The following is a 72,089-nucleotide window of genomic DNA, read 5'->3' as shown; positions in this document are numbered from 1 at the left end:
TGCTTTTGGGTAGAAATGGGGGGAGGGGAGGGGTAGTGTGTTCAACCCCACTCGCCCTAGATCTGCACCTGGTATCAGGTATCCAAGGTTTGATCGCCTTTTAACCATATAATTATGCATTATGCAAATGAGTTAATTTCACTTTTCCTTATTATTGCTTTCTAAGGAGAGTGTTGTTTACTGCAGACTGATTGGTCCTTTATAATGTTGTGACCAAATCTAGATTTGTAAATTAGTTGGAATTTGAAAGTTAATTCACATCGTGTCGTCAGTCTAGCTGCACCTCCTCAAAGATGCAGGACTGCAGCGTAATTGGCACACAAAACTTAAAACCTAATTTTTCACCCAATTTGTAATCAAATCACTGACAAACTTAACTCGACATTTCATATTTTTTGGATTCTGGATGGCATTTTTCGCTCGTATGATCCCTTCTCAGAATGCTTCAAGTCACTGTAATTGCCCTACAGAGAAGAGAACTGCATGACAGATTGAAATGACTGGAACTGCACCTTTACGTCTAAGACACTTCAAGATTAAAATATGTTCCCAGGAACAAGAATTACTTACACTCCTTCTGGTTTCAACATATTTGAAAGAACTTCTGAAGGTTTTGTTTCTTTTAAAGACTCAATTGGTGGATATCTGTCGTAAGGTTTCCAAGCCTGTGAAATGCAGGAAAAAAGACACAGGTAATGATGATACGGTTATAGACCAGTTTCCAACCTATCCATTATTTACATGGTAGGCTTGTAGAGCTTCTGTGCACAAGACAAGCCTTGATATAACCAGTGTTGCAGATCTTCAAATAATTTTCAGATGTTGGAGTACCTACTCCTCTAGCTAACCAGTCATAAACGCTAAGAGACTGTCACCATGCGGTGGTATTTCCTTCCTCTGGTGACGTAATGAATTTAGCGTTTCCTTTTACCTGCTTACGTTCTGTGAGTTTCAATACATCTCGGTCCATGTTACATTGACTTTGTGTGGAATTAGATGAAACCTTAGAGATAACACAGTTAGTTGATTGCTCAAGAAAGACTCTGTTAGCATTTTGCGTTTGGTCGCCGTTTTCTACTTTTTGAAATGTCCATAGAGTTTTTTTATATCAATCACAAAACAGCAAACTAAGATATTAGCCAAGTTTTTCCCTGCCCACAACGTTAAAAGGCGAGTAATTAAAGGATATTTGCAGATAATGAGAAAAGTGTCCACGACAAATTCCACATTTAAAATTAATCGAATACAGTTCCCCCAAACCCACTAGTTTGAATTCAACCAATCAGAGATGCAGGTTTAGTTATGAGCCGTTGCTAAAAATAGATTTAAGACTTTGCGTTGGTACAACCAGGGAGTTGTTATGGAACACCCTGGTATCACTGCCATATAGACTGTACACAAATCAAGCATGGTGTTATATTACGTATTGGTCAATGACGTTTGTAGTGTTTAAATATTCATATTATGGGCTAGGTTTATTGGGATCCCAATGGAAAATATCTTGGAGAAAAACAAAGTTGAAAGTTGCAAATTTTTCAACTTTTATGCCACCATTTGAAGTAAGATTTAAATAGATAAGCTAGTTATGTATTTCGTTATGGCATAGTGGAGTCATGGAGGTTGAGAAAAATCATAGAAAAGGATGCAAAATGCTGCTTTAAGAGTAGTAAAGAGTATGTAGAACAGCGCAGTATGGTTTAGTACTCACGATGTCTTTGTAATCCAAGAAATTCTGTGTTTCATCTGTCTCAAATATCTCCTTCAAGAATTTCAGAGCTATCTGTTTCCTCTCCTCCATCTGGTAAATAATATGTTATTTCAAAATCAAAAATATATATTGTGAGAAACAATGACAATATTAACAAAAACAAAATAATTAAAATATGAGAAGATAAATTTTGATCTAAAATTTTAAAACATAAAAAAAAGAAGATAGAGAGCTATGCATGATTCTTTGAGAGGATTGACACCCCAACCCCCCCAACCCCCTCCTCAACGGAAAAAAAGATGGAAAAAAAGAGAAACAAGGCATGCACAAGGTTGAATAAACAAAATTAATCATAATAATAAAAACACAACAGAATGGTGCTCCTTCAATGATTTAGTGTCTGGTTGACTTTTACTTTCCATCCTTCTTTTAATATTGAAATCATTCTGAGGGTCCTGTGAAACTATACTGGAGTCATCGTTGGTCGCAATTGTCTACACCCTACTGATATATACTGTATGTAACGTGCGCAGAGTAGGACTACACAAAATGTTCCCTTAGCATCGAAACAAGGCACAATTCCACCAGGTATCAAACTGAACATCCATTGTGACAACTGCTGCAACAAAATGACTATTTATTTTATGCTCATGATTTATGTATAAGCAGGTGCTGTCACCATAGAAACATAATGCAGCCCCTTTAAAACATTTGGATCTCCTTTTCTTAATCGGCCAGCGAAAGACAAAGGAATATACTCACAGATTTATCCATGGCTAAGTTGGCGCCAAAGATACCCATCAGGGCTGGGTTATCGTTGGGCGACGTGTGGTCAAAGAGGGTGACGATTGGATGGTCGTCCTTCCCTTGTAGCATTTCCATGGTACCTTGAGTGTTCATCACTTCAGCGCAGGATCCCGCCTCCCGCCAGAATGACTACAAAAGACGCCAAAATGCAAACAATAACACAGGGATGTGCCCACGCTGGGCGGCCCCGTCCAGCACTAAAAATTACCGCCCAGCACTATCTTAAAAATTGTGAATTCCGCCAAGCACTATTTTCATCTAAAATCACGACATTCCTAACAATATATTCAACATAAATTGGGCCTAGAGCCTATGCCAAAATCATACAGACTAATAATGAATCAGTTACGCATGCGAGAAATATTACTTACGGCTCTCAATCAGTCCCTTGTAAATCTCTTTGAAACAAACTAATAACTTTTACCAGGTACGTAATATATTTCACAAAAAAAAATTAAAAAATTAAAAAATGTAAATTGTTAGCAAAACTAGTACTTGTGTATGTGCTTAAAAAGCTGCACAAGTGCCAGCAGTTGGCATCTGAGCACCTTCAAAATTCGACGCCCCCTTCCCCTTAGACCCCTCCCCCAGGACGGCGATCAGTATACCCGGCACTCAGGAAATCCTGGGCACATCCCTGATAACAGCAAAAGATTATCATGTAGTCGCCTAAGAGAAACGAACGAGCGTCATGGAAGACTGCTCTCAATCCATGCGATTACATAATGAATATAAAAATTAATATTTCAGTGACTCGAAAAAAGGAAGTAACATAAAATTAAATTCACTCGATGTAGTGACTAATTTATTCAAGTCAGGTAAAAGTTTTGGAAGTTTCTTAAAATTGAAAAGAAACACATTTTATAGAAAGAAAGCTCATTTTTAGTTAAATAAAATATATTTAAAACATAGAAGGAAAGAACAAACAGTTCAACTGTTGGAGAAAAAAATGATTTCAGATTTTTCATCATCTGTCGAACTGTTGTTGGCCTCTGCCAAATGCAAAAGAACCTTTTTTGGTTATCATATTTAAAGTTGTCACATATACAACAACACACATTCATAAGGATATGAAAAGGACATAAATATATTTGAAAGCATTAATTATTTGCAAGTTACCTTTTTGTATGTGATTACAAACTGCACACCAAACCCTGAGCCAGGCAGTACTCTTGGAATCGATAATGGAGGGTTGAAGTTAATGTTGGCTGCAACAGAGCAATAAATAACAAAAATAAGAGACCAAATGAAGAAGGGGACCATTAATAACTTTATCAGCGTATTTATGGCCTACAGAAACAACCCTTTAACTGCCAAACATTCGATCGAGATAAGTTTTGAAATTTCCAAGTATAGCTGTTATAAAATGATATTTACCGGATGGTATACAAGCGACAATGACACACTTTGCAGTGTAGGCCTTCCCTGCGTCTGTGGTGACCACAGCACTGTTACTTTGATGTTCGATGCTGTTAACCTTTGACCCGGTGATGATCTTGTCCTGTCCGATGTGACTAACCAGACCATCAACCAGCTTTCGAGTTCCTCCCTGTGTAAGAGTCAATCTAAATCTCTGATCAAAGACTGACTGCTGAAGTGACTGACCATAGACTTTTATCAATAGACTTCATGACCTTACAAACAACACTAACTAGTGAGACTAACGGGCCACTTTCAGCATTGTTATCGTGTCTGAGAGTTTGTGTCTTCAGTTTTTTCTCTCTCCTATAGGGTCCTTGATGGGGACTGAGTGTCCCTCCTGATCCTTTTTTTCTACTAAACTAAAACTAAACTAAATGGGGTGCTAATGAAAAACCTTTTGGGGATTCTGAAGTTGCCTTCAACATGTGAAGCTGATTACAACTACTCACTTTAATCAATGTTATTGCACATATTTACCATTATTTGTTTTTCACTTCATATTGAAAGCTGTATTTGAATATGTGAATAATTTTTCTCTTACGTTCTCCTTAACACTGATAGTGGGCTCGATGTAACACTGATAGTGGGTCCTCTTAAACATCAGTAATGGATCCTTCTTAACACAGATGGTGGGTAACTCTTTGAAACTGACAGTGGGTCCTCCAAATATACCCACCGGAGGTTCTTTTAGCTTAAAGTAGTAGGTCCTTAACCATGATAAAGGGTATTAAAACTAGCTTCTCCTTGACACTGATAGTGGTACCTCTTTAACATTGATAGTAGGTCCCCTTTAACACTGACAGAGGGTCTCCTTTACACTGACAATGGGTCCTCTTTAACACTGCATAGTGGGTCCTCCTTAACACTAATACCGGGTCTTTAAAACTTTTTAGAGCTAAACCTTAACACTCATAAAGGGTGTTAAATTATTTCCTGTGTCCACTTCAGCACTGAAGGTGGGTTCCCCATAACACTGATACTCATTAAAGGGAGAGTATGGTACCCATGAGACGTAACTTTGTACTCAGTACCTTCCTTCAAGGTGACCCTTGACCCTTAACACAGTGATCAACTTTATTTTCCAAATCAATCTTCCCGCACGATCTACGAAGCGACGGATCCTTTCACACAGATACATGGAGATGTCTAAAGTTGTATTAATATTTTGCATGGACCGTACCTTGATTCTAACGTCTATTTTGCCAGTCCCTTCAGCGGCTATGTGGGAGTTCCAGCTTCCGCAGGTAGCGATGAGATGCAGGTACTGCATCACAGATAACTGGTCACAGCGAAATCCGCCGAAAAATAACCCTGTCATGATATCTATGGTTTCCTTAGCAACTGAAATTATAAATAGAAACGATACATTCATTCCCATCAACAGGGTAATATTTGCAAAATAATTCATCCATAAGCCTACAGTTACATATTTTTTCCAAACTGCAGGGCCTAACAATACTTTCACAGTTAACGTCTGAAATTCTACATCAAATTGTTTATTTATGCTATTGTTTGTTTACATTTTTTTCCTTCATATGAATATTTTTATATTCCTACTGGAATAAAATATTGAACAATTGAAATTACCAGTTGGTTTGACCCATGTGGGTGGTATTGGAAGATTACATAATTGTAGATAAATATCAAAAGGCTTTGTTTATTGTTCTGTCTTTGCTTGTTTATTAATTAATATCTACTATTTTTTCGATACAATACGAGTGCTTCCCCCTGAACCGTTGTACATTAAAGGTATGCTGTATTGGCCCCAAATATGCTAGATATTCTAATATGGTCATCTTTGGTCAAAATTCTTAAACTGTTTTGATTGCAACCTTCAAGGAAATGTTCCTCACTGGGTCATTCAGTCATCTTGTGTGTTCCTTAAAAATTTCTGAGAACAATTTGGAGGGTAAAGACCTCCATGGAAGTACCCTTTGAAAACTTCTAGCAATGATAGCGTGCTATAAATTGGGGCCTATGAAGCTTAAAACTATAAAGAGAACGATGAACATATGGGGTATGGTAAAGCTGTATTAGTTTTGTGATTACAAAAGGTCAACGAAAACTCTGTAAAACTAAGTTTTCATGATCATGTGTTTTGTCATTATGCTATTGTTGTGAGAAGCTTTCGTAATCCAACATCAGACATTAAATATCCAAAATTGGGGGAGTAAATCGAGACACATTCCGGGGACATTTTGAAACAATGCAGCTCAGACACCAGACGAGTCGTTAAATCCTTGTCCCTACTGTGGTGTAATCACTTACAAATATATGATTTTGTGTGTCACTTTGAGACATCTAAAGAGGAACATAGATAGCTGAAAAGATAGCCATACGGGACTGAAAGATATATGTACGAGTCGCCATGAAGTATGATAATTACTGTTTAATTGGAAGTCAAAGAACCCGACCAATTAAGAGAAAAATTCTCAAAGGATGTTAGTATTGTTATTGCGTACGATTAGTGCATAGATAACACCACACCTACCTTTCTCTTTGAAGGGCAGACAGATGACAAGATTTTTAATTTTTTTACCTTTTGTCCACAATGTCTTTGTTTTAAGTTCTTCTACAGTCATATTATCCCACTCTTCAGCTTTGGCCGTTGCCGTGGCGTCCTTTAGGTTGACTTTACCCTGCAATCCGTCCACCTGCGAAAAAAGTCTCTTGTAACTGTATTAAACAATTTCGCTCACTAATTAGTCAAATAATGAGACACCGCCTGGCACCAATGAGTCATTCAAAGATAGATCAGTAAAATCTTGTTGCATTTAATGAAGTAGATATTTTAATTAATAGAACAATCAAATATAACTGATGGTCAGTTGGTCGACTGGAAGTAGTCTTCTGATCTTTAAGCGCAACACCCAGGTCTCGGTCAGATCTGAATTGTTACTTGAATCAGACCTGGGTCTCATATTGATAATTTCTTTAACTGCCAGCTAAAATAATTTTCATGTGATTGACGTCTGATCTTTCTTCACACTGATAAGTTCACATTAATTGAAAAGAGGAGAAAATAAAGTACCAACCAGTCAGCATCTTAGAATTATTTTATCACTTTTAATCACAACAAGTTTTAAGATTATCAAGCTATCAGGTTTTTGCAAGCATACACAATGACGAAAAGAAAAATTACATCATTGCATAATGTGATATCTCAGCAATATTTGCATGTTATTTCATGAACCTTCAAAATACTGTATATATAGAATATTAGTCAGACCAGAAGTCTTATATGTACTAAAATTGATGCCAAGAAAAAGAAAAGATAAATGGACTGTACCTTATTGAAATACCTCAGCATGTCCACCAAGCTTGTATACGGAAGAGGAGGTATGTTTCCCGAGTACTTTTTTATCTTCCCGTCTGTGAGAATCCAAAATTTCTTTCCATCATTATAATGTGGATACGTTTCTAATCCAAACTCTTGAATAAGTCCCATAATCTCTTTCTGCTTCCTGTTTAAAGACACGCAAAAAATGTGGAAATAAGAAAGAGGAGGAAAATAAATAGAGAGCCAACAGGTTTATTGAATCTTTGCTAAAAGTACATTAAGTTTCACCATGATAGGAGACACAAACCTAACCACCATTATAGGTCATTGTCATAGAAATAACTGTCATACATAAGTTCCCCAAACTGCTCAGAAATATCTTATTCCATTTGGGAGATATGACAGATTTTATGTTGCTTCAAATATAAAGTATAAATATGACATCATCGAGCCACAATGGGCGGTCTCGTAGTACTACAATGAAGTTTTCTTAGGTCACTTGAATTTGACCTTTGACCTGTAACAGAAGTGCTCCATAGGTTTCTTGCACTCACAAAGATGCCCACGATGGAGTATTTGCACTTTACACAAGCGTTACTGTTAAAGTTGTTGTGTTTATACAGGTATTTCAATAATTGGAACTCTCCTGAATTCAAATGACCTTTGACCTCTGCAGAAAAAGAAAAGAAAAAAAACACTCCACCAAAAATGTGCAATCCCTAATACGTGCCTACGTGCTGATTATAATTCAAGAAAATTTGAAATATGGGGATATCAAACTTGCTAGATTTTAAAACTTGGCATCGATTTCAAACATGACATTTGACCTGCATGAAAAATATATGTTATAGAATTCTATCAGTCAATTAGATAAACTGAGGTATGAAGTTTTTTGCAAACGGAATTATGATATTTTCAAGGTTTCAAGAATGTGACCCCTTGTTAACTTCAAATGTCCTTTGACCTCCACAAAAATAAAACACAACTTTTTTGGGGCTGCTCATGATAGTTCAACTTTGTAATTATTTATTCCTGATTTTCCTTTATATAAATTTGTTTGAAATTTCAAAATTGCAATCCTCGGTAACTGAGAAAGAAAAGTGTCAAAATGATGTACTTTACAGGAGCCACATTGATCTGTGTATCGTTAGTTCTGTGGATGCATTTCATGACAATTGGTACATTGTTTTTTCTTGATTTATTCCTTTTCACAACAAATGATTAACCATTGTCTTATCTTACAACCTTCAAATTGCCACTTTCTGATGAAGATCTGACTGATAGAGCCTCTACAGTAGAACTAATATTTACCTAACCTTAAAAGTGGTAGACAATAAACACGATCCATTTACTCCAATCACATCCTGCCTGTTATTGACAAAATGTCCTCAGCCTTTTCCAACAGGGCAGGGGCAGCCTTATCTTAAAATCTTTACTTACCAGAACAATTGCTCTTCCAGCGACTGTCTAGATACCTGCTATTATTATCCAAATTGGACATTGACAGGATTAGAACTGGTTTAACTCTCTGATAGAAGTTTGACTTACGTTCCAATTCTTCCGGCTCCCACATCCCAAACATCCTCTCCATTGGCACCTCTTAAGGTCTGTGACAGGATTGGTCCACCGACATTATCTGTAAGAACGGATAAATTAGTGTTAATTATAACACAGACATTTCCCACCTGAATACATACATGTATTTGCCTTCTTACACTAGCTAAATGATATCCCAAGATTGTACCGCACAGAAAGTTGCTGAGCTTGCATTTTATAACGTGTACAAAGTATTATTTGAAAAATTTTGAAAAATTATTCTACTATAGATTTTGTCTATTTCTATGTCAGCAGAAGGAGGCTCTGGTTTTGAGTAAGATTGGTATATAATTCATTGGCAGTATTACGCATGTGTGGTATGTGTGTGTTTGTATGCGTGCGTGTGTGTATGAATATGATCATTACAAATTCGTACGTCACAGTACGGCTGAAACTGATCATTGGGTTTTCTTTATATGTGTGTTGAAAGCAATGTTCAGATTGTTTGACAAGTTGTCACAAACATCTGTTGGAACCAAAATTCAACAAACATTCATGTAGTTATTGAGCTGAAGATAATGCATTCCTATGTGTTACATTGCAAGTAACATGCTGGGTTCTAATTGGGTCATGAATTTCAAGAAAGTGATCAAAACATGTCGGCCTAATTACTGCTCTGTATCTTTATCATACAACCAGTCCCTTACTATTTTTTTGTGTGTTTAGCCTTGCATCAACACTCTTAATCACAAGCTGGTAAATTTAAGTTATAATTACAATATAAATATCATCAAAGAGGACGTTTATCAAGTGACTGATAAAAATTGCCATGAACATTTTATCAGCAAATACAGTGAAGAAACAATCATTACGTGCTGTACAGTGGTATACTATCTGGGTAAACAGTGTTACGTATTCCATGCAGAGATTCAGGCTAGTGGTCTACACAGTACATATGTATGCCATCATCACAAACTAGTAGTTAGTGATGTAATGTAGAGTTTGGTATATTGGCTCTGGGTGGTTATCCATTTGTTTTGATATTTGACTAATTTATCAGACAATCAAGAGGGAACCAAGCATCTGCTATATAACATTGATAACAAAACAACGAAGATAAATTTCCAGTACTTGGACTAGTGTTCAAAGGTTATGTGATGTAACAATTTTGAAATTTTGGGTCTTATAAAATGCTATATGGTTCTTATATAAAAAAAAAATTAAAAATACCTGCTATACATGTATAAATCAGTTTGACCATTTTTGCAGAGTATTACCTGACATTGCATTGTGGGAAGTGCTAGTTAAAAAATGCCTACCCGCCCACTTTTTTTATTGAATAGATAAATATAATGATGGACAAAACCAAAACTCCAGAAGATGATCTATTAAATTTAACTAAAAGCATGTGGATTAGATTAGTTTGGGCATTGATTGTCATTATGGGATGAAGATGTCTCTAAACCAAGAGAAACCAAATTACATTTACAATATACATCAGATTATTAAGAGAGCAGTTTGGAATTCCAAATTTATATTCAGAACACTGTCCACATGTCTGAGGTTTTGCTTTTATCTATTAATCGTTGCGGAAAGGAAAGACAAAACAGAATTTAAAGAATGGAAACTGGACACAAGTCATTTTTTATGTTTAACTCCCAGAATTTAGTGATGCGATGAACTTCAAATATGAACCCACTTCAAAAAATTGGATTCTTTTAACTGTCAAATACCAAGGAAAATTCATGGTTTGGTCTGAAAACCATCTCCTCTCATTAACCACCCCTCCCCCTCCCCTCCCCTCCCCCTACCCATTTGCATTCCTGCTTTCTATGCTTGGGCCTCTAGAATTTTGTACATTTGCTATGGTTGAATTTACGAAGCTGAATTTCCGTAACATTATTGCCATAAGTTGCTTGTCGACTTCTAGGTTACAACTTAAGACAGATAAAGTGCTTCAATCCACCTGCTCCATCAAATTGGCCAAAAACTGCTAAGCTACGAGGGAATGAGTAAAGAATGATGCCAAGAATCATAACCTCTACTTCATATTAAAGAAATAAGTCTAGATGTATAATAGAAGATTTTTCCAAGGACCCTGTTTTTATGACATACGGTTGATATCTGGAGATAATAAACAAATTTAACCATCTGGTGACATATAGGCAGGGTTGATGCCAGGAACTTCAAGATTGTCAACTGACAATGGTCACACCTGCTCAAACTTCAACCAAAATGTTCAATGAGTATTAAAAAAAAAATTGGAAACAAAATCCGATACCTGTAGCTTCGAGAACCACCACATTAGCAGACGAATTCTCCTTAACGATGGTATAAGCAGCAGACAGACCAGAGAGTCCCGCACCTATCACAACTACATCCACAGACGAAGACATCACTGAAACTTATATTTCAGAGAATCAGCAAACTGTTATAAAATGAAGAATAATGCTTATCAGAAACCACACCCTGTTTTAAAGTAAACATTTCAGTGCCATTTTGCTGTAGACAAATTTCAAAAAACCAAGGCAGTGAGGAGCGAAGTAATTCACGATCTGTTTGTGGATTTCTCTTTGCCGGAAAACTTACGTTCCATTAGCATCTGGAATTTTCAATGGCTATACAGTGATGAAAAGACTGTTAAAGGAGACACAAACCCAACCAATATTATTGGTCCATGTGATAAACATGAATCAACAATTGCCCACAAACAGTTAAGAAACATGTTTTGTCGTTCGGGAGATATCGCAGATTAAAAGTTCCTTCACACACAAGGTTGAATACTTGATTAAGACTAAACATGACATCATTGAGCCACAAGTGTACCAATTACTTACAATTTTTCGTATTAAAATGTTTTTTTTTCTGTAATGGGAATGAGTTTTGCAATTGTAGAATCTGTTAAAAAATAATTGAACATCTTAACATGACCTAAATGATGGCATTGGTTTCAGAGTTAACACTGTTAACATTCTCCCTTGACAACATGAACAGGAATAGAGAAAGTAAAAGATTTCAGGTCCAAGTGGCACTATGACATCACCAAATGATAGCTTCCCAGATACAACTTTTAATTTAGGATATCTCCCGAATAGAACAAGGTTTTTCTTCTGTAGTTGTTTGAGTGTCTTGTTCTTCACAAATATCAATATCATTTAAGCCATAGATGATGATGAGGTATGTGTGTCCCCTGAATATCAAAATCTTGCTTAAGAAACATTAAACTTTCCATTCAGAAATTGTCCTTTCAATATATATATGTATATATACAGGATAAGCAAATTAATTACATACCCATTCAAAGAAAACAATGAACTTCCAAGCTCTCAGTTGTAAATCAACTATTCAGCACCACACTGAAGATTGCCAGCAGCAACATAGAAACTGATTGAAGATTTAATGAAGTGTGTACTACTTGTTTTAATCCACTCTAACACAAAAGTAATGAAAAGCCTTCAAGGTATCCTGTACTTATTAGCTCCTGTGATGACTGCTGCATTGATCAAACAAGATTTATTTACATGTTACTTTGATAAGCTTATCAAATAATTACAGTAGTTTCTTTGCTCAGTCTTCTCTGTACTTATGCAACTTTACCAAAGATACAGAGCTTTACATAAATTAATTCAATTGGGTGCCCATTAGCTTCCATAGCCTCCTATTGAAGTCTGATATTTAGTAAACTACAAGAAAGTTTGATTCCAATGGTGTGGCTCTTATCCATGTAAGTCTATTTAGGAGTATTCAGAAAAAGGCTAAACCTTAAAGTAGGGAAGAGGGGGGAGGGGGGGGAGGGGTGGAATCAGGGTCTTATGTTCTAAGAAATGCCTAGTCATCATATAGAAATATCAAATTGTATACATGGATAACATAAAAGTTTTTTGCAATTAAACACTCATGCTGGTTATTATTATTATTAAGGGGGGGGGGGTATAGGGGAGAGGGGAGTGGGTGGGTAGGAAGGGGAATTTTCAATTGTTAAATAATGCATTGTATTTTTATGGCTCTCATATCTCCTAAGGGGAGGACATATAGAGCAAATAAACTGAGCTGGGGCAGTGATGGCACAATGTGTAAAAGGGTGGTTTTGTGATATCTAGCCGACTCCCAGAATATTGTTAAATAATGATTTGTGTAAAAAACGGTGTATGGAACATATAAATGTGGGTAAGGTCGGATACAAAATATGAGAGAACTAAAATATTTAAAATGAGCAGATATTTGGTTGAACTGTATTGTACAAGAGCAAGTGAACAGGTGATATGGACAGTAACTTAATGTATTAAGAACAAAGAAACATGTGCATGCATGACTCGAGATGAATCATTTCTAGGAAATGTAGAACAGCTAGAACCACAGATTTGGCAGGCTGTAAGTCATTCTGTTCAATATAATTAATACACTTTGAAATGGACTGAGTATAAATAGAAGGGTGTGTCAAAAGTAAAATGCATTTCAATAGTTTGCCAGGACTTTTCCAGCTTCTTTTAATACTTCCAAGCTAAAAGTAATTAAACTATATTGGAACAATTAAAAGTTTCTTAATTACTGTACTACATACATTAACATCAATGGCTTTTTTGTTGTCTTTTATATCATTTTATGGATGGTTTCTGTTATAATGTGTCAGCAATTAACTGATCATTGACCAGGTTTAAGATACAATCAAATGTCATAAATATCAAAGATTGACCTATGTGATTTCGATATTTGTTACACAGTTAATTTGGAAGCTTCTAGATTTGACTTGGTGCTTTGGTAACCCTTGTCACCCAATACTAAAGACCTAGCTTTGTTAAGTGATGAGTTGCAACTATAACCTTCCTTGAAAGTCATTTCATTCAACATAAGAAGGGCCATAGGCTACATCAGTTTATTAAACAAATGTATGCTTCCATAACATATACATCAGACATTCCCCGTAAAACTTGGTTTGCTGTCTACATTTATAATACTGCAGCAAGACTGCTACAGTTCTGATTGCAATAAACACAACAATTCAGGAATAGCATTAAATGTACAAAGCCCAGGTCCACAGGCCTAGCTTGCACAGTTGCAGTAATAACATGTTTCTAATACTACTAGTAGTATAGTCAAGGCTTCAGAATTGACGCACCCCCGTAATTGACGCACCTTCAATTATTACTAGCAACGATACAGCAGGCCACCTAAACTTTTTGCAGTCAAGCAGAATTACATATTTTATGAGTTTGAATCCATTTTAGCTATTTGCTGACTAAATTTCGGTATTTTTAAGCTTTTAACACCCTCCCCCCAGTTTTGCACGTTTTTTGGGCATTTGGAAATCTTACATCCTAAAAATAACCAACATTACCTCAATATGATAACACTATTCTCTAAGACCTAACCTGTCTGAGCTTAGAGGCTCAGAGCATAGTAAACAGCATCTAAAGTCAATGGATGTATACTAAGGCCTAAACTACAGTTAGCTTATCGACGAATGTGTCAATTTAGGGGTATGAAAGAACTTGACACGGCAGACATTTTGTGGTCAAATTCTGCCCAATTGTACGGTGCATAAGCACAGAACCTTAAATATTTTGATTTCATAACATTTCTGAGGAACTACACATATGAAAAACACATACAGTTGAGTGATTTGGATTTTTCCTTGATAGACATCGTTGATCAAATCCTTAAGTGCGTCAATTATGAGCCCACCATGCTACTACTTAGTACTAGTACTAGACAGTGATACCTGGGTCTACTCTAACTTAAGCTAGGCTATTTGGCCTAACATTTGTTTACGACGGGCAAAAGTTTGATGATATATACTATAAATACCAACTAAACAGTATCCAAACAAGTAACCTGCTTTGGTGCACTCATTCAAAACCTTCAGACGGGTGTCCTTGCTTATACAGTCTAGATTCAATCTACCGCTAGGACAGCATGCAGCGCTGGTGATAGTACCGCTTGCACGATATGGAAGTACATTGTTGCAAGCATACTGCAAGTTATAATACACTGGAACAGATTAGTATTACGCAATGAATCCCAGGTCTCTGCACTACAAACAAAGTTACAGGCTTTCATTCAACTGAATAGGAACGGCAACAAGAATCTGTGATATGTAATATTCTTGATGATAATTAAAAAAGAGATGATTCGAAGAGGAGTTGTTATAGCTTTGACTTCTGTATTCAGAGTGTCTCATTATACGCACTCATTGTTGTTAACTATTTCTACTAACGTGTGTCATATACAAAATTCATAAGAGTGACCACAGCCCCATCCTTCTTTAGGGTAGGTTGGTGGTTACAACAGCTAGGACATATTGTGGTTGGCTAAAGGGTGGTGTAAAATACAATACTGTAGAATGAGTACAATATGTTACATGATATGATATCTGTTATATGTTGTTGAGTTATGCATGAGTTGCATGAGCCTTACGCGTACAGAACGACGTACGGTATCTTAACATTTATTCGAAAATTAAAGATATCTTCAATTAAATTCGAGATATCTTCAATTAATTTCAGATATCATGAATTATTTCATATATCATTATTTGGAGATATTTATTTACGATATCTCAAATTGATTTTAAAGATATCATGAAATAAATTAAAGGTATCAAGAAGAGAAGATTATTTTAGATAATCTCGAATTGAATTCGATATTTAATTCTGAAATGAAGAAATGCAAAATATGAGTTCGAGATATCAGGCATTCGAATTCGAAATATCCGACTTCTCCCAAAGCAAAGGAGGTGTATATGACAATATACTTGTTTAATTGCATGGGGTATTGGAATATAGACCAATTACCCAAACGTCTGCGATTTTTCGGGTGCTTTTGACACTATTAGGCTAATATTTTTGGTACAAAAACTACGTATCGGTCAACTGTAAAATCGTACTCTGGGAGACTGGGTCCTTAGCTTTATGCGGTGTAGACCTCAGATGGTTAGATCAGGGAGTTGTTATGGAACAACTCCCTGGTTAGATTGGGTCATGCCACATCTGATCTGTGCGTCATCAGTACACCCCCACCCCCTCCCCGTACTCCTTCAAGTATTGTTCTGTTGTACAAACAATAGTAATTTCGAGGTAACTCTGAGGTTCCTCAATCCAGTAAAACGATGAATTTATAATTGCCAACTGGTCCATATTATATAAAGCACTTGCCATCGGCCGTGGTAATATCCATGACCTCGATCGTCAGCCGGTACAATCCAGTTTTGACAAGATTACTGATGAATGATCCCAATTCTGGAGAGTTAAAATGAAGGCAGGTTTCGTCCATTATTGTATAGGAGATATATTTAGTTCTCGTAAATTATGTCAATATTCTTATGCTGTCACTGTTTAATAATTGTAATTATATTTTTTTCTAATCTATTTTGTGTAAACATATAACTTAAGAACAACAGTGTAACATAAGTGCAAATAGTATTTTGATTGTTGTTGTGAGACTTAACCTTTCGTAAAATGAATGGTAACTCCTTTACCTTGACCTGAAATATACAGAGGACAATGTGTTTACAAACATACCCTGCACTAGGCACAGCGTACGTACGTAAATACGATATCTCTTCTAACTCCATGCATGGTATACGACCAAGAGTAAATAGAACCTGGTGATGTGGTGCAAACGAACACGAAAGAAGCATTCTGGTCAACCCGAACCATTCAACAAGTAGCAAGTGTGAGACCGCTGCTGTAGATTTGAAATCATCAATTAAAGTAAGAGAGGTACTGTACAACTACAAGACTGTTGCAAACATTCAAATAAATCATCAATCATTGATTGTCAAGTTTATTTCATTGGCTTATTTGCAAGCCCAGTATAATACTAGTAGCAGTAGAGTAGTAGTAGGCAAATTGTAGGTCTACCGTCTAGTACAGATCTAATTAGTACTGCGTCCGAGGAAGAGAAGGGAAAGACTTCAAACACAAAACGGAATAAGTACATGTTCAGGGTCAGTGAAGCTCTGACTTGCTTCTTTACTCTACCATACTAACTAGACCACTGGTCTAGCTATTTACATTAACATAAGCATGAATATATACCATTGATAGAAGGAATGAATACAGTACAGTACTATGTCCACCTGTCAAAATAGGCCTATGTAAGCTGACACTTGACAGAAATACCGATCATGCAAAACACGCCCAGTGCCACTGCATATATTATAGATTGACTGAGGTACAGTTAGACACTAAAATCGTCACATATGGGCCTACAAGCATAAGTAGAACTTTTGAAGTGACATTTCGTACCCAACATACGATAGCAAACGGATTGAACTATCTTGGCGTTTGCAAATTTTATGCCACCTTGACTTAAGTTTTTGAGCTAGAAGAGTTGAAAGATTGCGATATAGTCCATTAGCCAATATCTCTTTGAAAACAATCCCAGCGCCCAAGTGGTCTAGCCAACCACTACCACCAATTTGGTATTGTGAAAAGCTAAGGTAAGACATACTGTAAATGTACACCGGACTTTGGAAAGATTTTCAGATGATTTATCTTTATTGTTATACAGATTATCCAAAAAGACATCCACCATGTGGAGGAGGCTGCAAACACTTCAACGTCTGACGCATCGGTACCATGGTACCCCATTCCAGAGACAGAGGGGGAGTAACAATTGTAACTATGGTAACAGAGCTTTGAGCAGTAAACCAGAGAGTGGTGTTCCATACAAAACATTAAAATCAGATAAGAAAACTGCCCCTAAAGTTATACCCCAAGAAGCGGATGTCGTGATCATTGGGGGTGGCTCCATTGGATGTTCAACGCTTTACCATCTCACTAAATTGGGCATCACAAATGCAGTACTGTTGGAACGGGACCAGTTGACTGCTGGGACAACATGGCACACTGCAGGTATTTTACTCATTAGGGCCAGGTAAAGACCCTGCCCACTCCACTCAACCTGCACCTCGATCTTCGCCACTTTTGAAGATTTCCTTGAAAGGTTAAAACTATGAATATTAGAATCCATCATTCTTCACTCCATCTTTACCCACTAGCTATTGATCTCTGACAAATATGCTGCAGCCCCATGACTCCTCGCCCTGCCCACACCCCCCCCCCCCATCGCTCATGTATGAGACAGAGTGAAGAAAAGGCTCATATTGCATGTATGAACAAATTTGTAAGCTATAGCTGCAGAGAGTAAGAACTAATTATTTAAATTATGGAGCACTGTAGTATTCGGAAGATTGAGAAAACACAGGGTTGGTGAATGATAGTAATTATTTAAATACAAAAAGCTGAACAGTTTAGAAGGGATGTACAGTTAGTGTTAGTCCACTAGGTACCACTTTAATGTAGGACATGAAGAAGAAATACAAAGGAAGTTTGTTATGATTTGTTTTCTTTGTTGATTTGGTAAACAATTGTTTTGGAATAAGGTAAAGCCTATCAAATGCACTTAATGGGTTGGAGGACAACAGAAAACATTGCTTTAAACCACATTATGACAGTTTCCCGATTGGTCCTCCTTGACAGGTCTGGTGTGGAGATTACGCCCCTCGGATATCGAAGTAGAGCTTCTGAATTACATGCGCCATCTAGTCAGAGATGTTCTTGAGGAGGAAACAGGTGTGGTACCAGGATGGATTGAGAATGGAGGACTCTTTATAGCATCAACCAAAGAGCGGCTTGACGAGTACAAACGTTTAGGAACAGTGAGTGCTAAAATATTGAAAATTACATCATTACACATAACACTTCATTCGCATCGAAATGCCAGCCAAAATAAATTTATGACCATGATAAAAAAGAAATAGTGTGTAACATATACCCACTACTAGATTAAGTACTTTACAGATCCAATTACGGTCCTAACAATATTTGTAAAGAAGTATTAACAAGCTCATTTGTAATAAAGTATTATTGGATTTTTTCAAATAGGCATTGATTTTGAGAAAGGATTCAACATGATTTCTGCATTCATTCATTTTGCACTTTTTTTCACATGTAGGTATAGAATGTATTAATAGTGAGCTAAACACAATTTAGGTTTGACGAAGAACGTCCTCGAGTCACAAACAAAAAATTATGCAATAATAATTATATAAGTAACAACCTTTCCTATTAAAAGACATGTACCTCGTACCTCCATAACCACCTCGAGTCACAAACAAAAAACTATGCAATAATAATTATATAAGTAACAACCTTTCCTATTAATAGACATGACCCTCGTACCTCCATAACCACCTCGAGTCACAAACAAAAAACTATGCAATAATAATTATATAAGTAACAACCTTTCCTATTAATAGACATGTACCTCGTACCTCCATTACCACTCCAACCCACCTGTGGCTTTGGTGGTCAACAGCATAACACTGCAGGCACCCCGAAGGCATGGAGCCCTGTAGAAATAAACTTAGTAAAGTTTCATCTAAAAGAAATTTAATAGTAGCATTATCAGACATGAGGGGTTAGTGTGTAGTAAGCCTGTTCAGCTCAGATGTCCCTCCATAAAAATTGTCTTCCCCCCCCCCCCTGAATATTTGTTTTGGCTTGCTCATTAACTGTAACTTAAAGCTGATTTACTTCTATATATATATATATATATATATATATATATATATATATATATATATATGTATACATATATATATATATATATATATATATATATATATAGTAACATTTCTTACTCATGTTATAAAGATTGATTTGATACTGATTTTTCTGTTCTATAAATATTCATTGTCAGATTATGGTACTGACGTTGTTTTTTCCATCCGTCGTTTAGATTGGAAAAGTTTATGGCGTCGAATCATATGTCCTGTCTCCGAAAGAAACCAAGGATTTGTACCCTTTGATGAATGTAGATGACCTCTACGGTACATTATACAGCCCTGGGGATGGGGTCATCGACCCCGCCGGTTACTGTACAGCTCTGTCCAGGGCAGCTACCAGAGCCGGTGCTAAGGTGCAGTGTTTCATTTGACTTATTCTAGAACCACCATCGTACACAAACATCACATTATATAATTTATCGAGCATCGCATTGCAGAATGTTATCCAAAGAGGTCAAATTGCTATACGGGTGCACACATTGTATAAAGCAGTTAAGAGGTTGTACACAGGATTCATAGTATTTCAATTTTAAAGACAATATTATTCAGATTCTTCAAACTTTGCTACACAAAATATTATGTACATGCATGTCATGTCAAAAGTTGTTGAATGATGGTAGCTAGAGATAGCCTAACCACAAACTTTTAAGGTTGCCTAACAGTTATATAGGAACTGCCAATGACCAGGTTATGACTGGAGTCAACTTAATTTCAAAATTGCAGTGACTCAACACCAGTTTTGTTTCCAGATATAGTAATATATAATACAGTGACTAGAGGCCATCATGGCTGTATGGACTCATGTCAGGAAAATGTCTGGTAATGACATGAAACAACTTTAAAATGAAGTGACTCGATCTGCACAGTGATGATTTTGCCCCATAGTAGTAGTAGTAGTAGTAGTAAGTTGAGTCTCGTCTATCCGACATGCTCAGTGATTAAACTCCGCCACGTATCACGATCTTGCGCAAGGTTTATTGCTTCCTTGAAATAGTTAATATTAACGTCCTTAAATTGCGACTTTTTTTTTCCAAGCAAGGTAGTCACAGGCCTTCCTACTGGTTTTGCAGTATGTCTCAGTGCTTCTCTTAAAGCAACCTTTGCTGGAGCGTCCTCCTGGAGTTTTGCTACATGACCAAAAAATCTCAATCTTCTATGTGCGACTATGGATGATGTGTAAAAATTCAAAGCATGAAGGAAAAAGCCAGAACCATGGTTTTGAGAATTTGTTATATCAGTTCATATGCTTCTTATTCAGTTCATTGAGGGAAATGTCCATAATTCCACAGGTTGAATCACTTTTCGGAACTTTCATACTATTTGCAACGAGTCTTAAAATGTGTGACATATCGGTTTAAGTGTGGCAAGGGTACTGTAGAGAACAGTAACTGACAAAGGTCATTCACCAAAATTTGAAAAGTTATATTTTAGTCCTTTTTCTCACAGTTACATATGGATATGATTTAGTTTTCCATCGTGCACATATCAGGGTAATATGTAATAAATATATTTTCATATAAGATAGATTCACATACAGTATAAAGACAATTTTATTGTTTTGTTTTTTTCTCCAGGTTATAACTGACTGCCCAGTGACAGGTATTCAAGTCGGAATCGATGACTTTGGGGTCAAGAGAGTTCAAGGAGTGGAGACAGAATTTGGTTCCATTAAAGCTCCGATTGTTGTTAATTGCTCAGGTAAAGCGTTGACCATTTCCTCTGTGGCGAATTTTAAAGATACAGAGTAAACTATTCAAACTCAACTAGCATTAATAAAAAGTGGTCTCTTATTTCATCATATAACCCTTTGGCCCTCACTCTAATAATTTGGGGTTGGCCTATCAAATGCCTTTATTTACATCAGAGATCTATTGTCCCCTTTGTTTGAACTTCCATTCATCATCTTTTGTCACCATTTCAGAGAACACCATGTTTATCCTCATTTTTTATTTTAAATGTTGCAAATTTTAAACAAACACCACTCATTTTCCATCGTTTTGGAAAAAGAGAAATTAATAATATGTGATACAAAGATGTATATTGTGGAGTTGACACACATGCAGACACACACAGAGTCAGTCTCACAAGTCTATTCGAAGAGCCACACTTTCACAGAGTATGTTTGTATCATTTCACTGGTAGTTTCTCATAGTTGATTTACTTAAAGAAAACATTCTTTGTAAATGGACTATTTTAGTGTCATGATAGAGAAAAGTATTTCAAAAATAGGAGCAACTACAGATGCTAAATTAATTTATTAATTAATTAAGAAATTTTAAGCATTGATTAAGTGTGTTTTCAGAATGTTTCCACTGCATCATTATGTTTTGTCCCACATACATGCATACTGTTTGGAACAATTATAGTGTTTATGGTTACAAACTAAGATAGCCTTTTCTGATTTTGTTAGATTTTGAGTTGTTCGTATCTCATTTCAGCACAAGATTGCTGGAGTACATCAAAACCCCTTTATCTTGAGTATAAACTTCCCCCCTCCCATTATAAAGCATCAAAAGTCTTGTATTATAACTTAAATGACAGGTGTTTGGAGTCCACACATAGGCAAAATGGCGGATGTATCCGTCCCTTTGGTTGCCATGCATCACGCTTACGTGGTCACCGAAAGAATTGAAGGTATCCAGAACATGCCAAACGTGAGGGACCATGATGCATCAGTTTATCTCAAACTTCAAGGTGATGCCTTATCTGTTGGTGGATATGAATCGAATCCAGTATTCTGGGATGACGTAAGTGCGAACCTTTTCAAACGTTGTGGGTTGCCCTCCATAGTGACCATACGTTTTTTTTTCAATTCACAATAAAATCATGTAAAATACTTCCATAAATGATCAGTAACAAGTCTATGGAAATGTTTTCATTTTCATCCAATTAGTCACAATATTAAGGAATTTTATGGCAGTCAATGATAATAAGAACTTTAGTCCCAATAAAATAGTAGGGTAACTCAGTAACTACTTTGAAGATTGTGTTGTAACTATATCGGTTGTTGTTTTGTGAAGTTCTAGCCTTTTTTCAAGATTTAAATATCTTCTGGCATTATTGCAAGACAGTAGTATAAGACACGTGAAGACGCAGTTTGGTCGTGTGCTTAATTTTCTCTCTATTGCTGTAACTTTCTTCAGTGAATTCAATCAGCCAACTTTGTATAAATATTTACCTATTTCTCCTTTGCTTATACTCGAAGAATATGTTAACATAATAATTAACATGATAATTAACTTCTATTCAAGCTCAAATATGAGGGTAAAAAAATATACACTGCAAATACAACCAGCAGTTTTCGACCATCATGCATATATCCATGCACAAATTCATATGTTTGTTGAAAGAATCCCTCCACATAGGTATGAAAACCTGTAAATGTAGGAAGTAAATATCAAGGCATATAGCATTTATTCATACAGCACTTTCCCAACAAACCTTGACCTACTTTGATAATTTCTGGACAGGCAGACCATGTTGTTGTCATGGTGAAATTTGGCTGGCTACCAGCAAATATGTTATTTAATTGTGCAGCAGTAGTTGATATCTGTAGAGAACAGTACCACACCAAAAAAGGATCAAATCTGCCAGGAGCATTTAACAGATGTATTAGTAATGAACTGGTTATCAATGGAATAAGACTGACTGCTTTGTAATTTGGTTGTGTACATTTTTAACTGATGTAGAAGCTGCAGTAGGAGTTTTAGTAAATCTCTCCCATGTTTTTTTAAAAGTTCTGTCGAAATATTTAACAATGACAAAGACTAGGCCTTGTAAATTGTGACACCCTTCCTCAGTGCATAGAGTTGCTACAACACTTTTAAATAATTTCAAGCATTTGGTTTAATGAAAAACATTATATTTTACCATGTGGCTAAACCAGCAGAAAGTAAATCAGGTTTCCAACTCTGTTGTTTGACAAGTTTTTTCAAAATTGTTGTCTTTATCTTTGTCAGTGTTTTCTGTGCAATATTTTTTAAGTTGGGGGAGGGTGGAAGGGGGGGGGGTGGGAGGAAGGGTTTCCCATTTCTGGCAATATCTTTGCCTCAGGTGTTAAAAAGGTCAATTGTATACTAACTGTACGATGGTTAAAATTTACGGAATAAAACATTTTTCAAAATCAGGAGGGTAGCAGTATTTTGGGGGAGCAAAAGGGATAAGTATGTTTTTGTGTCATGTAACTTTCCATCATTCTATCTTTTTAGGTTAAAAACGATTTTGCATTTTCCTTGTTTGAATTGGACTGGGATATCTTCAGCCAGCATGTGGAGGGGGCCGTTAACAGAGTTCCTGTAATTGGTCAGACAGGAGTTAAGTCAACTGTTTGTGGTCCAGGTAAAGTGGTTTATATTGTTACGTGATTCTATGAGATAGTATCAGCTTAAGGCAGAAGAACTTTACTAATCATTAAACAGAAGTGCAGCCCTGGGTCAAAGGTCATCCAGCACTATGAGGATTTTTAGTGTAGCAGTGTTGATTGACAGATAACTTTGCTTAAACTTGTGGGAAACAGGTACAGTTTTATTCATGCCCATTGCCAAGTTTTGTCATTTTGGGATATAACTTTCCATTTTAAAATTTGGAAGGTGATATTATGAATACTTAACATTTATTGGTTTTCTGTAAAACTCAGTTCAAAATCTGATAAATTCAAATATCATTTTCTCAGACATGAGAAGTAAATAGGAATTGATTTGAATAATAATTTCCACCAGAATGCACAGATTAACTAGTCTTTTAAAATGTGAGAGAGGTTCATCAACTGTTGATAAATTTCCTCTCTAAGGATACTTCTTAAGAAACATAACTTGATTTATAACACTGGTTATAATACAGTGCAGTTTTTATTAGTTATGCCTGGTTAGGCTTAGCTGTTCCAGTATTGTTTGTAATCCTCATTGTGACTATCTCATTAAAATATTCAGCTGCGAGTTTTGTCAATTCTCCATAGAGTCCTTCACTCCGGACCACAAGCCTCTGATGGGAGAATCCCCGGAGCTGAGAGGGTTTTACCTAGGATGCGGGTACAACAGTTCTGGGATGATGCTTGGAGGGGGGTGCGGAAAAGAATTGGCGCATTGGGTGGTCCATGGGAGACCAGAGCTGGACATGTACAGCTATGACATAAGGTAAAATTTCAAAATTGTTTGAGTGGATTCCAAATTACCTTCATTATTTTTCACGAAAAGTTGAAATCAACGTCGAGGTTAAGGCAGCTTCTTTCTTGTGTTTGTCTTCATAAATTTTCGGTTTCTACATTTATACCAAAAATCCCATAAAAATGTAGTTCAGTAACTTGAGTATCTAGTTAAGCTTATTTTAATTAATCAAAGGATAATTTCTGATTTGATCATTGGCTTATAATCTAATGTAAAAAAGTGCCCGAGGTGGCAAACCTTTTCAAAATGTGGCATATTCATTTGGTGAAAAAATAGCGTAGGCCAAATCTATCATTTATTGTATTTATGCGCCTTGCATTTGCCATGATTGATTCGTTTCATTCACTACGTAAGAGGAATACAACAACTACCGAAATAGTAATACACTAATACTATACTTATGTTCTACTAGGTACTGCATGCAATATAGACGTACAGTATGTCAGGTTGTAGAGATGATTTCATTGGTTGAGTTTAAAATATGAATGAGAAAAGGTGTGGTTTGCATACATAATTGTTTGGGAGAACAAATTTCAAAATTTTCAAAATTTTTCACAAAAACGTTAATTACTCGGTAATTGGGGTTCCCCGAGTAAAAATTTCTATCACAGTTTTCTCTCACCAATTGCAAACTATATATATATATATATATATATGTAAGTGACAATGGAATGCTTAACATTCCAGATAACTGAAATTTCTCCCTTAAATGTAGGAATTGATTGCAAATTTCTCCAGTATGACAAGGAAAGTTCATCAATTGTGCATGAGCACAAATGAATCTCTACTTTTGTTGTTGTTTATCATGTTGTTTAAACATGAAACCATCTTTTTTTTTCCCCTCCCCACTTTGTCTAGACGATTTTCACAGGGTATGGTGCGAAACGGTCGTTGGCTCAAGGAGACTAGTCATGAAGCGTATGCCAAAAACTATTCGATGGTATTCCCTCACGACGAACAGTTAGCAGGCAGGAACATTAGAAAGGACGTGCTGCATCAGGTAGCATTAAAAGTACAATTGTATTGTTTGCTTTGGAGGTGAAACAACATTACAATCATTGTTCAATTGTGAGGGTATATTAATTGCTTCTATGTTTTTTAAACAGCACCCAGCAGGTTTCATGAATGTGAATGTCTGTACCTCTGGATAGATCTCTATACATCTCTGGATTTCTGTGGATCTCTGTACCACACTGTAGATCTTGAATTCTTGATAGATCTCAACAGATCTCTGTAGATCTCTGTAGATCTTGATAGATCTCAACAGATCTCTGGATTTTTGTGGATCTCTGTACCTCTCTGTAAATTTCCATAGATCTCTATGTATCTATATAGATCTCTGTGGATCTCTGTACCTCTCTGTAGATTTCAATAGACCTCGACAGATTTCATCAGATCTTTAGAAGTCTGTGGATCTCTGTAGATCTGAACAGATCTCTGGATTTCTTTAGATCTCTGTACCTCTTTGTAGATCTTGATAGATCTCAACAGATCTCTGTAGATCTGTGGATTTCTGTACCTCTCTGTAGATCTTGATACATCTGAAAAGATCTCTTTAGATCTGTGGATCTCTGTACCTCTTTGTAGATCTGAACAGATCTCTGGATTTCTTTAGATCTCTGTACCTCTTTGTAGATCTTGATAGATCTCAACAGATCTCTGTAGATCTGTGGATCTCTGTACCTCTCTGTAGATCTTATACATCTGAACAGATCTCTATGGATCTCTGTAGATCTTGATAATCTCAACAGATCTCTGGATTTTTGTGGATCTCTGTACCTCTTTGTAGATCTGAACAGATCTCTGGATTTCTTTAGATCTCTGTACCTCTTTGTAGATCTTGATAGATCTCAACAGATCTCTGTAGATCTGTGGATCTCTGTACCTCTCTGTAGATCTTATACATCTGAACAGATCTCTATGGATCTCTGTAGATCTTGATAATCTCAACAGATCTCTGGATTTTTGTGGATCTCTGTACTTCTTTGTAGATCTTAACAGATCTCTGGATTTCTGTAGATCTCTGTACCTCTCTGTAGATCTTGATAGATCTGAAGAGATCTCTGGATTTTGTACCTCTCTGTAGATCTTGATAGATCTTGCTAGATCTCAACAAATCGCTGTTTTTCTGTGGATCTCTGTACCTCTCTGTAGATCTTGATAGATCTGAACAGATCTCTGGATTTTGTACCTCTCTGTAGATCTTGATGGATCTTGTTAGATCTCAACAGATTGCTGTAGTCCTGTGGATCTCTGTACCTCTCTGTAAATGTTGATAGATCTCTATCTATATAGATCTCTGTGGATCTCGACAGATCTCTCTATATTTCTGTAGATTGCTATAGATCTATCTTAAGTCTCTGTAGTTATGTATAGATATCTGTAGATCACTCTGCATCTACCTTACATCTCTCCAGTAGAAAAAAATTGTTATTCACAGCTCTGTAAACTCTGCTCAATCTCTGCCAAGTGTGTGTTTGTGTTGTTTATTGAGTCTGTAATCCTTCACAGATCCTTGAAGACGCTGGCTGCCATTTTCAGACCAGGCTAGGATGGGAAAGGCCAGGATATTTCTTAACAACTGGAACTGCCCCAGTAAGTAACATATCATTCTTTTACAGACGTTTTACTTGAGCCAATCCTTGAGTCAGGCCGTAAAAAAATGTCCAAGAAGAATGTCTCATTTGGCTATTAAAAGTTTCCACAAAGTCGACGGCCATATCTAAATTGACATGAATCTGCTGGATTCATTATAAATTCGTTTGTAACAATCCAATCTTCCCATAATGGCCCATTTCCAATGATGATAGTGGTAACTGTATGTTGTGGTTGAGAGTACGGAAGTTACATGATAGTTACATAATAATGTTTATAATAATAATAGTTACATAATAGTTACATGGTAATGTACACAGGCATGTTCTATTCCCATTGACCTGTTAGGCTAACCACCTACTTTAATATAACATTGATATCTTTTCTGATTTTTATTTCCATTCCTCAGGTTAAAGATTATGATTATTACGGATCGTACGATCATCCTCAACACGAGATGTATGAATACGGTCAGAGACTGGAAGACGACTACTCCTTTGACTTTCCAAAACATCACGACTTGGTAAGTTTCAATCCTCATACTACAACAGAATTTGTCTCATCCCAAAATATTATTGTTGTGAAAACTATCTAATACTTTTCTCTGTATCACATACATTTCTGCTTATATCTCATTTAAGGTTCTTTTTGCAAATACTTTCCATTTAAGCAAGACATTGCTGTTTATTTCAATTTTGTGGTTCTTTTTTTCTTTGTGCGTGTGTCTAAAGTGGTAAAGTGGACAGTTGATTAGAATTGGAAATTTGAGCAAAAAAGGAAAGAGTGATACTTGTTAAAATATGCAGCTTAATTAGTTTTGTCAGCATTTTTACCCACTCAGAACATACAGGACTGTATTGTTGTCATTGTCCATAAATTTTGATCATAGTTCAATGCCTGTTATTTTTGTATTGGTATTTTCCACTCAGAGCTGTATCGTTTTAAGCCCTTTTTTAGCTGTTTATATATTAGCATTCATCAGGCTATAAAGAAAAATTGATTTTATAGGTTTTGTAGGTAGAGTTCAATAATTGTCCAAATATTGCAACACCAGTTCAAATTATTAGTATTGGTGAGAATATTATGACCAGTAAAAAGTGTTTGTACATGATATCATATCAGAGAGATTGACCTGCATCAAAACTAATCATAAAAAGGATGGTCTGTTGTTTACACAACTGGCTAGGATTGCAAATTCAATATATTCAAAATTTTATTAACAGTATCTCATTTTCCTGCTATTACCCTGCTATTGGTTTAAAGGGATGTGGTTGTCTTTGGTTTTGCAGATAGAAAATGAGTGCCTTACCTGCAGGAATGGTGTAGCTGCCTTTAATATGTCATACTTTGGTAAATACTACTTGACCGGTCCAGATGCCCAGAGAGCAGCTGACTGGATATTCAGTAATGACGTCCAGAAACCTGAAGGTATATTCATCCACCACAAAGATCTAGATTTGAAGGAACTTAAGTAGTTTAAAACAACGTAAACAATCTTGTTGGTTCCTTGCTGGAAGCAAAGGAACCTATGCAGTCAGTTTGGCGTGTGTATGAGTCTGTGCCTCTGTGACACTTGGTTGGGTCCGTGATAACTCAAGAATGATGTGATGGATATTTGTCATACTGCAAACTGAAGTCAAATCGTAGCCAAACTTGATATACAATTGTTGGTTCATAGATGGTACACATGTATGCCTGATTCTTGTGGGACCATCTGGGCCCGCAAAAATATCTGGACCATTTTTGGCCTGGGTGGGTCGAAAAGTTATTTCCACCTTACATGCATTTTGGGACACATTGTTTGGGCCCAAATTTATGGGGCCCAATATTTTTGGGACCATTTTGGCCCTTCTTTTAGAGGGCAATATATGTTTGAACCACTTTGTTTGGGCCAAATGTTTTGGGACCAATTAGGCGCAAAATTTTATCGGGCCTATGATGATTATTATATTTTTCTGCTGATGTTTCTAATATTCTTCCACTGATGATTCTTATATTCTGCTGATGATTGTAATATTCTGCTGATGATATTCTTCCACTGATGATTCTAATATTCTTCCACTGATGATTCTTATATTCTGCTGATGATTCTAATAAACCGCTGATGATTCTAATCTTCCACTGATGGTTCAATCTTCTCTTTAGGTTCTACAGTTTATACCTGTATCTTGAATAAAGCTGGAGGGGTCGAAAGTGACCTCACGGTCAGTACCATCGCTCCCGGGGACGGTGCTACCTCAGTGACCCCCAAATTTGACGGTAGAGGCTTTTATATCGCAGCAGCAGGCTTCAGTGCCGAACATACTAAGACTCATATCAAGACTGCCATTGAAGACCAGAGGTTTAACTGTGAACTACAAGACATTACAGAGGACGTTTGTCTACTCAGTGTTCAAGGACCAAAGAGGTAAGTTACGGGGTCTTCGGCTCGCTCAGATGTTTATTTTTTCCTTAAAATCTGCACCGCCTGATGAATTTACCATCAGTTATCTCAGTGATTGAAAATGCTTCCTTTGTGTGGGGTTAGGTGGAGGTGGGTGGGTGGGGGGGGCATAACATGCTTGTTGAAGTTTGAAATTGAGTGACCATTATTTGTCTTTATAGCATATTTCCGGCTAACACTTATGATAGGGTTGTGCAGGATCTTGGTAGTCAAGTGAATCCCGGTATCCCGATCCCGGTATTGACTAATCCTGATCACAAAGCAATGTGTAAATACTACCTGTAGTGGGAAAACAACCGGTTATTACATTCGTTTCGGTATCATTCCCAGGAATCCCGGACATAATAAAAATATCTACGTGTACTATTTGTAATAAAGAAAACAAAACACGATTTTTTCTGGTTTCTGTGTTCTTCGTTTGAATAATATCTGATCAACTTACGTACTGGCCTAGACCTATATATTAACGAATCAACTTTTCACCTCAAAGTTATTCTGAAATTTTCGTTATTTATTCTTCCTTCGAACGATGATTGTCAAGGATCCCAGGTACAAAATCTTACCCTTATGCATTTCACCTCATTTTGTATAATAATTATAACGATTTATTAAATTTTGAGCCAAAACCGCAGGGAGTATATCCAGTTTAAATCCATCTTCGCACGGGAATGTATATTATTATAGCCTAGGGTACGGTACAGGTACACACAGCAGTTCAGTACTTGAGATTTGATTCTGTAATGAAATGGATTTGTTTATTAATGTGGGGGGTTCCACGATGTCATTTATATTTATCTTTCGCTACTTTTTTAATTTTTAAGATCTTTTGTACGAAAGATTGATATTGTATGTATTGAAAGTATATTTTCTGGAGTAAACAAAAGCCGATTAACGATATAAATAAATCTGTACTATTCTTATGTATGTAGTTTATAATCCTGTATTTACGTAGCCCCTATGTAACATTTTATTGTCTGAAGTTCCAAACACGTGGTGACTTGTTGATAGTTAAAAACTTTTCATTGTGAACTTTTGAGCTTGAAGGGGTTGCCCTATTCCAATATCATGGAATAGTGGGGAACTCCCAATTTATGTTTGTGTATGGATTACAAGTTTAATCCTTGTGCGAACGTGATAATCTAATATCGTACGTTGAGTATGAATGAAGGATGGTGTGGGTTGCTTTTGGAAGTGTATGTTAAAAAACAAAGGCCCTAATATAGCATGTTATTTTTTTTTTTATTTATATGAACGTGCGTATAAGAGTATGTACATAGCCTAGGCTATGCGTATTGAATGTATGACATTGACAGTCTCGTAACTAAGTGCTTTGAACCGTAGATGAAAGTTGAGGAAAATACCGGTTGTAGTTACGATACCGGGTTTCATGTTGCAACACTACCGGTTGTGTGAAATCCGACTACCGCACAACGCTAACTTATGATCTTACATGACATCCATACTGGATCGGTAAAATGTTTCAATAGTTGTGATTTTTTCATTCGTCATTATCAGAACCCATTCATTTGCAAATCGCAATTTTTCTCTCCAGCCGAGATGTCCTTCAGGCCCTGACCTCATCTGACCTTTCCAACGATAGCTTCCCATTTGGAACAAGCCAAGTTGTTCAGCTGGCTGGCCATACCCTGAGGGCAATACGTTTAACCTTTGTCGGTGAGCTTGGATGGGAGTTGCACATTCCAAAGGATTCCACGGTGGACGTTTACCACGCAGTCATGAAAGCAGGGGCAGCACATGGGATAATCAACGCTGGTTACAGGGCTATTGATTCTCTCAGTGTTGAGAAAGGTATGGACTTAGTAAAGCTCACTCACTCAAAGATCTGTGGGTATAATGCAGTTGTTGATGATTTGCACCCATAAGTGATGGTTGCATTTGTCCTACTTTTATTTTTTTAATTTTTTTTTATAGCAAAATAAAAATTTTAACTAATTTTTAGTGCCAAAATATTTCAGGAAAAATTGCACCTTCAAACATGATGTAACATTTTCCCTTTGTCAGATTTAAGAGGTTTGGTCATCTGATAATCATTAGTCATCAGTCACCGTACAGAGTTTCTCAATCCTGCCTTTGCAATCCGTTATCATTTTATTAAAACTCCTCCCCCCCCCTGCCCCCCTTCTGGTTTTGAAATTGACTATATTTTTCACAATTACTCTGAGATTGTATCATACACTTTGAATCTCACCTGAATGAATATAGTTACATACTTCAAACTTGTCTGTGACACTCTCAAAGGTTACCGACATTGGCATACCAGTCTACGCTCTAACGACACTGCTCTGGAGGCTGGATTAGGTTTCACCTGTAAGATGAAGACCGATGTTCCATTCCTTGGAAGAGAGGCAACGGCAAAACAGAAGGAGGAAGGTGTAAAGAACAAACTAGCTTGTTTCACAATCGATGAGTAAGCTGGAATCTTCTCATATCTTTCAAACTCACCTTACTGAAAATTATTGGAATATTGGGTTTTGTTTGTTAAGTATTCTTATTCACAAACAAAGCTATTTTTTACTTTTTTTCATTTTATAGCACCTGTGTATAGGCTATGTACACTAACACCATACAATGTATCCATGTACAATGTATCCATTCCATGTACATTGTTATTATCATGTTAAGCGCTACGAGAATTATTTCATAGTTTGGTTGGCGCTACATAAAAATTATGTTTATATTATTGTTATTATGTAGTTAGCTCATCAGTTTTTGCCACTCATTTTTCTGTGTCTCGTAAAGTTTAAGTATTGATTTCCTGTGATACTAGCATGCATCCATAAAAGTACAGCACCTATAACTACTCAGTATGCATCTGTTTGAAGCCAAACAAACATTAATAAATCTTCCATTCTATTCAATTTTTTTTTTCAACAGTCATGTGCCACTTCTCGGTCTGGAGGCAATCAGGAGAAACGGCGAACTGGTCGGATTCCTACGGCAAGGAGAATATGGCTTCCAGATCAAAAAGAGCATCGGATATGGTTATGTCAAACACCCACAAGGGTCAAAGGTTACCAACAAATTCCTAAAGGATGGGAGATATACCATTGAGAGAATGGGTGAGGAATTCCCTGCTCAGATTCACATCAAATCTCCATTTGATCCTGAAAATAAAAGAATTCAGGGAATTTATGAAGATGATAATGAGGATGTCCTAGAACGGGCAAGCTAAAACTTAAGTTGGCAGACCTTGAAAACATTTCATGGAGTGTCTTTCTGTGGCCATGTGATAAGAACCCTGTGAGAGGAGCTGATGTGGCATAAAGGACTTGTCTCTGCAGAATACATGACCTTTCTACGAGAGCTGGGTTTTCAGGATAATGGCCTCAGTGCTGACCGAGTCCAGCCCTGTAAAGAACTTCCAGTTTCGTCAGTCTGTTCTGCTATTTGATGCACATGATAGAAAGTAGTGCGCTAGTGTAATTTAAGATATTTTTATGTAATAAACAGGTACTTTCTTCATAGATGATGATTTAACAGGGTAATTTTATGCCCAATTTACCTTTAGACATTGGGGTTGAGATGCTTGTGGTGAATTCCGGCTAATAACTTCAAAATACTGTGCATAAAATGTGGCTTTGCTCTTCCTTCAGATATAAAACTAAATTTTTGATATTACAATTAATATAATTAATTTCTATCATTATTTTCCCTTTTGTGGAGTAGGTACAAATGCAGATACCAATTTACGGACATTGTTTTCAATAACAATACTGTTATCTTGACCAATGTCATGGAAACATAAACTATCATGTTTGCAATTAAAATATAACAGTAATACTATCACTAACAACCAAAAATATTTATTGAAATTCAACATTATTTAAATGCTTCTTGGCGATGAATGTAATCTTTTGTTCTGTTTTCATTTGCACAAAATGTTCGTCCTTTGTGAATCATTAACAAATTTCATAAATTTTGTTGCCTCTTTTTATCTTTTTCCTGGTTGCATGCAATGCAAGGTATCTCTTTATACGTTTACATACACAATTTACTTTATGATAACATAATTGTGTACATTAAATGGGATGATAAATCAAATACAGCTTCTGTTCAAACATGTTTTTATTTTGCAACGTTTGGTTTAAGTCTTCAAATTTAAGTCAAAGATTAATGTACATCCTGGTTGAAGTTCATCATTGCTTTGTGGATCCCCCTCCCCCACCTTTGGTGAGTACAAGAACTCTATGGAAATCGGTTGAGGTCAAAGAATCATTCATTTGGGATCAATGTTGGAATCACTAAGCCTCTTGGCTTACTTTGTTTTACATTAAACTTTTGTTGTGAGGAGACCCAGCACTGCTACAAAGGAATTCACTTCAATGATCCCAGGGCCACTCAATTTATAAAATCCTGGAAGTACATCTGGCCCTTCCATAGCACTACATAAATCATTGCCCCCCCCCCCCCAGAGGGTATGGGATGTTGATCTCCCCCTAGCAATTGATAATATGTCGGAGTTGCCAAGCCCAGAAATTTTAACTCTAAGAAAGTTATTGAAAGTGTAAATTGATTTCTCATCACTTTATTCCCTTCTCTCAATTCATGTTAAATTACTGGTAAAGAAAATGGTTCTAAATATGTTAGCTAGATGTCAAAAATACATTTGTTGAAATAACTTATTACAGTGGATTTCATAAAACATTATGCCACGAATCATTGATTACTAGCTAGTAGCACAAATTCTGTGTTTGAAACTGCAAGACCCATTCCTTTGAAGGGGCTTAATATTAAAACACGAACCCATAGTGCCTATGTGTCCTTTGATAATGTGTTAGTTTTGATTTGTCACCAAAATGGGAATTACAGTAGGAGCCATAGTCTTATCTCTATTCCAGCAGCTTTCAGAATGCTCACTTTTCAAAATTAGCAGATTTTATGTAATACTCTAGTAAGCCTTTAAGGCTTACTAGAGTATTAATAATAATTGGTGATGATATAGGCTCATCAGTCCATGCATAAAAGTATATTAAAAATGAAATTTTTATAAACAACACAGCCCCTATGGATCCTATCTAATATCATTTGTCATGGACGAAATTGAGATGCATATAAAACATGTTGAGGCTATGGAAAATCTCTGATATTTCCAAATATGGAGTTTCTCTTGAGTTTCAAATGTGTTGCTTCTGAGGAGCTGGCATTAATAGTCTGAGCAAAACACCAAGGAGTCTAGCCAGTTTGATTGATGAGCCTCTGATATGTTTTTTACAAAGCTCATTTCTTAAAAATAAAAAATGGTAGAGGAAAGATGACCTCAATTGCTAGCTGTGGCTGTTATTGGACAACAACAACATCAAACTTTGTGCCTTCAATGATCCTTCCACCCATACCCAAAAGATGACATAATCTCTTGTTAGCACAACATGCCCTGCCCTCCCAATGTGAGATACAGTTTCATTGAATGACTACAATAATATTGGTCCCATATCTAACCTTAACTGAAACAAGCTTGAGACAACAGGTCTTTCATGCTACATTGTTTGTGTATGTGTGTATGTATGTGTGTGGGTATGTGGGTATGTATGTATGTATTTTAGATCCTCCTGCAAGCAGGAACTCGCGAAGAAGCCTCATTGGCTTATCAAAGCTACAAGCTGATCGAAGTCAGTCTCTTAGATTCATATTAAAGTCCATGATTATGAATTGTCAACAACTCTGTTACTGGACGACATACATTAATCTTTATCTTGGAGTGACTCAAACTCGGGACCTTATGATTGAAATGCAACCGCTTTAACCACTGAGCTAACACTCCTAAAACCCTCCTATATAACCCTTAGGGCCTTACTAAACGTGCAGTCACTTTGCAATACAGAGCTACGTAGATATGTACTAGTCTTGTTTCAAGACTCTAGTAGTAGTTCAACACACCTGCATAAGGTTATTGCAGTATTCATTTATGCCGTGAAATATTTTCTTGAGTGTGACCCCACATCCTAGATTTTTTAACCTATACTAGACAGAGGCCACTTTTGAGTGTAATAGCCAAATGAAATCGATACATACATATAGGGACGATCATGAAGAAAAGTATGTACATCTTGACCAAGACTAGATATGCATATATATGACAAATGTAACTTTGCTTTTATTCTTAATGTCGATATGTCAAAACTGAATTATATTTAACAGGTCGCTCAAATCAGCACTTTGTAGTATTGCACCTTCACACTTATTAAATTATCTTTTTATTTATCCTTTGTGGTTTTCTTGTCGACCTCTGGTGTGACCTTCTCTTCTTCACTATTTTCTTCATTCATGGAATTAAGGAATGCCTTCATTTTTGATTGAAGAGAATCGTTTTTCTGTTCAAGGCTGTCCAGACATGAGTCAAGTTGATCTATGGTGGCACAAAGAGATGCAACCCCTGCTATATAAAATTGGAAGATAAAATAGCAGATGAAATGTAATGTCATTCTGTACATATGAAATCAGACAAAAGTATAAATTTCAGATAAGCTTAAATTAATGATTACAATGAAAATGATTACTATCATTCATAACATTGTCTATGATTATCACGTCTAAAATGCTGCTCGGTCACTTAGCACTGTATACTACATACATATTAGTCAGGAACCATGGGTAATGCAGCAATTTATGTATACTGTACTGTTCTCTATTATGTACAATATAAATTAACACACAGACTTCACTTTACAATACATATTTTTTGCAAAATAAAACCTTGTAATTGATAATAACTAAGTGTTTGTTTCCAATCAACACAATTTAAATCAACAGAAAGTAACAAATTACAGTGCAGCTTCTTCTTACCGTCATTTGATAGCTGGTCAGTATCTTCATCATTCATATCATTCCCTGATGGCCCACTCTTCGTCTGGTTTTGGGTTGGTTTATCATTTGGTCCATTTGCCATACTTCAAGCATTAAAAGTTTCCAATGATTTAAAACAGTACACGTTATGTTAGCAACAAATCCTGAGGCAACGTCTTGAAACTTCAAGATGGATCAAAGACCTTGATGTGAAGAGTTAAATCATTCACTGGCGACTACCTTTGCAAATATATTCAAAGTGTAGAAAAGGATTGAAAGGCACAAATGTTTAAACCCAATTATAGTCAGGATACCAGTCATAGACGGAGAAGTGCCAAGTAATCATTGGTTGTGATGTTTGTCATTTCCCGACATTGAGCCTATACTGTATTATGTGTTGTACCCTCTGATCTGCGCCGTTTCGGCCTCTTGATCAGGTGCTCTCATGTGACTTATAGCCAGTATTGTAATCGGGTGACTATTTTGTTTCGAATAACTAGTTTTAATAATGTTAAAAAACATGTTTCAACAAGTATTATTTAAATTTTTTTATTTAAGAGTACGTTATTTATTATTATATGTAAAGTAATTATTTAAAAAGTCCAAAACTTATTATATTTCTTATGTGTATATACTTCCAAATCATAGCTTATTCCGCTGCTCATGTTTGGCCACTTTTCACAAGCTACTACTACGTGCATACGCGCTACGTTGAAATAAATCTGTGTCGTTGGCATCGGTGAGTACTTTGAAATCTTCAAGAATCGCGAATTTTGCTTGACGATTTTATATCAGTTTAACTGCGTCGTCGAAATGCAATGATTTTATTTTAAATAGTTTAAGTATTTTCGTACATTGCGTCTTAACGTTTAAAAGAAATGCTCCTAAAATTACATGATAAATTTGTGGCTAGGCTAAGTGTACTAACATATTTATGTACTCTAACGCCGAGACCGATGAGAAACAAAGCTACGGTCTGCAGTGTTTGTATTTTGCTTGGCCACCGGCAAACGAAGGTGTGAAATTTATGTTGGTCTAACGTGGCGGAACGTAGCGTGGTCTAAATAAAGGTATTGTTATACCTGAGCACAAAGGGAGACCAGTGGAGGTTCAATCTCAAGAAAAATCTAACTTATAGCATTGGGTTATACTACATAGGAATATTCGCTGAAGTTAAAGTTAGCCTAGCAAGGCCTAGGCTCTATGCCTTTTTAAAATTTTAGGTCATTTTTTTTTCAATTAGCCTATGATACCATCTAGGGCTGCGAGTTTTCGTTTAAAGACCTAAACGTTTAAACGGCCGATTTTTCGTTCGTTTAAACATTTAAAGGTTCGCGAAAATCGCGACAAAACGCCGAGCATAAAGGCGTGGGGTCCAGGGGACCGCCCTAGGGCCCTGGTGGGGCGAAGACCCCGGAAAAGGAAAAGGAATTTTTTGCGTGTCTGGCGATAAAAAAAATCGCAGTTGAGGATGCAAAATACTGACAACTTTTTGAATTTAAATTGTCACGAAGCTGATGAAAAATTTTAAATGACAAGTTAGAGTAGCTGTATTATGTTATAAAATGAAAAGAGATTTAATCTGTTTTACAATCTAAAAAGTTTAACTTACAGAACCTCCGATATTATGAAACAAAAAACGTTCAGCAAAGCCCCGTTTCTAGAATGCCTTACAATGAATAGCGTGCACTAAACGTTCATCAGTTTACAACTGCAGTACAGCTTAAACTAACTTAAATACTACGGTAGGATACTGAATATGTGCTCAGAATTTTCCCAGGTACAAACTGCGCGCTCATCCCCTGTCTAACACCTGCTTGTTAACATTTTTGGCACGTTTCCAAGAAACGTTTCATGGCGTATTCCCCATGATACACGAGGCACAGTTAATACACGGAGCACAAGATATCAAGCTATGGTCATCTTTATGAAAGTAAACCTTGTAATAAAATATGTTTTAGGCCACACGGCATGATTAACTAATGCTTAACATTATTTCCATGTTCTTGTAGAAAACGTCAAGTTCGCAAAATACAATTGGTTGTGTTTTTGTAGTTACGTGAGATCCGTAACAGACGAGTTGGTTAGGCTATTTGCTATACACTTAACCATGGTAGGACATTATTTTTTCCGTATTTTTGGAAATTCTAGAAAATACTTTCTTTTCCCCCCCGCTTAACACCAGATGTGGTCTTACGGTTTATTCATAAATGGGTGTAGTAGAGCCTTGTATACATGACATTAGTTGCATTTAGCAAGATTTGCCAGTTTCGCGTGAATTTTTCGAAAGTGTTTTGCTGGATCTTTCGTAAAATTTGAAAGGTGTACCAACTTACTTTTCGTACACAATTGGTAATTTCTCTACTGATTTTCAGAGTTTTTTTTTACGATCTCCAATCGATACATTTCCTTTGATCATGTATTTGAACAACTATTACCAAGTCGAGTATTCGACCCGGTATTGTCTGGTCGGAGAGTTCAACGTGATGGACAGGGATTGTAATCATTTCGATCGAACATGCATTGACTGGATTATCTCCGCCGCCGCTGTCGGCTCGATATAAAGTACACTTGTGCTGCGAATCAAGAAGTTTTCACAAAAGGATAACAGCGTTCAAGTTTAAGCCATTCATATCGCCGGATACATCGGGGGGGGGACAAAAGTAGGATTACGTTCGCGGTTTATGATTCGACTGATCGTAAGTTGTGTTGTTATTTCGCTTAGTAGACAAAATAAACACGGGAATGGATACGCGATTTTTGCCAATAATTTCATTTTCAGTTGATATCATAGTTTCGTTTAAACGTTCGTAAGGTTTTATTAAACGTTTAAACGATGTTTCGTTCGTTTACACGTGTAAACGGCACAGCACTAATACCATCAGACTGAAAATTGTTGCTAATAAGGAATAATATGTCAAATAATACCTTAAATTTACCATTAGTATATTTCCTCTTTCTCAGAAATCAAATCTAGAACAAAATGGCAGATAACGAACAAGAGCTTTTAGATTATGAGGAGCTTGAAGAGGGAACTGAAACTCAAGAGGCAGGTGGTGATGCACCCCAGCAACAGAAGAAGGAAGTCAAAGGAACTTATGTCTCCATTCACAGTTCTGGTTTCAGAGATTTCCTACTAAAGCCTGAGTTGCTTCGAGCCATTGTCGACTGCGGTTTTGAACATCCTTCAGAGGGTAGCTACATATCCCTTATTCCTGTATCCATGTCTTCCTACTGATTGCTCAAAGGCTTTTTTTGCTTTTATTAATTCAGAATGTAGAAACCTCACTAGTCTAACTAATAAGCTGCATTTTGATGTGATTGTAGTTCCAAACTACTCTAAGATCAGTGCAAAATTTGCTCTATTTACTAAGTATTACTGCATAAACATTTTATTTAAACTTTTGTGTTGTTGGAAAGTTAAGTCAGTACAGAGCTTTAACTTAACAAACAAACATTTCATTTTGCACATGGTGTTTTACATGGTCATTTATCAAGACTTGTTTGTTTCTGTTAATCGGAAAGACTGTCAGGGTATGTATGCTTTGAAGAATTTTGGAATTTGTACACTCTCTGCTGCAAGTGTCATCTTGCCTTCTGTGTACTCTATTATGCCCTCAGTTTTCTCTTTTGCCTTCATTTCTGCAGTTAATTCTTCTCTTATTTCCATTGCAGTTCAGCATGAGTGTATCCCACAGGCCATTCTGGGTATGGATGTACTCTGCCAAGCAAAGAGTGGTATGGGTAAAACAGCAGTGTTTGTCCTGGCTACTTTACAACAGTTAGAACCAGTTGATGGTCAGGTGAGTTATCTGTTTTGAGGTACATTCCTGGCCGTATAGACCAGTAAATGCTGGGTATGTAGTGGAATGCTGCCTGGATGTAACAGTCACAAATATAAGTGAGCCATAATCCAGCTCTGTAGGTCTTCCTGAAACAGTAATATCTTGTGAGAAATGGGCAGAAAAAAACACATTATTTGCATAAATGTTGGCTCTCTGCTGACATTGCAAAGTTGTGCCAGGTACTACTAAAATCTCCATCTACGAGCACCTGTTTCTGCCCGTCATCGGTGAAGTTTTGTCATCAGCTGTAATTTCTCATGTGCTGTCGTTTCCTTCCAGGTCTCCGTCCTGGTCATGTGTCACACTCGAGAGTTGGCCTTTCAGATTGCCAAGGAGTATGAACGTTTCAGCAAGTACTTAAATAACATCAAAGTGGGTGTGTTCTTTGGCGGTCTCAACATCAAGAAAGATGAAGAGACCATCAAAACTAATTGTCCTCACATTGTGGTGGCCACACCCGGTAGATTGCTAGCCCTCGGCAGACAGAAGATCCTGAATCTGAAGCATATCAAACATTTCGTCCTGGATGAATGCGACAAAATGCTTGATCAGCTTGGTAAGCAACTGATTTTGTTTTATTCTCTGTCTGTTTATTTGCCCATCTGGTAAATTATGTTTTTTTTTTGTTCTGTTTGCTAATTATGTATTTGCTTCTTATGTTTTTCTAGTGAAATATCATTAGTGATACTAGTACAATCGGATGAGCTATGTCTCTAATTACAAGGTGGATAACTTATCTGGTATCACATGGTTTAATGCTATGATGCAAAGATGTATATAACAATTTTGTGTACAGGAACCATTGCATGTAATAAGAGGTAAAGTTCGTAGCTTTCAAAACCCTTGCACAAAATTTGAACACTGTAGACATGAGTCCCTGTTACAGTTCTACTTTGTGCAATATTACAAGTAGGTATGAGACTAGAAAATATCAATCAAGTGTAATAGTATGCAACTGTAGAAACTGTTGGCTACATAATAATATTATGTAAATCAATTTGTTTTTACTCTGTTCTTCAGCGCATGTTTTATTCTGTTCTTCAGCACACAAACAGACACACACACACACATTTCTTGTTAATCATGTGTAGTTGTCATTGGAAATTGGGAACAATATCCCCCTCCCCCCCTGTTAAGATTCATAACCAACCAAGACAATGCTACTTCACATGAGGCTTTCCCTAAAGTTTCTTTCTGTTCACAGTACTATTATGTGTGATTTTCCTTTTGCCTTGTCTCCATAGACATGAGGCGGGATGTGCAGGAAATCTTCCGAATGACTCCACACGAGAAGCAAGTGATGATGTTCAGTGCCACACTCAGCAAGGAGATTCGACCAGTCTGCAAGAAATTCATGCAAGATGTAAATGACCAGTCATCTTCTTTTCTCTCTTTTTCTTTACCGTTGGCTTCCGTGGGTTGACGCTACTAACCATCCGAGATTTGTGAACCGTTGTTCCCATCTTGGTGCGTGCATCCACTCGGAAGACCCATATTATGCAGCAATCTAGGTAGGAGATTGTGGAGACTACAGGGCCTGCAGCTTGTTGACTCGATGAGGCAGGCAGATGAAACTGAGGATTCCCTGCAATCTCACAGAGGAGTTGATGTAATGATGACATCAAGGGAATGGAGGCTACAATGTGGATTGACATGGCAGTGTCAGGGCTCATAGGTTAGACAGGGGCTGACAAGCAGTTGTAATGATAGAATATGTCAGTCCATTTTTAGTCAGAACATGCACCTTTCACTGCTTAAACTAGGTCGCTCTGTGCTCTACTGGCCTTTACAGTAGAGTCTGGCTTCAGCTGATGTTGTGTGATAGTCTTGATAGATTTTACTGATTAGATTGGTGTCTTGTTTCCTTCAGGAATGGGTCTTTCCTTTCTTTGATCTGAATAGCCTACAGTCATGTGTCTTAGGGTAGTATGAATGTAGCTGTGGTCAAGTCGGTGATGTATTAGTTGTGTTTTACCATCTTCAGATTTTACAGTGATCTGCTTGTTATTTCAGAAAAAATAGTGGTGCTGAGACTTTTGAGGAAAATTAGCTGTTCATCTTTGTTAGATGCCATGGTGTCATCTCTCAGTTTAGTTTAGTCATTTTGCTCATGTTGGAGCTGTCATTGGTGTTCTACTGACCTTTACAGTAGAATGGTTATTCTAGCTATTCATGTGTCACAGATTTGATGGAGCTCATTCTGGGCTTTGGTTCTTGAGGTGGTCGACTTCTTTCCACATCGGTTAAGGTTCTTTCCTGTTAGTTTCTTCGCCATGTTAGAATTTAGTATCAGAAGGGAGTGCTACCATATGGATTGCTTTGGAGAGGAAGATAGCTTTGGTCAGTTGACTTTAGTAGATGCCTTACGTTTTGATTTTGTAAGAAGATCTGTGGAATCCACTCTACTGGCCTTTACAGTAGAGTACTGATGGAGTAATACTATGCAGTGAAGTGGTGATGGTGTCAGGTTTTCAGTTTGTCGCAAGTTTTCTTTTCATAGTTCTTTGACCAATATTTTGCAGTTCTGCTGATCTTTGCAGTAGAGCAGTGGCACAATAGATCAAGTTTGTGTTGTAGTTTTATTCTAGGAGTTTCCTTGGTGCAAAGGATCATTATTGTCAGTCTATGTTTGAGAGCTCAGACGTATGTTTTCACTTCCTTCTTTGGACCTTCCATTAATTCTTCGTGTCAGGATATTATTTAATAGTGGATGTCTAACTCTGTTTATGGTAGATGGTTTGCTTTACTGACCTTTACAGTATAGCAAAAGTTGGTAATCTGAAGTTAAAAGAGATATGTTTGGTGTTAGCCCTGTCTTAGCCTAGAGCTTAGACCTGCCATGTCATGACATGAGATGGAGAAGAAGTGGGACCTTCAAGAGATTGAAGAAGGGATGGATCAGGATGATGACAGATCCATGAAGGAGCCAATGATAAAGCTTGCTATCAGAAAATAACATACATTCATACAGATGTAGACATCCCACAGAGATTACATGCAGAAGCACCAGCAAAAAAAGGAACATTTTTTTCTTTTTTGGCTGTATAGGCTATATAGCACATCGTGCTTAGTGGGTTATTCCACTGGCTTGGTAGCATATGCCTTACATTTGCTCAACTAATGTCTGAACCCACGATACAGACCACAGTATAGAATAAATCAGTATTTTGACTTCTGTGATCATTCAAGAATTCTCCTCTGTCAGTTATAATGATGAATGGTACAAAACAACTCATCAAAAGTACAAATAGCCTTCATAAAGTTTAAGAATTGTCTCACACGCTTTCAAACATACACCATAGAAAACATCAACCGCCACAATTCATGCATCAAACAACCAGTTGCTGGTTTGGACAGTGCCTGAAGCTTTCATAAACACCTCTTGTGCCCATGCCGGTTGTGCCTGGAACTCAAAACAGCCTCTTCATCCTGCCCTCAACTACAACACCGTCTCTGCCTACCACCAGTCCACCCACATCACAGCAGTGATGAGAAGTTTCGATCGACCGTGAGCCCAGTCTTCCTCACTCACTAAACAAGCATTGCAGAAGAAGGACATTGGTGCTTCTACCGGCAGACTAGACGACTCTAACCTCTTAAAGTCATCTTGACTGTTTCATACTGTGGAGTGGTTGATGATCAACTACGGAGACCAAAGTATTTGACAACTAATCTGTTCTCTTTTTTACCCAGGGCTGATTGTTATTTTTTTTTTTTTTTTTTTGGGTGTGCGTGAAATGCTCAACATGTCATGTTGGATATTTACTCACGTTTTCCAAAAAGGTCAAAATCAGACAATTCATATGTTTGCTGGAGTGCTTTCATTATCAGAAAAAAATGTTGGCAATGTCAATGGGTAGTTTGGGTTTTCTAACAGAATATTTGATGTTTTCAACATCAGACAACTATTTCAAACTCAGCCCTGAGTTTTCTTTATTAGTTTTGATGAATTTTCTCCTCTTTTTTTGACCAAGCAGTAACTCATGTTTTAATATATATTGAAACCATCATTTGGCTCCATATCTGTGAAAAAAGTAAAATAATTGCAAAAATTGCTGGAAAATCAGATATCCCATCAAAATAGCATCAACAATGACTGAATGATGTCATGCTGGCAAGCAATCGTTTGAGAGGCAAGGGACACAGAGAGGTCTTCAATGAATACAACAAACTTTTGGTGGGGGGGAGAGATTCTTCATCAGGACCCTCCTTGACTCTTCGTATTTACTTGAAACACCGTTGAATCTTGAAAGTATGCTCGGCTTTTCTGACCAATAGCCTATGGCCCAAAATAAGAATTTTAAGACTACTTCAAAATTCCCAATGTAAGAGGGAGTATCCTAGGTTTGATGATAAGCTATACTAATAACGTTTTATCCTATCCAAAATAATCATAGGTCAAAATGAAGAGTTACCATCTAAAGTTTGTTATATCTAAATCATTTGGGCCATGAGATCCAGGAACATAGAAGCAAGTTTATTTTGTTGAAATTGTGGAAGGTTGAGGAATGAGCTTGTCAAAGAACATACGCATAGCATCATGAATGTGCTTCATTCCATTAGACTTTAGGTTATAAGCTATGTGATGCCTAGTTGATACTTTCTTATCCGTACTGACTGTTTGAAAAGTGTGAAATGTGTCTGCATCCAAGGTGTTTGGATATGGTCACGTTTGGGTTTCTTTAAACGCCTTCTCTCTTGTATCAGCCGATGGAAGTCTACGTTGATGACGAGACCAAATTGACCCTACACGGCCTGCAGCAGTATTATGTGAAACTGAAGGACAACGAGAAGAACAGGAAGTTGTTTGATCTTTTGGATGTGCTTGAATTTAACCAGGTAGGGAATATTTTTCTCCAGTTTCGAATCATGGACTCCTCAGCTTTCCCGAACAGGAATTCTGGTGGCGATCTGGGCAATCTTGGGGAAGGAAAAGGCTATGTTGGTGTTGTAGTAGCTGATAAATTGCTCTTTATTTTGAATGATAATCTGATGAAGCTTGCTGTGAACTAGAGATGCAATTCTAATCCTAGTTCCTTCAGAATATGTCATCTTCTATTATAAACATTGTCTTTGAAACCTGGCCCACAATAATTGTTTTTCATTACCTGTTTTCTTTTGAAATGTGTTTTAATTTGTTTTTGCTCTCGCTTGCATTTAGGTTGTGGTGTTTGTGAAGAGTGTGGTGAGATGCACAGCTCTGGCAGGTTTGATGATTGAGCAGAACTTTCCAGCCATCGCAATCCACAGGGGTATGAAACAGGAAGAGAGGTGAGATAAAAACATTATTATCATCTGGTCATATCTCTGATGAAATGTACTTAATTGCCTGCACACACACACACCAGTGATATTAACAAACAATTATATTTATCACTCAGTAGAGGTTTGCATCATCTCAAGTGTTTTATCTACTGCTTGCCATTCATAGGGGATATGGAATTGAAAGGATATCCCAAATGGAAACTTATTTTTATTTTATTTTATTGTATTTTTTGTTCACATAACCCACAACATATGGCATTCATTAATGAACGGTTATCATAATTGCAAGTTGTTCATAGTAGGTCGTCAGAGGATTAGTTGTCTTATCTGCCATCCTTTAGAAATCTGAAGGTAATTTAGTGAAAGAAATGATAGATTTTGTTTTATTAGTGACCATCAAAGTTTATTAGTGACCATCAAAGTTTCCAGGGATGTGAAATACAACTAAAATTCATATGGGCTTAGGTTAAGGTTTAGCTTTGTTAGCACAGAAATCAGAAGTAATGAAAATATAAAATTAAATGTTACAACTAATGATGTATATATTAAACAAGTTTACAAGCACATACTAAGTGGCAGGCATCTGCATCGTTTACTAACTGTTATATACGTTACTGCCTTTCATCATATCGCAGATTGGCCAAGTACACACAGTTCAAGAACTTCCAGAAGCGTATCCTGGTAGCTACCAATCTGTTTGGGCGCGGAATGGATATTGAACGAGTCAACATCGTTTTCAACTATGACATGCCAGAGAGTTCTGATACTTACCTCCACAGGGTAAGTCTTGTCTGTTAAATTAATGCACCGAGTCAATGAAGAAAAGCTGCAGCAGCTGCAAAATACTCTGCAGGAAGGCTGAATCCATTTCTAACAAGATAATGTACCTCTGTAGATTAGTACTGCACAAAATGATACATCCCATGCAGAATGCTGCGGCCCCAGTCGGGTCCAGGTTTGACACTCGGCCTTATTTGCATCAGGGGTGGTATGTCCTATGAGTCACTAACAGTGTATTGACATACTTGCAAAGTGAAACAGCGGAGGTATTTAATGGAATGTTAACAAGGGATTGCAATAGGTCACACTTTCTGAGATGTTTCTGCAAGAACTTAATTTGTAGAATTTGGGAAGTCATCACAGGTGTGACACATCTACTTTCAGTTCTCAGTGGATATAAATAAGGTTTCATTGTAAGGCAACTTCTTGTCCATGTGTAAAAACCAATTGGATATAATAATATTTGATTCTGTTGTTTTTAAGCTGCACATTTCCTATTAAAAACATTGTTGCAGAAGTGTTAGAACCCGTTGGGACAATCTTTCAAAAAAAAAAAAAAAAAACTCTGGGGCATAGTGCAGCTGCCATGCTCTATCTTACTTTTGCTCTTTGTATGCCCTCACTCCTTCCTTTTTTCCCCCCAACCCAACCAACCCCCCCCCCAATATTACAGTTGTATTATATCATATCACCTTCTTTTGATTTAAAGGTTGCAAGAGCTGGCAGGTTTGGCACTAAAGGTTTGGCAATTACGTTTGTAGCAGATGAAGAAGATGCCAAGATCCTTAATGAAGTACAGGACAGGTTTGACGTCAACATCGGAGAGCTCCCTGAAGAAATTGACATCTCCTCTTACAGTAAGTGCTCCAACTGCCCAGGTCATCCTGGCCAGATTCCACCCTTGGATATGGTCGTTGGGAATGACAAGGTCATTGTTTTAGTCAAGGGTCAAGGTGTGAAAAGTCTTTAGTTTATGAAATGTTAGTTTGGAGGAACCTTGTGGTTTAAACGACTCTCTATCAGAAAAATAGGTCATTTTTGGTGTATCATGTGCAATTCAAACAATTCTCAAACTTAACAGCACTGTTATGAGTTGATAAGCCTCATTAGGTGGTATTTTTCAGGAAGGTCAATTTGCATCTGGCCTATTATTGTGTAGATATATTGGCATGTGTTACCCACTAACTAAATGCTTAACATTGCAGAATCATTAAGCACATTTCAAATATAAGCTATAAACATTTTTCCTGACGGTTTTCTTTTCTTTCCCCTCTCTCTCTCTCTTGAAAATTCAGTTGAACAAGTTTAAACGATTGGAAATGACCGTTGACTGTAAATATGGAAGAACGCCGAAGTCTCTCGTAGGAACAAAGCAAAAGTGAGAATCGCTGGCACCAGAGACGTGGAAAATCTGGATAATCCTTTCGCATTGGTCACCGTTGAAAGCTGTGTAAATCAGAAATTAATCTTCAAGTGTACATATCAACTGGAAAATAAATCTAGCCAAAGATCACATTTTTCCTGTGAAAGAAATCACCATGACAATTAAAGGAAAGAGACCTCCTTCATGTCTGTAGGGAGTCCTTGTGTCTTCATTATTTAGACTGAGTTAAATCTCTGTGTTTGGAGTTGTACACTTTCAAAATGGGTTCCAGTGTTTTGTTAGGCATCTGTAAATGGAAATAAAATAATCACTTTTGGGTCATAGTTCAATTATGTATTTGTCCAGCTGTTAAGTGAAGGCAAAGAATTTTCTTTTATCAAATACTATGGTTTATGTCTAGAAAAACATGTCGTACATCCTTGCACTTGTATAGCATGTTGCAACATATTTTGCATAGCATCATGTGATGCGGTTACCAGAGAAATTATTCTATGCAGATTAAGAATACTTCTAACTAAATGTCATGATTCAAAGGTCTGTTAACATTGAATTTGCCAGGAAGGAACAAAAGCAACATTTTTCATGTTTTGGAAGTCCTCATTCTCAGCCATAATGAAATGTATTTTCTTTGTGTGAAGTGTTAAAGCTTTCAATATGTGAGGTTTCTTGATTTTGATGGAATAATGCTTAAGAAAATATATCAGATGTTCACTTCACAAACTCACTGCATGTAAATGATTGAACCAATCCTTAACTGTTTTATATATATTGAAGGTAAGAAAAACAAGCTGGCTATTGGTATTGTTAGTAATACCTAGTTGTATCTTTCCTTCATACTGTACATAATTCAATTTAGGCGCATTCGTCGTACCGCCCATGAAACATTAATATTCCACATGACAATGTTTCATCATGCTGGTTTGGGAAGAATTTTTTTGAACAGAGGTTTTGGGTCTTCATTTTCACTCTTTAGACTGAATTTTATGTTCTGAATTTATTCAGTTTGTTTTCTATCCTACTTTCATTTCACAAGTTAGTAGCAGGGGCGTAATGGCTCTTCCTTTGTTGGTAGCATTCCCTTGTACGTTTGTACGTTTTTATAGCTTAGTTGGATTTGAATAAATGTTTTAAAGTGTATGATCCACATGTGTTCTCGTCTTTCAAGTTGTGTCAGTCAAAATGCTTAAGAGTAGATCGACAAGGCTATAATGGGAGGGGGCAGCCGGTGGGGGGATACAAAGCCATGTATACAACTAATGGTGTTGGTTATCAATAGCTCTTCGGTTGTGCATAAAGTGCATGAGAGAAAACAGATCTGTTCACCTTTGAGTTATGTTTGTGTCCACCATGTTGTTAAGCTTTGAATTTATTCTACGATTTGACAAAAGCGATCCTGTATACTAAACACTTAGATGGTCTATAACTAGCAGGGTTGGCAGAGCTGAAAATTTGTCACAACAGGTCAGTTATCTGTCCTAGTTTATTTAAAAATCAGGAACAAGTCCAACATACATTATTATACAGCTTGTTACCAGTCTGGCATAGAAAAAGGGGGTGGAGGTAATAGCCGTCCACCCTGCCAACTTTCAGAAAAGACTAGATGGACCCAAACCCACGATTCTCCAACTGGGGTGGGGGGGGGGGGCACTGCTTTGCTTGATCATTTGAACTAGTTACAAAAGTTGAGTGCCCGGCCATGAACTACATTCAGTTATCAGTAGCCCGTATGCACTGTCTTTGGTCGTGAAGACAAATGTAAGGAAGAAACTTCCCATTTACGAATTTTTAGATTGATTAGTTCATGCTGCAACTAAGTGTACGATAACAGTTACTGCAAATCGAACAGTAGGAGGGTTGCAATGACTAGAACCGAAATTTGACAACAGTAATTACCAGCCGGGATTGAGGGGGGGGGGGGTGCTCGATCATAACGGGCCCAGCCAACTTTCAAAAGTAACTCTAGCTGGATGGACGCCACGCAAGCATTTTTACTTGAATTATAAACAGTCAAGGCGTTCTTCCAACGTTCGTCCTTTATTCAACCAGTCCTCCTCCATGTAATTTAATTATTCACTATTGTATTCATTATTATGTGGAAATAAATCAATCACAACCTTGACCCATCCCTCACTTCTTTTGTGTGTCTAGATGCTTGCTGCGCCTCCCCCAATATTCATGATAAGTTAAATGAAATGTGAAACAAGGTATTGAATTAGGTTTCATACCACCTTCAATATTCATTCATATCTCCCAAATAAATATATTCATCCCAGCTATAAATTCGGATATTTTGACCAACCAATTAACCATATGCGACAAAGTTCCCCCAAAATGTCATGATTTTCCTGACAACCGTTTCATGCTAGGACCCGATGGAAAACAATTTCTGGCGGTGCAAGACCCCCCCCCCCCCTTCTCCCGCTTCCCCTATTTTGAATGCTTGGGCTTGTGGCTTCACGTGAACATAATACTGTTGTAATGCAATATAAACTATAAACATTCCAACATGTTTATTCCAGGGTAGATTATTGACGTCTGTAATCAACTTAATGAAATGTCTCCCAAGACGGAACCTGGGCACGAAGCCCAAACTGGCCGATGAGCTTCCGACCCCTTGCAGCGACACTACGACTGTGATCACTGTCAAATAGAAAGGATATAGATAATAATAGATATTTCATATCAGTAATTTTACGAAAGGGCCAAGCAGCGACCCTAGCTGTGTCATTGAAGTAACCTACTACTTCCTTCCACTTGCTTACTCTAACCAGGGAGCAGCTCACTGGTAAATGTAACACGCTTTGTTTATTGAAGAACATTCGTGTATTAGTCTGGCTAGTGTGTGAGAAAATTTCTGTCAATGGTTTTCTTGATGAAATCTGGAAAAAAATTGATATGTGTTTATTTATAGCTTGATTGCGACGCGTTAATTCCCTGCTGAGCAATAAACACTTACCACCATTAGAATTACACTACTGATGACCGCAAACCGACCTGCACATTTCACATACGCGCACTGTACGTGTTTACTTTGTTATGTAAAAAGCCAAAAGTAGTGCACATCTAATAAGTAATATACTAGGCATGTGTACAGTACAGAGAACATATACACAACTGCACGTTACCACTGTACCAGCACTATACTACAGGAAAGGTCGCAGTGAACATAGACTAACTAGGGCCACATTTTCTTTACCACCTCGCAAACTACATAATGGCTCTCAAGTTAAACACCATGAGACGTGCAGCACAGGTTTGAATTTTCGTTTGTCAAAATCAGCATTTGTTTGACTTGAGGGGACGGTTACCTAAAACTAAAAGTAGCCTAACTAGCATACCCAACGTCACAACATACCCGTATCGCCACTGTAATCCTAACGACGCAATGTAGGCTAGTCACCGACCTATTCTTTGTAATAAGAAATGGGCCCCCAGTCAGTAGTAGTGTAACTTTTGGACCCTAGACCTAACTCAGGCAGATACTAAGGTAGTAGCCAAGGTAACTGTTGCCCGTATTACAAAAGTTATATGCTATTCCTAATTAGCCTTGGGCCAATGTAACATGCATGGACATTTAGTGTAGGGTTAGGACCAGTCATGTCATACTAGCTACAGTACAGGTACTGTTAAATTGGTATTGCCCACTGAATAAAATTTGACATTGCAGAAACATTGTATGTATGTATGTATGTATGTATGTATGTATGTATGTATGTATGTATGTATGTATGTATGTATGTATGTATGTATGTATGTATGTGTGATCTTCCCGCAAGCAGGAACTCGCGAAAGAAGCCATGGAGGCTTATAGACTTGCAAGCTGACCGAAGCCAATCTCTCGGCACACATCCATTTAACGTCAATGTCGGGAAGTTGTTATTGAACAACCCCCTTGCCAGACGACACACATTGCTGTCGGCGGGAATCGAACCGGGGATCTCATGACTGGGAGACGCCGGCGTTAACCACTAGGCTATACACTCTGCCGTAGGCTATACACTCCGCCGGCTATACACATTGCCGTCAAACAATGTCATTTGGGCTTTTTGCTGTGGTTGATTAGAATGTAACATATTTTCAGAAATTACGAAGCTGTTGATAGGTCTCATTTGTCTTTCCTGTAGACCTAGATGTGAGTCAGATAATATGGTAAAATTCTAGCATTTGCGTTAGTTGCGCTGGTCAAGGCTGTCTTAAGTTAGGGTAGCATACTCCAAATAATTGTCCCATAGACTTACACACAAAATCATAAAAGTAAAGTCCTCCTCCTAGCCCCCCCCCCCCCCCCCCCCTGGATGCCACTTGAAACTAGAGAGAGTTTTATAACAGTTTGACTTAACTTTATGCAGACATTTGTGGACAATTTTTCTCATATCAGCTGTGTATTGTAAACTGTGATATCTATCTACAGGTAATTCAAATTCAGAGGCCCTTTATAGCACAATATGTTGAATATTTCCCCCAAAATTCAACATACAAGTATTAATTGGTTAATAGGTTAAATTTTATTTTAGGCGCTGATTGGATCCGGTGCTCGTTACAAATCCTCTGTGCCTGGTGTCTCTTCTCAACTTGGTGGTCAAACAGATGGCATCAATTTCAGTGAGTTTCTTGCCATTTCTTCATTTATTAGTATTTAGTTCATTAATAGAAATGGATTCGGAGCTCACAGTTAAACAGTTACTGGTGATCTTTAAAGGGTGACTTTAAGCAGAAATGTTAGTATTGATTGATATGTTTAGAAAGATGTACAATATTTGAGCGCTAGTAATATATTTATACAGCTATTGAGGTTTTCAAGATATTCACACCTTTAAAAATATTCTAAAACTCTGGTGTGCTCCTTCAACTAGAGTTGATGATGTTGGCTCCTCAGTGCAGCCCTGAATGGTTTCGTTAATCCTTTGTTTTACAGTATAATTTCTAATAACTTAAAACCAAAACAACCTCTTTGTACTTAATGTTAACAAGAGATCACCATGGGATGACAACATTCATCACCGGTTGTCTGAGACAAATTTGTCGTGCAAAAATGAAAACATTTGTCATTTGTTTTCCCATTGAGATTTGTGTTGCATCCGAGGAACTGACCAAATGGTCTGTGTATTAGGCTTCATAGTCCAGTCACTTAAGTTGATGACCCTCACTTGCCAAGGGTTGTTTCTCAAAAATTCAAAGGGTTATGAAAATCCAACCTGTAGTGGTATTAGACTTTAGTTTTATAGGTCTACAACAGGGGTGGGCAACCTTTTCGAATGAATGGGCCAGATAAAAGGCGTGAAAACTTGACTGGGCCGCACCTAACCAAATGACCTGCTGTTGGTTTCAAACCTTTGATACCGAGTACTTTCAAGCAACAGGTGTGTGTACTTAATCTGTATTCACAAAAACATAATGTCAATACAGTACAGTTGATAATTAATGAGGATAATCGGCCTTCCTGACAGCATCATTAGTGCCGATAAATTCTAAGCGGCTAGCTCGTTTTTTGTGATGATGTAAAATATTTCTTTCTTTCTTGAGACATCTCACCGACTGCAAAAAAATCACTGGCGGGCCGCATATGGCCTGTGGGCCGTAGGTTGCCCTTCCCTGGTCTACAACATATCAAATTAAAAATTTGTACTATGAGTCACCCTTTAATTACAATTGCTGCATTTGTCAACATCAAGTTGTGCATATAAAGCACTATTTAGGAAAGATTTGTACTGGTAAGCATAGCTTAATAGTACTCTTAAGGTATATAAATTATATTAAATTACATAAGTATCTAGATCAACAATCCTTTCTCAATATTTTGAATCAAGGCAAAACAAAATATTTACCTTTAGTCGTACTGACTACTGTCATCTTACAAAACCTGAGTAAAGTTTGTGGTTTACTTAAATATTTAATTAACTACAGTACACACAGTATCAGGTGAAGAGATATCAATATGACCAAAATATGAATATATATGGCAGTGGTAGCAAAGGTTAAAATATTGCTAACAAATAAAATATTGTTCAGCAATGCTCAGTTATGAAATATTCCTGAATTTGGTGTGTATGAAAGAAGGTACATAGTTTAAGTGCAATGAAGTACAGTATAATACCATATGCAAAAAAATAATTATAATGCATTAATGCAAACTTGTCTCTGAGAATCAATTGTTTTGGAAATGTCAGTCATCCCATTTATAGGAGAATTGTTGACTTCCCTTCTCTACAGATATTTCACCAGAACAGCAAGAGTACAAAGAATTGGCTGCTAAGTTTGTTGAAGATAAAATTATTCCAAAAGCAGCACATTATGACAAAACTGGAGAGGTGAGTCAAAGCAGGGAGTTGTTCCATGACAACTCCCTGGTCAAAGGTATCACAGAAAGGTAACCTTTAGATGTTTTCAAAGCAGTGTGTTTTATATGTTTGTTTGTACATAACTTTATTTGTACATGGTTAGATTTCAAACATCGGGTGAAAACTGCACTTTAAATTGTGTGCCTAAAACAACCTTTTTTTTTCTTTTTCTTTTTTTTTTTGGGGGGGGGAGGGGGGAGGCTTTATTATCTTCTAAGTTGTTATATGCTCAATGTAGCAAGATAAAAGACAGGAATGTTTGCACTGCAAGGTAAAAGATACAGTATCATGTCCAAAGAAAAGTTCCAAACTCTTCAGTCTTCAGGAGTACTTATTTGCTCATAAGGTAAGGGAAAATTTCAGTGATCTTTCTGGCATTCAGAGATAATGTATCAAGATAGATAATTGCTTACTCAATATTCGTGTCTCTTCCTAAACTATTAGGAACCTAACATTGATGCACACAACACATAGATTTAGTACTCGTACGAAACCCAATCGCATGTTTCTCTGTTGTCAAGGAAAGGACAAGAAGTTCTGAATTGTCTGCAATTGAAATTCATGTGAAATATTGTATGTAAGGCACCTGCGACATAGCTGAGGAAAGCTCCCAAGGGCTGTTACAAACAAGTTTGAAACTTAGGCTTTAAATTATTTGTGGGTTCAAATAATAATTTTATCTGTTTGTTTTTAAGTGCAGGTGCATCTCTACATCAAGCAGTGGCATCAATAAATTTTCTGTTAGCATTTTAATAGAGAACTTTCTTGTTGTTTTTTTCCCCTTTGTGTCGCAGTATCCTTCGGACATTATTGAAGAATGCTGGAACCTCGGACTCATGAACACTCATATCCCCCATGAGTATGGTAATGCACAATTTCTTACATCAAATGTAGTGTAAACAACCTTGTTGAAGTACTGTAGACCAAATTTGGATCTTTCTCATAGTATTGATTTATTTCTTTGATAAATATGATTTTCTAAGTTTTTGTTTTTTGCAATATATTTTGATAGTTTGTATTTAATGAGAGGCCTTTATGTAACCTTCTTAGTCAGGCTGATCCTTGGCTGTTAATTTGAAAGCAGTGATCATGTAACACTGCATCACACATTGGCTTGTTTGTTTGCTTGTCTGCAGCAGTCTGTAAGAACAATACCTTCTATTCATGGAAACAAGATGGGGGATTAGTCAACTGAAGACAACTCCTTATAAATATTATAGCCATTCTTAATCTTAAAATAAAGGTTTATTTTGACTTTACTTCATTCCTCCCTTACCTGTCTCCCCTACATATGCATTCTTATCTACTTAGCTTGAAAATTGGTGACATTCTTGCACCGGGGCCCCGATGACCCTATCCGGGTCATGGCGCTCTTCCTTCCAAATAGACCATTCCATACGCATAATAAAACCATTGATATATGTCAGTATTGTTACTAACTATCGTTAACCGACTTACCATGTGTTAATGTTCCTAATGTCTATTGGCAGAAAGATTATCAATGCATCTTGTTTGCTACTGGCAAGTAGCCAATTCCACTGGCACCTACAAGTAGGCTAGTCAAAAGCCTAAATTTTGGAGCCTGTAGCACAAAATAGTAATTACTGTAAACAATTTGTTGAACCTATCTTGGAGGAATTGAGATTTTTGAAGTCACAGGAATAAGGTTTTGTGTCCTAATGACTTTCTTTTTCTGTTGGTTGTGTTAGATCTAGATTACTGATCTAAAACACTATACTTACTTATTCAGTCAATTTGACAATTGTGTCCAACATTCTTGGCTACGAGGCAAGCTTTTGCCCACAGATTTATTTAACAGACAATTGAATTCAATAGTAATTATGACATTTCAGATATGTTTAATATTTGTTCCACATAATTTTTTGCTCTCCGTCTTTCAGGTGGCCTTGGGTTGGGCATTCTTGATGCTTGCATCGTTACAGAAGAAATGGCCTACGGTTGTACAGGAATCCAGACGGCCATAGAGGCTAATTCTCTGGGGGTAAATCTATTGTTTTATCTGCCTTTGCTATCAGCAATACAATAAGATCGGGCCGACAATATCACATTTTCAGCCACTTGCTTTAAAAAATGCATAAAAGATTTTGTAGTTGGAGAACGAATGGGAGAGAATTGTTCCAATGTCGCTGTCTTGGACTGTTTGTTTGCAAAAAACTTCCATTTCCATGGTAACATTAGTTTATCAGAATGTTTACTTTTTAAGTTATTGATAAGTGACAACATGAGCAGGACAAATATTTACGGTTATCCAAGACAATCAAATTTCTGTTTGGATAACCAAAATCAGCTTGGGAGGTGGTCCGATGGATTACTAGTTGTTTACATCAAATTGATATTGCAATGTAACTAAATACCTCCAAATAGGTAAAATGATAAATTGGAAACACCCCAAGAGTTGGTGTTCCATTCATCAAACCTACACATCTCTCATACAGTGTACATATATGTGTTCTATTCATCAAACCTACACATCTCTCCTACAATGTTCATATTGGTCATTGTTATTTTGCTACATTTTTTCGGACAACCAAATCTGCTGTTTGGAAGACCAAAAGGTAAGGCCAGCCAGAAAAAAATTCTTGAAAATTTGCTAGGATGAGAATAAATGAGCATGAGGGTAATTAAAGGAGAAATAGGTATGGTGGTAATTATGACCATCACAGACCTTAGTATTGTTCCTTAGTGGAATATAGACCTCATCCTGCCTCAATAATTAATTAACTTAACCAAACAACCATACCCGAATTCAGATCTAGTTTCAAATGTGATAGTGAGTGACATGATTGTACACATGCAAGTAGTTAATAGTTTTTGTTTTAACGGTTTCTCCTTTCCTCCCTCCCATCATCAGCAAATGCCGGTAATCTTGGCAGGAAATCATGAACAAAAGAAGAAATACCTCGGCCGTATGATGGAAGCCCCTCTGATGTGTGTAAGTCTTCTTCTTTCTTTTTTTTAATTTTATGGTCATCTTTGATTACCTTTCATATTTCATACTTGCATCAGCAATGCGTAACTTTGTATTTGAATGTCATGAACATCTTGAAAACAGATCTATATTGCATTCCTTGGTAGTTGGTAGGTGAAAATTTAATTTTCCTTCAAGTTTGTAAGGGATCACATGGCTCTTGTTTATCCATCAAATAAACCATTTATGTGATTATTATTTTATTTTCTAATCTATGATGTTAGATTGCACTTTTATGGGGGTGGGTGGGGGGGGAGGTTGACGAGGGGGGTGACTTAATTTTGCTTGCTTTTCTTTGGTCATTAAGTATGCAGCTGGTTTTGTATACAACGACAGGTCTGCCAATGATTGTTATGCAAATATTTCTTAACAAACTCAAGAAGAGTTGGTTGAATCAAAAGATATCGGAATAGGAGACTTTATCCTTTGGAGGCTTTGGCATTTTGTATGGGACATTCTGATGAAGGCATCACCTCTTTTTTCACCTCCAGGCATATGGTGTGACTGAACCCATAGCAGGATCCGATGTGTCCGGAATTGCGACCCGAGCGGTCAAGAAGGGAGACGAATACATCCTCAACGGTAGTAAAATGTGGATCACCAACGGAGGCAAGGCCAACTGGTACTTTGTGCTGGCTCGAACCGATGACAACCCTCTCCAGTGTCCGACCAAGGCCAAAGAATTCACCGGTTTTATCGTGGAGAGAGATTGGCCTGGAGTAGAGCCAGGTAGAAAGGTGGGTGGACAGGAAGGCTTTATTGATTCATCGATTAAGTTAAAATCTGAATTGTGTAAGTCAATTGTCTTGAGTTCAAGAACAACAATGATAGCATTGTCATGAGTCAAGAAAAACAATGGTTGCATTGTATTTGTCAAGAACAACAATGTTTGCAGTTTTGTTTGTAAAGAAAAACAATGGTTGCATTTTCGTTTGTCAAGAACAACAATGGTTGCCTTGTATGAGTCAAGAACAACAATGGGTGCATTGTCATTAGTCAAGAACAAGAATGGTTGAAGTGTCATTTGTCAAAAACAACAATTGTTGCATTGTCATTTATCAAGAACAACAATGGTTGCCTTGTATGAGTCAAGAACAACAATGGTTGCATCGCTACGAGTCCAGAAAAACAATGGTTGCATTGTCATTAGTCAAGAACACGATTGGTTGCATCGTTATTAGTTAAGAACAAGAATGGTTGCAGCGTCGTTAGCTAATAGCACCACTGATTCTATTGCCTTTGCTCAAGATGATAATTTGCGTTGCGAGTAGTCACAAACAAGAATGGTTTCATTTTCATTAGTCAAGAAGAACAATGGTTGCATTGTCAATTTGTCCAGATCAAGAATTGATGCATTGTCAATAGCCAACGACTGATGCAGGTGTTTTCCTCCTTTCTGTTTTCTTTTTGCCATTTTCTATAGGAATGGAACATGGGACAGAGAGCTTCAGACACAAGAGGGATCACTTTCACAGATGTCCGAATTCCAAAGGAAAATGTTCTGGCGGTACAGGGTGCCGGGTTCAAGATAGCTATGGGGGCCTTTGATAAGACCAGGCCACCTGTAAGTACCATACAGTAGATGGTTATTAGTATTAAGCGTTTACCATAAGTTTTGCATGTAACTGATTTGGTGACCTTTTGGAAGTGAGATGAACTAATTTAGATGATTGGTTTCTATCCTTTTAGCAAGATCCTACATTACTATGTCTGTCTGAAGCTTTCCAGTTTGGTCGTTCCCGACCCACACAAATAAAAATGTCAGAAAGAATTTTCTAAATTGAGTATTTCTGTGGAAGCTATATGAGGCCAGAGGGGTGAAGGAAGTTCATGGCCTTAGTATAAATTAGGGTTAAATGTCAAATTTGGGTGGCCACATATTTTCAATATCTCAAAACAAAACAAACATGGTAAGTTTGGTACATATTTGTATCAAACTAGATTTTATACATGGAGAGTAGCTTCTTTGTTATACTGGTACAACCAAGCACCTTGACTGTTTGAAGGGTTAATTTTTCAAAACAATTAAAGTGGTACAGTTTAGGTGACTTGAACTGGAGGAGGATCTGTACCATTCGGAAATTAGTTATTTCTCAGGTCATCCTTAAAACTCGACATCAGAGTTCCTTGAGTAACTTCAGTGACTAATCTAGAAACTGGGTTTTTGCAGCTTAACTTGATTAAATTATGTCAGTTTTGAGTGGTGAAGGCATTGGATAAATTCATGACATCAGTTGGGGTATCTTAACTTATTGGGTCCTGTCTGGTGTATTTGGGTCGTATCATATCAAATAGATAACAATGTCCTTGTTTCCTCAAAACAACAGGTTGCTGCTGGGGCCGTTGGTTTGGCTCAAAGAGCAATGGACGAAGCAACCAAATATTCATTGGAGAGAACAGCATTCGGAAAGAAAATCTCTGAGGTAAACAACATTTTAATATATCTAAAACCGTTTCTCCCTTCTGTGTTTTTTTTTTGGGGGGGCGGGGGGGGGGGTGGGTGGTTGGCTGTCAGGGTAAAGAAATGGTAATTCCAAATTGGCACCTGATGGCTACTCATGATGATTTCTTCCCAACCCAGGGGTTTTGCCCATTTCAAGACATGTCTTTGCTTGCCCTTCCCTTGCCCTGCCCTTCTGAAACATTCTTTGAACCTTTTATTCACTGATAAGATCAATTATAAGAGATGGCTTAGACCTGTTTGTTCTCTTTTTAGTCTTTCATGTAGCAGAGACTAAGCGATGATATGTTGACCCTGATAAAGGTTATTGATTTATCTCATGGTAATAAAGCTACGTACTGTATCTGAACCCACACTCTGGTCTAAAAACATATTGCCTAAAATATGATTGCATTGATGACATTTTACCCATTTTTTAAACCTACCAAATAAATGTATTGACCAATTACAGATTAGTTAAAATATTCCATTCTATGGCAGATGTTCTAGTCTTGGAGATGGTGTTGATATTTTTAGTGTTAAGCACACTTAATTCCAAACCAAAATTGATTGATTCAAATACAAAGCAGATTTATCACAAATGTTCTGAATCAATCTGAGGTGCGTTGTAATCTGGTGTTTATATAGGTTATTACAAAAGTACCATTGTGGTAACCATTTTTAAAATTATTTAGGAAATTATGAACAGTGTTGTGCATTGCTTTATGTAGTTCAGTGATGACTTTAGTATGATTGTTTGCAGGAATTGGGTCATTACTCATGAAGAGGTAAGCTGAACAGGGTTATTTTCAAATGCATTTTCTCATCCCCCTCGAATACTGCCACCCAGTTGCTTCCTGAAAAATGTGGACTTTCAACAATGTTTGCTACATGTATGCTGCTTCAATAAAGTCATCCATTTTGAATTATTTTCATTATGGAGATTTATGATAAGGTTCATAACTTATCCTCACTCCATCAACATGATTTGGACATCGCCATAAAATGCCATCTTAAAAGTGAATAAGATGCAATTTCTTTGAGTTGCGACAGAAGAGGTCAGAGAGGTTAGACAATGCCTGGAAATGGTAAAACTGAATGTTAAACTTAGGCAGTGAAAGTTTGAAAAAAGACAAGATTTGTTAAAGGAAACTTGTTGTGGAGAGTGGGGGAGGGAGGGTGTAGGGGGGGCGGGTTGCTCAATTGGAAACAAGCTAAACCAACAGAAAATGCAATCCGTATCAAAATCTTTATTGGTATTGACAGCAGGGAAGGAGGGAAGAGTTTCAAGTCTTTACTTTGTTTCAGATTTATATGACATTAATTTTTATTTTACGTTCTTGCTTCTTGCACTCTTTTGTTGTTATTACAATAGCATACTTCCTTCATCCAATGAAAGACAATCTTCAGTCACATGACACCATGCTAGTTATTCATTGTGATGGACTGCTGTGAAAGGTTTTATTTGATAAGAGTTTTGTGTCCTCCGGGATTTAGTGTACATAGCTAATATGTATTATCATAACGATCACTTCATTTCAATCAGTGACAAACTATCAACTTTCCTCTGAATTTAAGGATGTTCTCAAAAGAGTACATCGCCATTTTTGCATCAGTTCAAAGTTTTGCTGATGAAACTAAGTTGCTTTCCTGTTTCTCAGGATACTGCATCTCAAATATGAGAATCACGTTCAAGATGTTTTATTATTCAAGTATTAATGATACCTAAGTTTTGCTCATGCCTCTCAATGGATGTTTGGTTCATGCAGAAGGCCATCCTCTTTTAAAAAGATAAAGAGAGATATTAACTTCAAAGCTTAAGAGGAAATACTGTTATCTGGACCATTTTTTTTATCTGATTCATTTCCCCAAAAAATGCTAAACTTGCTTCAGAAATATCTAAATGGCCTGGTTTTGTTCATGTTTACATCATCATGCAACCATATTCCACCACACAGTCATGACAGGTCAAATGTATCATGAATAAATATGAGTAATAATAAAAACTACAAAAAAATCCCATCAACTGATTTTTATCGGGATGATCAGTAATACTGTAATTTCATCACTGTCACGTAACCATAAAATTAGCCCAACGGATATATCAGCTGATTCATCATAATGTTCAAATTTTGGAAATTAATATAAGACATCTTGATTCTTTGTGCTACATTGGAATTTTAATATCAGTGTCTTTTGTGAAGATACTGTTCATGGTACAGTATTTATTATTATTATAATTATTATTATGATCATCATCATCATTTTATTATTATTATCATTTAGTATTATTACTATTGAAATTTGACATTCTTATTACAATGAAAGATTCTCTATAATCCATTGTGTTCATAGAATACTTTGAGGAATGGGACATTGTTCTTCACTTTTAATTAATTTTGTGATTTTCAGCTTGTTTGTGGAGAGAGTTGCCAGTGTTACAGAAACACAATGATAACCAAGTATTTACTCTGCTTAGAAATTATCTACTGTGGTACTAGAGAGGTCAACTTATCGGGATTCTTAACTCACAACTAGGTTAATAAAACATCACACATTTATCAAATCATAATGCTATCGCATGTTAATTATGTTGTGAAATACATCCGTTTTTTTCTCATTAATTCCTCAGTTCCAGGCCGTGGGATTCATTCTGGCGGACATGGCCATCAATGTGGAGGCAGCTCGTCTCCTCACCCAGCGCTCGGCCTGGGAGATCGACCAGGGTAACAGGAACACATACTTTGCCTCCATCGCAAAGGCCTTCGCGGCGGACATCGCAAACAAGTGCGCCACCGATGCGGTACAAGTCTTTGGCGGGAATGGCTTCAACAGCGACTACCCGGTGGAGAAGCTCATGAGAGATGCCAAGATTTATCAGGTTGGTGTCGCAGAAGGATCACAGGGTATCTATTAAGAAATGTGATAACTTTGAGGAAATTATTCTTAGTGAAGAACAATTCGGATTTTTAAGGACAGGCAGGTTATACGTTTTGGTTGTCTGACAGCAAATTCGTTTATCGGAAAAATGTAGCAAAATAACAAAGAATAACCAATATGTACACTGTAGGAGAGAGATGTGTAGGTTTGGTAAATAGAACAGCAAAATGTACACCGTTGGAGAGATGTGTAGGTTTGGTGAATAGAATAGCAATATGTACACTGTAGGAGAGATGTGTAGGTTTGGTGAATAGAATAGCAATATGTACACTGTAGGAGAGATGTGTAGGTTTGGTGAATAGAACACCAATATGTACACTGTAGGAGAGATTTGAAGGTTTGGTGAATAGAACAGCAATATGTACACTGTAGGAGAGATGTGTAGGTTTGGTGAATAGAACAGCAAAATGTACACCGTTGGAGAGATGTGTAGGTTTGGTGAATAGAACACCAATATGTACACTGTAGGAGAGATTTGAAGGTTTGGTGAATAGAACAGCAATATGTACACTGTAGGAGAGATGTGTAGGTTTGGTGAATAGAACAGCAAAATGTACACCGTTGGAGAGATGTGTAGGTTTGGTGAATAGAATAGCAATATGTACACTGTAGGAGAGATGTGCATATTTGGTGAATAGAACACCAATATGTTCACTGTAGGAGAGATGTGTAGGTTTGGTGAATAGAACACCAATATGTTCACTGTAGGAGAGATTTGAAGGTTTGGTGAATAGAACAGCAATATGTACACTGTAGGAGAGATGTGCAGATTTGGTGAATAGAACACCAATATGTTCACTGTAGGAGAGATGTGTAGGTTTGGTGAATAGAACACCAATATGTTCACTGTAGGAGAGATTTGAAGGTTTGGTGAATAGAACACCAATATGTACACTGTAGGAGAGATGTGTAGGTTTGGTGAATAGAACACCAATATGTTCACTGTAGGAGAGATTTGAAGGTTTGGTGAATAGAACACCAATATGTACACTGTAGGAGAGATGTGTAGGTTTGGTGAATAGAACACCAATATGTACACTGTAGGAGAGATTTGAAGGTTTGGTGAATAGAACACCAATATGTACACTGTAGGAGAGATGTGTAGGTTTGGTGAATAGAACACCAATATGTACACTGTAGGAGAGATTTGAAGGTTTGGTGAATAGAACACCAGTATTTACACTGTAGGAGAGATGGGTTGGTTTGGTGAACAGAACACTAGCTTTGGGTCAGTAATATTCCCCTTCAGGTGGTTCATAGCTCAGCAACTTTTTTATTTCTTTATTTCTGATGATAAATATCGCCATCTATCCTTTTGGAGATCTCTAAAAGGATAGATGGTGATATTTTTCATTTTTCCTATTTGGGGTTTATTGATTTACGATGCAATCTGAATTTGTTGTATACAACGAGACATCGCCAGACAACCTCCAAAGCTGATTTTGGTCGTTCGAGCAGAAGTTTGGTCGTCTTGGGCGACTGGACAGCCGTTCAGAATTTGGCCTTTACCCGATCACATATAATTTCTTGATCCCAATCTTCTCTCTGCCAGTCTATGTAAACCAAATATTGTCTTTATCAAACACTTGTTTCTAAAAGCTTACACGAGCAGGGTTTTGTTTTAAGAAAAATCACGACACGGTGTGCCCTTTTATTTGAAATTTTAACCGGGATAACCCCAGTGCTGAAGGCTGGTTGGTGTGCAGTAGGACTCACTAAAGAGTACAAGTGCTAGATAGTTCAGGTCACACTCTTTATTGTCTCCTACACTGTTAATGTTTCAGTCATGAATACCTCGTTATCTCGTACTCTGTTCAAGTTTCAGTTGTAAATCTTAGTTTCATCTCCCTCCAACTTTCTATTTCTTTTCAGATTTATGAAGGAACAGCCCAAATCCAAAGGGTCATCATATCTCGTGAGATGCTGAGCCGTGCAAGAGAAAGATGGAGCTAGATCTCTAGACAGTGAAAAATTACAACAACAAAAAGAACAAAATGTCTTTGTGTATGTACAAAACAAATAATTAAACCATCTTTTACTATTTGGTAGAGAGGGGTCAGGATGGAAAGTTGGTTCATACAAACCATATTGCTTGTCATATGTTGGTGTGTCTTTAAAAAAATGCTCAAAACATATATTTTTTCATTATTTGTTTTCTTTGGGGGATATTTCTTTGTGTGCAAAACTTAAGTAATGCGGGACATTTACAGGGGTAGATGTATGGTTTGCAATGCAAAATGGAGTTTGACTGGAGTACTGTCATGCTGTGACAGCCACCACATGAATTCGTAATATGGATTTCAACGGTCCACAATTACAATGCGGTTGAAATTTGCATATACTTACCCTTAAGTTAAGTGTGACCAAGTTTTATCAGAAACTAAATTTGGTTTTTGCAAGAGGCTTAACCATAAACCTGTTAGGGCAATAGACCAGTAGGCTGAAGGTAACAATGGGTTATTATTGTTTTGTTTGTTTTTTTTCCCTTTGTTTTATGATAGGAGGCTCTTCAATTCTTAGTCTGTACAAATATCAGATTCTTTGGTCGTCTTTTACAAGAGTCTGAACCATAAACCTGTTTCGGGCAATAGACCAGTAGGCTGAAGGTAACAATGGGTTATTGTTGTTTTGTTTGTTTTTTTTCCCTTTGTTTTATGATAGGAGGCTCTTCAATTCTTAGTCTGTACAAATATCAGATTCATTGGTTGTCTTTTACAAGAGTCTGAACCATAAACCTGTTTCGGGCAATAGACCAGTAGGCTGAAGGTAACAATGGGTTATTGTTGTTTTGTTTTTTTTTTTTCCCTTTGTTTTATGATAGGAGGCTCTTCAATTCTTAGTCTGTACAAATATCAGATTCATTGGTTGTCTTTTACAAGAGTCTAAACCATAAACCTGTTTAGGGCAATAGACCAGTAGGCTGAAGGTAACAATGGGTTATTGTTGTTGTTTTTTTTCATTTTTTTTTCTTATAGGAGGCTCTTCAATTCTTAGTCTGTACAAAGATCAGATTCATTGGTCGTCTTGTTTTCAAAGTGTGTGATTAGTGGGTCCTGTAGTTAGTTGTATTCTTTTCTCTTTTCTTTATTTTGTTATTGTTGTTGTAATCAGTTGCAAAATACTTACGTTTAACAGGTTACTTATGATCGAAAAAAACAGTTCTCAGCAATTGTTTATTTTCAACAAGTCCCCCATATATGATGCAATGTATATGTTTTTTACTCTAGCTAAAGTCCAGTATTGGGCGGATGTGTAACAGTCTTTGTACACAGATAATGTATTAAGGATTGTTTTTAGAAACACAATCCATAAAAACCTTAAAAAACTGCATCATAAAGTTATGAATGCTTAATCATCCCTGTAATATGTGGTTCAGTTATTTTCGATAGTTGAACTCTACAAACACTTAATGAGACCTTGTTATAGTGAGCCCTTCTTTAGATTCATTGGTGAACTCAAAAAGAATTGTTTTAACAGCTATTTCATCGTTAAGCATTTTTGTTCTGTTTCATTCTTAATTAGCTGTTAATGAGATATAGCTCATGTAAACTGTCATAACAATATTTAAATTATTTAAAATAAACCTTAGAAATCAAATTTCCTTTCCCAGTTGTTAATTGTCGTGAGTTGATTATCAATCATAATTCTGATTTTCTGATTGTAGAAAGTTATTTCCATTCATCGGATCAAGTAATCACTTGTGTTGACTAAATTATTAAAAAGCTTGTGTTTTCCTTCAAAATGGAGGCAGAAGAATCTACTATACAGGCATCCCCCCCCCCCCCGCCCGCACCCCTCTCTTCATCATTGTATCTGTTCAAAAAGTATTCATATCAAAGTTACTACACAAAGTGGAAAATAAATTTGTTCATGTTAAGGGTCTGAGTTGACCAAGAGAGAGCCGTCCTTGCCGAATTCATCACATCGATGTTGAAGTGAGTCACCACGCCGGTCTCCAAATTCAAAAGGTGAAGTGGCTTGGACGCCTCCGTGAAGTATTTCCCCTGCCATCAATTCTGTGGAATAACCGGTAACCACTACTTGACAACGCTGTTAAGTGACTCTTTACAACCCCTTGTTAGCGAACAGTTAAAGGAGCTTTCCAAGCATATTCAGTCTGACATGTTTGATTATATATAATGTAGGAACTCCACAAATTAAACCCTTCAGTCATAGGCATCGAAAAAGCTGGCAGCTAGTGTTTCTAGGAGACTTTGAAAAGTTGCCATTCCTCTGACGGCTGCTGGCTATGGACCTGACACCAAAAATTCTGAAATGATTTTGTTTCATTTTCTTTTTGAGTTTCTGCAGAAAAAATGTTTTAAAAAAAAAGTGAAGAAAAAATATGATATAACTGAGAAATGTTGATTTAAACTGGATGATAAATATTTGGAATATGATACTATTGATTGTGTTATGAATAATAAAGGAGGTGTTACAAGATGGGTTTTTTGTCGTCCTCTTTCTCAGAAAAGAAAAAAACATTATCTATTCTTCCCTTCTAATAAGAATCAAAGATCTCTTTGCTATATCACCTTCAATATAGTGTTTTGGAGACGACCTTTTTTGAGAATTATAAATCTTGGAATTAATTTACATCCCTTCCATCAAGGTCCCACATAGTAGGGAAAGGTACTCTCGACCTGATACTCATACCTCTACCACTCGATACCCCCTTCCCTCTCCCCCTTCCTCGTCTCCTCTCTCCTTCCCCTCCCCCAGTTGAAAAAGTGTAGGCAACGACACATGCAACCTGTCATAGATTAGAGGCTAATCCAAATGCAGGGAATCAACATCCAAAAGAGGACGTACGTTATACCCGACCCCTTCATCACCCCCACCCCTCCCCCCCCCCGTATGTCAGTTCCTCTGAAGCCAGTGAAATGTCCTAGTTATGCCACTCAAAATTTCCCCAGGAGTGAGCAATCCTTTAACTATCCTCCTCACTCACCCTACCCCCCCCCCCCCCGGCAATGTCCCAACTCACCCCTGGTATCAACTGCCATCAAATGGCAATCAGCTTCCACTATTGGCACGAAAAGTTAGGAAAAAAGTTATCCCTAAATTATTGTTTGACCGACAGGTATCGCCATTTCCTAATTGTTCTTCCATTCTGCATGCCAGATTCATTATTATTCTGAACGAGATCAAAAGGACCACTAATATTCCTACTAAACAGAAAATTTTATTTGCTATTCTTACCGCTTATGTTACTGTAATTGGCATTATTGGGTTTTTCCCAAAGTGACATTGGATGGCAAAATAATTTCGTTACCAAACCATTATATTGAATACTGCTGTGTTTGGTGTAAACTAATTACCAAGATTGCATTTGCTGTTTCCTCGCACGGCGAAATCTTATTTCAGAAATTTAATTTGCGATTTGCAGGACTAAACATAATGAAATGATTTTACTAAGATACTAAACCAGCCAAACTAACAGAAGAAAAAGAGAGAAGAAACCATCAAGACAGTTATTTGCAAATTTGAAGAAGGCACAAAGCCAACTATCATCTTAGCTTATATGTCAGACATTTTAATTACAACACTCCGTTTGCGAGACATCCTAGTTTCAAACCATTTATAATCTCTTTGTTTCTTCTTGTCATATTTTCAAGGTAGAATGTTAACAATGAATGTTGACCCTTGAACCAATGCCTTCATCAGGTCTTGAAAAACCCGGCTGCAACGTGTTAAGATTCAGCATCTGCAGATATCATCTCTCTTACAGAAAATAAACATTGTCATAAATACAGAAAAAAACACATAACACCATGAAGCACGTGTGGCTCGATGATGTCATATTTAGACTTGATCAAGCCTGAGTGAGACCGGGTATGTGAAGGAACATCTTCCATGACTTGGAAGAAGGGTTTTCTTGGCTGTTTGAGAAAGTTGTTCATGACGGTTATCTCTATCAGATAGACAAATAATGATGGCTCGGTTTGTGCATCAGTAACGTCGGATGTCTTTCAGTTTCATAGGCAATGATTTCTCACCTAGGCTACAAGTTTAATTTTGAGATAGCCCAAGAAATGTTTGTCTAGATCGGGATTCCCATCAGTGATCTCATCGTTGCTTTATATCTGTAATCGACCATCTGAGTGTAACTCCTAACAAAAGCCTTTATAGTTGTGGGCGAACCCTATACAGCAATTTCTTTGCTGAGAGAGGTTGAGGAATATGGAAGGCAGTCTAGCCACAGTAGCACACATACGGTAGGCCAGGAATCATCCTCAGATTGCATTTGATAAAAACACCTATTAAACACATGAGGAAAATTTTACTTATTTCATATGCATAACTGGGATATTATAAACAAATTTGAAAAGGGGCGGCAAATAGATTTAATTTAAACAGACTTTCTTATGGGGTCAAGCATGGAGTTTACCTCCATGGTTCAAGCGATAACATTGCTTATACTTTTATAGACAGTCTGAGGCGTCAAACTCTGGTTTCAATATGGACATTATCTGGCTCACTGGCCAAATACACTGTCCCAAACTTCTGCGTCGTCGATGACTTAACATGAGTATTGACACATTTAATGATTGAGTCAATTGTGATACGTAATCACCATAAACTTGAGACTACAAACCCAACTGAGTTGAGTTTCTCGTTGTGTCCGTTCGTCTAAAGCACAACTGTCTTTTAAACACCAATCACTGCATTTCTCTATGTTGATAAGCCTTACATAAAGATCTCTGCAATTTATGTCTCTCTACATGCACATACTAAAATATGTGTCACATTTTAGCACCGTGTTTTCATTATCTGCTGTTGTTATAATTGGCATCATTACGCAATCGTTACTACTGTCCTCTCTTTAGACTTATCCTTTTCAGTAAAGTACCTCGCCACAGGGGACTGAACTGTGATCTGTCGAAAAGCCAGTGTAGATTTAAGTACACCGGGATAACCACTTTTCAAATTATCGACTTCTGACTACTCTACCTCCCACAGAAACGATTTTCTCATCAGGTTTCCTCTGACAGCATAATGGAGGTAGTTCTCTGCAGGTTCTTAAGATCAGCGGGTGGGTTTTGTCATTTTTAAAATGCTTTTTTTGCAAGCAGCCTATTCACACTTTGGATTGTTTGCGTTGAACTAAACTGTGTTATTGTGCGGTAAGTAAGTTGTGTATATTGGTCATAAGAAACCCTATACAGACCCACGATCGTGGCTGAAAGATATAGGCTATCCCCAAACTTGTTCACGCATAGGAACATTATAAGCATTTCACGTCACACCTTTTATGTTTAGTTTTAATTTTTATATACAGTATTGTGACCAACTGTCAAATATTTGTTAAATCGAAAATGATTTTACGTTGCTCAGTGTATATCACTCTGCGCCGATATGATGACGATGTATCGATTGATTTGAAACGCTCTTGTTTTATTTGGATTCATTTCATTACTGACCGATCCCATTCAGATTGCCTTAAATCGTACGGGGTACTTTCTTCCTGACCCATCTTGCCTGACCCTTAACCCCTTGCCAATCGCCAACCTGCCTCAACCAGTCGTAACTGGTTCTCTACTGCATGCACCTAATTAGCATTGGACGTCGAAATGGTCTCCTACTGTATAAGAAATTTATGATGGGCCTATAGTACAAACAGAATAAAATGCATCGGTAAGAAAAGCAAGCCCCTGCAGCTTGTGTCACGCCTTATTTCAATTATTGTGTCACTGCCAAACTTTTCATTCGAGCGGCATATACAAGATGACAAGACGATGTCACGCGATAACAAAAACACATGTTTTTGTTATTTTCTGCTCTTCATGAATATATAGAAAGAGACTCGGAGGTATATACACATCATATATTGGTATGGATCTGTCACACTGCAGGCACGTGCAGAATGCTGCCTGCTAAACTTTACTTTTTAAAACGTTCGAGGGTTCTCTGCCCTTGTGTTATTTACCTGAAATCATTACCTAAAGAAATTGTGTGTGTGTGTTGTTTTTTATTACTATTAATGTGTTTGTGATTGTATCACCATGGCAATGGGAGAGTGAAGTGGTGGGGGCCATGGGCGGCGATCCGTACTTCCGAGTGGGGGGATATGACCTTGTTGACTATCTAAGCGTAGCGCCACCATGAGTTGGCGCGAAGCGTACAAGAAAATTTTGGGATTAACAAACCCTCTAGATGGCCGGAAACGGCACTTCCCGAGGTTTCCAAGCGCATATACCCAACTTTAAAATAGGGATGTCATGTCCGAAATATCTCATAATCAGGATCCAAAATACTTTTTTTTTAAAATTTCGGGTGTTATTTTGGGAAAATTGCCCCTGTCAATCTTGTTTCAGGCGCAACGTTAGAATGTTCGAGAGCTCTTTTATATTATTCGATGAAGAAAATGGCCTCATGCAGGCTATTATAGGCCTATACACATGCAATACACAATTACACATAGTTACATTCCTAGGTACCGATTGCTAGGGCATCCAGGTGAAACGTGTATTAAGCATTACCCTGGTAACATGAGATTCTCAGCTGTTCGAGGGAACATGTGCGTGTGTAGGCCTACTATAGGGCCTATATGAATACTATGAGGGTGCATATATGTACTATATCAATACCGTGGGCGCAATAATACATTTTGTTGTTATAGGGCCAATGAAGCCTACAGTCAACTATTCTTGCTTTATAAAGACGCTTTATTTGAAAAGATCGCACTGCGTTTATGGTAGGCGAGAAATGAAGCTAAAAAAGAGCCGTACATTAACGATGATGCATAAATGTAGGCATGAAAATATTCTTATCCCTGGCATTTGGTGGGGGGGATATGGTGTATTACATCCCCTCCACCCATTTTCATGGGGGGGATATATCCCCCCTTCCCCCCAGGATCGCCGCCCATGGTGGGGGCCCCAGATGATGAGAACTGAGCATCCTTTAAAGACATTGAAGACTCGCCCCAAACCGCGTGCCGCTCTCTGAAAAAGTTAACTTTCCGTTGCTTGCAACTATTGAACTTTTCTTCTTGTCTCTACAAAATGCAGACAGGAATGAAACGTGATACCTTGTTATCTTTAGCTGGACCTAAGATGTCCATCGCTGCTATGTACACTGTGTTGTGGGTACTTGACTATGTATTTGACTGTATTAGTGTCTAATTACGGTAGCAAGATGTGTGTGTGTATTTTCTGGGATCGATGGTGGTGTCTAACACTTCTGTTACACCTTATTTGAAACTAGGTCAGATTACCGGCATGAGACGTTTCTTTGTGCACGAGTCTTCACCTCCTTTAATTATCGGTGTCTATTTCCTTTTACCCAGCAGTAAATAAAACTCCTTTGTTTCTGCCTTTTGTTTCTTGGTTTCCTTTCGTTATATCACAAAAGTGCCGGCCGCAATTATGGTGGAGCCGGACGATACCATTATATACCTGAATAAGCAGAATGTAGAGGGCGCAGCAAAAGATAGATTTAATCAATTCCCTTCCATTTGGGTAACAAATCACTGTCTCGGGTCGAATGTTTTTTTTTATTGAAATATATCTCAACTTCATCAACTAGGTATGTAGGGTACGGGAGGGGAGAGGGAAATCACCCCTCATACAACTCTGTAAATTTAAGCGATATTAATTGCGTATACGCAGTTGGAAATAAACGGTATGATTGACTCGCTCATTGCCCTGAGCTTTAATATTGAAAGACCTACCATAGTTTGTATAAGTGTAAGTATATAAGTTTATCTAGTGTATCGCATCTAGTGTTTCGTGTATCTAGTATCAGAGTACCATGTTCCACTTTGAGTTAGATAATATAA

At 37.2% G+C, this 72,089-nt stretch overlaps 4 protein-coding genes across 9 annotated transcripts in view; 3 read left to right on the top strand and 1 right to left on the bottom strand.

The window, feature by feature from the left end:
* The window catches only part of LOC139963841 (probable flavin-containing monoamine oxidase A), a 19,507-nt gene extending 4,618 nt beyond the window's left edge, over positions 1-14,889 (bottom strand). Inside the window, exons 1-11 of one of the 4 annotated variants that reach the window (XM_071965031.1) lie at positions 14,563-14,889; positions 11,035-11,181; positions 8,766-8,853; positions 7,227-7,401; positions 6,477-6,591; positions 5,118-5,278; positions 3,893-4,064; positions 3,635-3,723; positions 2,471-2,644; positions 1,709-1,798; positions 571-665 (exon numbers count right to left, since the gene is read on the bottom strand). In XM_071965031.1, the coding sequence (XP_071821132.1) occupies positions 571-665; positions 1,709-1,798; positions 2,471-2,644; positions 3,635-3,723; positions 3,893-4,064; positions 5,118-5,278; positions 6,477-6,591; positions 7,227-7,401; positions 8,766-8,853; positions 11,035-11,149 (1,274 nt within the window). In that variant the 5' untranslated portion in view covers positions 11,150-11,181; positions 14,563-14,889. Of the gene's footprint in view, positions 1-570; positions 666-1,708; positions 1,799-2,470; positions 2,645-3,634; positions 3,724-3,892; positions 4,065-5,117; positions 5,279-6,476; positions 6,592-7,226; positions 7,402-8,765; positions 8,854-11,034; positions 11,182-12,047; positions 12,200-14,558 lie in introns of those variants that run through there. The other 3 variants (XM_071965029.1, XM_071965028.1, XM_071965030.1) reach the window with 3 other exon arrangements.
* A 1,407-nt stretch (positions 14,890-16,296) lies between these two features.
* On the top strand, positions 16,297-33,606 carry LOC139964207 (sarcosine dehydrogenase, mitochondrial-like). Of its 3 annotated transcripts, none has more exons than XM_071965628.1 (16): positions 16,297-16,462; positions 17,265-17,608; positions 18,236-18,414; positions 19,497-19,676; positions 20,898-21,021; positions 21,865-22,070; positions 23,532-23,661; positions 24,278-24,455; positions 25,344-25,485; positions 26,997-27,080; positions 27,490-27,603; positions 28,370-28,508; positions 29,226-29,487; positions 31,076-31,332; positions 31,783-31,951; positions 32,419-33,606. In XM_071965628.1, the coding sequence occupies exons 2-16, from the start codon at positions 17,287-17,289 to the stop codon at positions 32,714-32,716; spliced, it is 2,784 nt and encodes a 927-aa protein (XP_071821729.1). In that variant the 5' UTR covers positions 16,297-16,462; positions 17,265-17,286; the 3' UTR covers positions 32,717-33,606. The 3 variants fall into 3 exon arrangements, with proteins under 3 accessions (XP_071821729.1, XP_071821728.1, XP_071821730.1); XM_071965627.1 differs by having other exon boundaries at positions 16,297-16,471; XM_071965629.1 differs by lacking the exon at positions 16,297-16,462 and adding an exon at positions 16,582-16,698.
* Positions 33,607-36,972: 3,366 nt separating this feature from the next.
* On the top strand, positions 36,973-48,735 carry LOC139964209 (spliceosome RNA helicase DDX39B). Its single transcript, XM_071965631.1, has 10 exons — positions 36,973-37,063; positions 39,289-39,518; positions 40,000-40,127; positions 40,449-40,725; positions 41,414-41,532; positions 44,877-45,008; positions 45,331-45,440; positions 46,070-46,214; positions 46,924-47,071; positions 47,510-48,735. Exons 2-10 carry the CDS (start codon positions 39,308-39,310, stop codon positions 47,521-47,523), a joined length of 1,284 nt encoding a protein of 427 aa, XP_071821732.1. The 5' UTR covers positions 36,973-37,063; positions 39,289-39,307; the 3' UTR covers positions 47,524-48,735.
* Positions 48,736-50,681: 1,946 nt separating this feature from the next.
* Positions 50,682-66,748, top strand: LOC139964208 (medium-chain specific acyl-CoA dehydrogenase, mitochondrial-like). Its single transcript, XM_071965630.1, has 11 exons — positions 50,682-50,851; positions 52,113-52,200; positions 53,809-53,906; positions 54,731-54,800; positions 55,838-55,938; positions 56,809-56,889; positions 57,417-57,662; positions 58,349-58,489; positions 59,253-59,348; positions 61,998-62,246; positions 64,178-66,748. Exons 1-11 carry the CDS (start codon positions 50,813-50,815, stop codon positions 64,256-64,258), a joined length of 1,290 nt encoding a protein of 429 aa, XP_071821731.1. The 5' UTR covers positions 50,682-50,812; the 3' UTR covers positions 64,259-66,748.
* The last annotated feature ends 5,341 nt before the right edge of the window (positions 66,749-72,089 follow it).

Source organism: Apostichopus japonicus, chromosome 22 (genome assembly GCF_037975245.1).
Source record: "Apostichopus japonicus isolate 1M-3 chromosome 22, ASM3797524v1, whole genome shotgun sequence".
Taxonomy (NCBI): Eukaryota; Metazoa; Echinodermata; class Holothuroidea; order Aspidochirotida; family Stichopodidae; genus Apostichopus; species Apostichopus japonicus.
Note: the sequence above shows the minus strand (reverse complement) of the source record. Positions and strands in the feature narration are given on the sequence as shown.

Bases quoted from the DNA above. Each gene is read 5' to 3' on its own strand.
- LOC139964207 (XM_071965628.1), top strand. From the start codon at position 17,287: ATGTGGAGGAGGCTGCAAACACTTCAACGTCTGACGCATCGGTACCAT. The intron at 19,677-20,897 runs GTGCAGTGTTTC...TTTTTTCTCCAG, and splicing joins CTACCAGAGCCGGTGCTAAG to GTTATAACTGACTGCCCAGT. The intron at 25,486-26,996 runs GTAGCATTAAAA...AATCCTTCACAG, and splicing joins GAAAGGACGTGCTGCATCAG to ATCCTTGAAGACGCTGGCTG.
- LOC139964209 (XM_071965631.1), top strand. From the start codon at position 39,308: ATGGCAGATAACGAACAAGAGCTTTTAGATTATGAGGAGCTTGAAGAG. The intron at 40,128-40,448 runs GTGAGTTATCTG...GTTTCCTTCCAG, and splicing joins TAGAACCAGTTGATGGTCAG to GTCTCCGTCCTGGTCATGTG. The intron at 45,441-46,069 runs GTGAGATAAAAA...ATCATATCGCAG, and splicing joins GGTATGAAACAGGAAGAGAG to ATTGGCCAAGTACACACAGT.
- LOC139964208 (XM_071965630.1), top strand. From the start codon at position 50,813: ATGGCTCTCAAGTTAAACACCATGAGACGTGCAGCACAG. The intron at 53,907-54,730 runs GTGAGTCAAAGC...TTTGTGTCGCAG, and splicing joins ATTATGACAAAACTGGAGAG to TATCCTTCGGACATTATTGA. The intron at 54,801-55,837 runs GTAATGCACAAT...TCCGTCTTTCAG, and splicing joins TCATATCCCCCATGAGTATG to GTGGCCTTGGGTTGGGCATT.